Genomic DNA, 72,089 nt, shown 5'->3' on the forward strand with positions numbered 1-72,089 from the left:
TGAACTGATTCAACCCTTATGTAGAGCAGTTTGGAACTATGCCCAAATATTTATAGTAGATCTTTTCTGGTAGCAAAGAAATGGAAATTGAGGGGATGCCCATCAAGTGGGGAATAGCTGAACAAGTTGAGGTATATGATTGTGACGGACAATATATATTATGCTGTAAGAAACAATGAGCCAGGTGCTCTCAGAAAAAGCTGGAAAGACTTATGTGAACTGATGTAGAGTGAAATGAGTAGAACTAGGAGAACATTGTACATAGTAACAGCAATATTGTAAGATGATCAACTGTGACTTAGCTGTTCTCAGCACTACAATGATCGGAAGGATTTATGATGAAAAAAGCTATCCATCCCCAGAGGAAGAACTGATGGAGTCTGAATGCAGAAGGAAGCATACTTTTTTTTTTTTTACTTTATTTACTTTATTTTTTTTTTTGCTTTATTTTTCTTGGGTTTTTATCTTGGTCTATATTTTCTTTTACAACGTGACTGATATGGAAATATGTTTGGTATGACTACACATGTATAACTTAAATTCCTTGCCTTCTCAATGAGGGGGTGGGGAGAGAAGGAGAGAATTTGGAACTCAATTTTAAAAACAAATGTTGAAATTTGTTTTTACATGTAATTGGGGGAAAATAAAATGCTAAATTTTAAATAATAAAAAATAAATAAAATTTCCTCAATTGCAAAATTGGGATAATAATAGCATCTGCTCTCAGGATTGTTGTAAGGATGAAATGAGACATTTGTAAAGTGCTTTGCTCTGCTCCTAGAACATGGTAGTTGCATAATAAATGCCTGTTTCCTTCCTTTCCTTGTCAAGTATTTTAGATGGATTAAATGGTCCCTAAGGTCTCTTCTAACTCACAGTATGTGATACTGAAGAGAGCATAGTGTGATTACCTAGGGAATTCTGTGTGAAAGTGGATTTGAAGGTTCTATGTGGGATTGGGGAGACAGTGAGTCAGGGCATGTTGGGGAAAGTGCTGAAATGAACTGGATTTGATCTAAACAAATATATGGGGACATTTGCCATGGGGGAGAGGAAAGGGAAACCGGCACTGAAAAGAAGAGACCATCCCTACCCTCTATACTTCTCTGCAATATCTATTAGCATGGTGTGAGGTAGGATGAAAAAACAAAATCGCTTAGATATAGCTTTGTACCAAAAATCCAAATCGTAAGCTTAAGCTTCTTCCAACTTCTGTTCAGGAAAAGATTGCCAGAAGACATATGGGGAGGACATAGCATGATGTAGGGATTCAAGAACCACAACAACATCCATTTTCTGATAGTTTTATGTCAAAATACTCTTTAGCAAAATATCTAACAGCACTACTTCTTAGGAGATAAAGAATATAAAAATGTTACTTGGAACAATAGTTGAAATAAAAATGGGAATGTAGGCTCACTAACTCAGTTTTCAATGCAGACAGTATCTAAAGAAATCACTTATTACCTCAGAATCTTAAGATATAAGATGTCCCAAAAATTTTAATGCAATTTTAAGCTTTAATAACTCCAGAATATAAATCCTGTCATCTTTACCCAAAAAAATCACTTAAACATGTAATTCTTTTAATACTTTTATACTTTAGCTTTGTGAATTTTGAAAAATAATTTTTAATTTTCACTTCCTCTTAAGGCTAGGATTACAAATGCATTTCTTTCAGGCACTATGCAAGAGCTGATGAAAGTTTTTACAGAGTTTGAAAGTCTGCTATAGCCATGTACAGCACAAGGTGGTCATGTTAAATTTTAACAAAAATATCAATATTTTAAATTTTTAAATAATTAACCTTTCAATTTTTTTTGTAAACTTGTAGCATTTGTACTTCTGAAGTTATTAAAACTCAAAGCTGCACTAAGCCTTTTGGGACATCCTAGATGCCCTAGTTTAGAACTCTACCCAAGTGAGAAATGTTTTGCACATTAGCTTGGGTTCGAGTGTTGTTTCAACCATGTTCTTGACTCTTACTGGGGTTTGTATTTAAAGCCTGCCAGGTTAAGAGAACTTGGGCAGGTTATTTAACTTCCATGGTTTTATCTGTCAAATGAGGGAATTGGAGTAGACGATCACCAAGGTCTCTTCCAAATCTAAATCTAGAATGTAAAGCTGTTTCCCCAAGATGGCCCTTGTTCTATGACAGCATTACTCCCTATTTGAGAGAAAATGACCTGAGGCTGAAAGTGTTTTATGGCCTTATGGTACATGTTTAGCTTGTTACTAGGGTCGTCCATATACTAGTGTTTGATAGGTTAGGCTGACATTTTACCCCAAAATTGAGTTATATCTTTCCTATGTGTGGTTTTATAGCTGGTTAATTTTCCAATTTGGAAAACCTACTTCTGAGATCCTTGCAACTACTTTACAATTTGCTCTTCTTCCTCCATTTGGGCTTCTGTACTGCTTTAAAGATTCTTTTGTCTATAATGTAATTTGTTTACCAACCCTTTTATAAGTCACCTTGAAGGTCAATTTTAACTGGTTGTTGCTGATGGCAACTGTTTTAAGCCTGTCTGTTTTAAACATAGTGCTTTAATACTCTCTGTATGTTGAAAAAATATTTGGCACTTTCCATCGAAAATAGTAGAGCAAGGTGAAAAAGGCCAAACTTCTTATGTATTCCTGAAAAATGCATTAAATAGAAATACCAAAGAAAAGGGGAAAGCCTGCTAAAATTTACATGAGAGTTCTTAAAAGGCTGCCAAAATAGATTGAAAATATTAATCAGTTAAAACAGAATAGTTTTATTTATTAACTTAGCTTTGTCCACCACTTCCTACGGTAGCAAGGAGTTTTCCATATACACAAATCCCCCAAATATAATACCTCTAAATTTGATACTACAAGTAAGGTCTAATCAAAACCCACACCATGGAAGCCACATCTAGGTGTGCAAGTCAGACCTGCTTATGTGAGAGCAAGTTGGAGGAGTGAACCAAATCTAATGAGAACTAGGGATGTTTTAAGTTCCCAGAGATAGATCAACATCACAATTATATTCAAACTCCCTCAGAAGCCTAGGGTAACTCTATCGATGGGAAATACACTCCCTTATTCACCACCCTATCCAATGAGTTTTAATGTCTGTATAACCATTCATAAAGGATACTTTTAGATCTTAAATCTAACCATTTTCATGATAATATGGCAAAAGCAATATTATAGACATCAATGTAGCAAAACAAATACGTAAGAAAACAATACATCACAACACTCAGAAAAACCCAGATCACATTCTTCTACTAATGTATTTAGACATGGTGAAAATTGAACACACATGACTGCTTCTCTGCTCGCTGCTTGACCATTTAATCCTCTCCATTTTTCATCTAGGGAAATCTTCTTCTCTACTTGAATACAGTTTTTGCAAGCTCTTCCAATTAACTATCACCCTTAAAAAAAACATATAGGAAGTGTGGGCTCTTAATGTGAATATTTCCCTTTAAGCCAGAGTTGTGAAATTCAAACTGACCTCCAGGCTATACAGACCAGTCCAGGCAGTTATTCAGTCACTTGCATGCTGCTCTGTTTTTATCAGAAGGAATTTACATCATCACAGCTCAAGATGACTTTTTAAGACTGCTCCCCAGGGTTTCCTCACAGTTGCAAAGCACCCTCTGCTTTTCCTTCTCAAGAAAGAGGTGTCAGCAGAGAGCATTAAGCCCTTATAAAAAAAACTTCACTTTTCTCTAACTCTAGGTGGTGCTAGAGGGCAATAGCTGTCAGTGAAACTCTTGACCAATGAAGTCATTTATCTTTTGGAATAATAATGAATTTCAGCTGAAGCCTTCTCTCAGATGACTGCTTCTTACTGCCATGCTGCAGGGTGAGCAGTTTATGAGCACTGCCCCACCTTCCATTTTTCCTTCTCAAGCTTTTCTTCCTTTCTTGCTGTCCTACCACTGATCTTGCTGTGTTTGCTTTTCCATCCCACCCTGCTGATTCTCAACCAGTGCTCAAGTTTCTGTTGGAGGCTGTTCACAGACAAAAGAACGGAGAGGAAACTGATTAATAATAATTGCAATAATTTATATAGCACCTACCACATGGCAGGCATATGCTAACCACTTTGCAGATCTTTATGACAAATATAAGTTGTTATTATGGTTAATATGCCCTCTTTCAATTGAACCATTCTCACTTCTAACTGGTTTGGGTGAACTGGGCAGAAGCAGCTTACTAGGATGTACTCTGAACAGCCCTGACTCCAAATATATTATATTTGTAATCTTTCCTCTTCTGTCACTATTATCACCATCACTATCTCCTCTCCCATCCCCAAACATAGGTAGGAGCTGAAATCAACTTCATTTAGCACTATTTACTTCAAAGAGAAGCTATGAGAGCCATCCTTCAATTATCCACCCCATTCTTTTGTCTTCTTTCCTATACCCCCAGGCTTATTGGATATGACTTTCCTTCTGTGATTCAGTCAAATTGGCCTTCTCCTGGTTCCTCACACAGGACACAACACCATCTCTCCCCATGCCTTTGCACTGTTTTACCTACAAGTCCAGACTGCATTCCTCCCTTACCTCTGCCTCACAGAATCACTCTTCAAGATACTACTCATGGGAGCCAAGGAGGGCACAGTACAGGCTGCAAGCCAGTCAAATTCTTCCAACATGTCTGTCTTTAAAATAATGTCTTAAGTCAAATTTTGGAGCAGCAGAGCCAACCAAAGGTCAAGGTGATTGATATTATCAATAGCTTGGAGAGCTGGTTTGAAAATCCACCCTTCTCTGATTTTTCCCTACAACATGGTTTCTTAAGAGTGCCATGGTCTTCCTCTTCTTCTTTTTTTTAAACATTATGCCTCTGTCAAGGCCTACTTAGAGCCCTGTCCTTAGCTTAGAGCACCCTAGGGTGTTTCTTTAGCAGTTATGACAAGGAGATTTGGAATCTTAATCCCTTTGTAGTCACCATAAGTGTTATAGTGGAATAAAATACTGAGTAGTTGCATCCAGATAACAGTTTATTTAGGAATGCATGTGGTTGCAGAAACAAATCATGTCCAAGGCTTTTGGTGGCCTAGGACCCTGACCATTGGTTTCTTCATAGCTAATATACAATTTGGAGAGAGTGAAAAATAGTAAAAACAGTATTATAGGAATTGAGACTCCTGGTTTCTTATTGGTGGAGAGGATTGGGAGACACTGAGGTTAGAGGAAGGTGGATGGTATTGTGATATTCCTTAAATTGAATAACAGTTGGAAGGTGAAGTAATCTTGTGATTTCTCCAAAATTAGATGACTTCCAAGAAGTTGAAACTTAACTTCACAAAATGGTGGATAAGGGCAAAATGTAATATATCCTCTTCATCTCAAAATTCCTTCACATACTTCATACTCTCCTTTTCTTCAGTCTTTGATGTGGGGGTGACCCTGCTCTTCTCCAAGGTCAACTCTTCTATGTATTTCCTTGGTCCCATACCTTTCCTTCTCCAGCAGAATGCTGCTCTTAATCATTCTCTTCTCTAGTATTCAATCTCTCCCTTTCTATTGACTCCTTCCCTATTGCTTTCAACATGTCCAAATCTCCCTGTACTCACAAATTATCATGCTATAACTTTCTTCCCTTTCTCAGCCAAATTTGCAGGGGGGAAAACAAAACAAAACAAAACTATTTGCTTGTTGCCCCCATTTCTTTCAATATTCAACCCTTTGGAGAAGATACTTTTAATTGGATTATAAAGTTGGAAGCCATATTTCAAAGTTACCAAGGATTCCTTAATTGCCAAATCCAGTGCTGTTGTTCAGTCATTCAGTCGTGTCCAACTCCCACCCCTTGGACCATCATGCACCAGGGCCTTCTATCCTCTATTATCTCTCTAAGTCTGTTCAAGTTTGTGTTCATTGTTCCTATGACACTACCTACCCATCTTGTCCTCTGCCTTCCCCTTTTCCCTTTGCATTAAATCCTTCCCAGCATCAGGGTCTTTTCCAATGAGTCCTATCTTCTTATCGTGTGGCCAAAGTATTTAAGTTTCAGCTTCAGTATTTGACCTTCCAGTGAATAATCTGAATAAATTTCTTTAAGTACTGACTGATTTGATCTTGCTGTCCAAGGGATTCTCAAAAGTCTTCTCCACCACCACAATTTGAAAGCATTGATTCTGCAGCACTCACCTTTCCTTATATAGTCCAACTCTCACAGCCATACATTGCTACTGGAAAAACTATGACTTTGACTATACAGACCTTTGTTGGCAAGGTGATGTCTCTGCTTTCTAGTATGCTGTCCAGATTTGCCATAGCTTTCCTTTCAAAGAACAAGCATCTTTTACTTTCATGGCTGCAGTTGCCATCTGCAGTTATCTTTGAGCCCAAGAATATACAATCCTAACGCTGCTTCCATTTCTTCACCCTCTATTTGTACCAGGAAGTGATAGGGGCAGTTGCCAAGATGTTAGTTTGCTTTTTCTTTTTATGTTGAGCCTTAAACCAGTATATTTCAAGCCCTTTACTCCTTTAAGGAAAAGCTGTTAAATCTTGTGTTAATCCTGATCATGGTTCTACAATATTTGAATTATTTCTTTCTGGCTGCTTGCGATATTTCTCCTTGACCTGAGAGCTCTGGAATTTGGCTATAATATTCCTGGAAATTTTCATTTTGGGGTGTTTTTCAGGATATGATCAGTGAATTCTTTTAATTTCTACTTTATCCTGTTCTAGGATGTCAGAGCAGTTTTCCTTGATCATTTCTTGAAATAAGATGTCTAGGCTCTTTCTAGTATTGCTATTATTATTATTATCATTATGGCTTTCAGGCAGCCCAATAATTTAAAAAAAAAAAAAAACAAAACCTCTCCTGGATCTATTTTTCAGGTCAGTTGTTTTTCCAATGAGATATTTCACATTTTCTTCTATTTTTGGGGGGGAGGGGGCTAGGCAATGGGGTTAAGTGACTCACCCAGGGTCACACAGCTAGTAAGTATTATGTGTCTGAGGCCGGTTTTGAACTCAGGTCCTCCTGAATCCAGGACCAGTGCTCTATCCACTGCCACCTAGCTGCCTCCATTTTCTTCTGTTTTTACAATTCTTTTAATTTTGTTTTATTATTTCTTAATGTCTTATGAAGTCATTAGCTTCCACTTACCCAATTTTAAGTTTAAAGGAATTATTTTCTTCAGTGAACTTTTCTACCTCCTTTTCCATTTGGCCAGTTTTACTTTTCAAGGAGTTCTTTTCTTCAGTGAATTTTTGTTCATCTTTTTCCACTTGGCCAATTCTTCTTTTTAAGACATACTTCTCCTCAGTGGATTTTTGTGCCTTATTTACCATTTGGCTTGTTTTGTTTTTTAAGGTATTATTTTCTTCAATTTTTGTGCCTTTTAAAAAAATATTTATTTAGTATTTTATTTTCCCTAGTTACATATAAAAAACAATTTTTACATTTTTTTTAAAACCTTGAGGTCCAAATTCTCTCCCTTCCTCCCTCCCCAGTCCCCCTCATTGAGAAGTCAAGCAATTTGATATAAGTTACATATGTGTAGTCATACAAAACACTTCCATGATAGTCATGTTGTGAAAGAAAATATAGACAAAAAAAATCCTCAAGAAATATAAAGAAAGCAAATGAAGTATGCTTCAATCTGTATTCAGACACCATCAGTTCTTTCTCTAGGAATGGATAGCATTTTTCATAAGTCCTTCAGAGTTGTCTTAGATCATTGTATTGCTGAGAATAGCTAAGTCATTCACAGCTGACCATCTTACAATATTGCTGTTACTTTGTACACAATACATTTCACTCTGCATCAGTTTATGTAAGTCTTTCCAGGATTTTCTGAGAGCATCTGTTCATAATTTTTTATACCACAACAGTATTCCATCATAATCACATACCACAACCTGTTCAGCCATTCCCAATTGATAGGTATCCCCTCCCTCAATTTCCAATTCTTTGCCATGAGAAAAAAGCTGCTATAAATATTTTTTGTACATATAGATACTTTTCCTTTTTTGCTTTTTATCTCTTTTGGGATACAGACCTAGTAGTGGTATTGCTAGGTCAAAGAGTATGCATGTGTTATAACCCTTTGGGCATAGTTCCAAATTGCTCTACAGAATGGTTGAATCAGTTCATAACTCCATCAACAGGGCATTAATGTCCCACTTTCCCCACATCCCTTCCAACATTTGTCATTTTTCTTTTCTGTCCCATTAACCCATCTAATAGGTTTGAGGCAGTACCTCAGAACTGCTTCAATTTGCATTTCTCCAATCAATGGTGAGTTAGAGCATTTTTGGTTTTTTTTTATATGGCCATAGATAGCTTTGAGTACTTCATCTGCAAACTTCATATCTTTTGATCATTTATCAGTTGGGGAATGGCTCTCATTTTTATAAATTTGACTCTTTTCTATATGTTTAAGAAATGAGGTCTTTATCAGAGAAAATTGCTTTAAAAATTTTTAGAGTTACTTTTGCTAAATGTATTTCCCTCCATCCTATTCCTTCCCCTGTTTATTCTATTCTCTCTCTCCTTTCACCCCATCCCTCTCAAAAGTGTTTTGTTTCTGACTACCCCCACCCCCAGTCTGCCATCCCTTCTATCACATACCCCCCTTCTCTTATCCCCATCCCCTTCTATTTTCCTGTATGGGTAAGATAGATTTCTATACCTGAGTGTGTATGGTACCCCTTCTTTGAGTCAATTCTGATGAGAGTAAGGTTCACTCACTCAGCACCCCCTCTCCCTCCTCTTCTCCTCCAAAGTAAAAGTTTTTTCTTGCCTCTTTTATGTGAGATAATTTACCGCATTCTACCTGTCCCTTTCCCTTTTTCCCACTACATTCCTCTCTCATCCCTTAATTTTATTTTTTTTTAGATATCATCCCTTCACATTCAACTCACACCTGTGCCCTCTGTCTATACATACTCATTCTAACTGCCCTAATAATGAGAAAGTTCTTATAAGTTACAAGTATCATTTTCCCATGTAGGAATATAAACAATTTAACCTTATGAAGTCTCTTATGATTTCCCTTTCCTATTTACCTTTTTATGCTTCTCTTGAGTCTTATATTTGAAAATTAAATTTTCTATTCAGCTCTGGTCTTTTCAACAAGAATGTTTGAAAGGCTTCTATCTCATTGAATGTCTATTTCCCCCCCGAAGGATTATATTCAGTATTGCTGGGTACCAGGTGATTTGTGGTTGTAATCCTAGCTCTTTTGCCCTCTGGAACATCATATTCCAAGCCCTCTGATCCTCTAATGTAGAAGCTGCTAAATTTTGTATTGGAGCTGCTGGTGGTGGTGCTTGCTTTCACAGTAAAGTGGTAGGGTATTGTTGGCATGTAATTAGTGTGTTATTGCTGGCTTTCACATTAAAGTGTTAGCATGTTATTGATGTGTATTAGCGTGTTGTGGATTTCGACAAAGTCATATTTGTGAGTAATTGGCATTTTGTTGGCAAGTAATTGGTGTTTTGCTAATTTTGAAGGTGGTACCGCTGGTGCTAGAGCTGCTGGTGCTGGAACTGCTTCTGGTGGCTTGCAATATTTTCTCCTTGACCTGGGAACTCTGGAATTTGGATATGATATTCCTAAGAGTTTTCATTTTGGGATCTCTTCAGGTGATCGACAGATTCTTTCAATTTCTATTTTACTTTCTGTTTCTAGAATAACAGGACAGTTTTACTTGATAATTTCTTGAAAGATGATGTCTAGGCTCTTTTTTTGATCGTGGCTTTCAGGTAGTCCAATAATGTAAAACTATTTCTCCTGGATCTATTTTCCAGGTCAGTTACTTTTCCAATGAGATATTCCTCATTGTCTTCTATTTTTTTTTCATTATTTTGGTTTTATTTTATTGTTTCTTCATTTTTCATGTAGTCATTAGCTTCCATTTGCTCAATTCTAATTTTTAAGGAATTATTTTCTTCAGTGAGCTTTTGCACCTCCTTTTTTATTTGGCCAATTCTACTTTTTGGGGAGTTTTTTCCTTCAGTGAATTTTTGTGCCTCTTTTTCCATTTGGACAATTTTGTTTTTTAAGACATTCTTCTCATTAGCTTTTTATACCTCTCTTACTATTTGGCCTAGTCTGTTTTTTAAGGTGTTATTTTCCTCAGTATTTTTTTGTGTGTCTCCTTTATCAAGGTATTGACACATTTTCATGATCTTCTTGCATCACTCTCATTTCTCTTCCCAATTTTTCCTTTACCTCTCCCACTTTATTTTCAAAATCCCTTTTGAGTTCTTCTGTGGCCTGAGACTAATTCATATATTTTTGGAGGCTTTGGATGTAGGAGCTTTGACTTTGTTATCTTCTTCTGAGTGTGTGTTTTGATCTTCCTTGTCACCACTGTAACTTTTGATGGTCAGAATTTTTTTCTGCTCTTAACTCTTTTTCCCAGTTTCCTCATTTTACTTAACTCTTAACTCTTTGTTAAATTAGGGCTCTGCTTCCAGGGTGGAGGGTGCACTGTCCCAAGTGTCAGGGGTTTTGTGCAGCTGTTTTCATAGATATTTCTAGGGATCTATAAGTTTTGAGTTCTTCCAAGGTGGGATGATCTAAGGAAAGGTGCTTACTTCTCTCCTGGCCTATGCTCTCATCTGTGAGTAACCACAAACACTCTTTTTTGCCCTGGAACTGTGACAAGGGTCCCTGATCCAGTGTGGTGGCAAACTGGGGTGTGCTAGTGTTTCTCCTCAATCTGGGACTGCCACCCAAGACTGTGACCTTGATCTGAGTATGGGCAAAGCAACAGAGTCATGCCTCAGTGTTAGCAAGAAGGCCCCCGTAATTTTCTGACCAGCCTATGGACTGAGAGCTCCAGAAGCAGCTGCTGCTGATTCAGTGGCTCCCAAGGCCTGCTTCTGGTTTGTTGGGGCTAGGTCTACGCTGGTGCAGCCTGTGCTAGACTGTGTTCTAGACCTTTCCTGCTGACTTTCTAAGTTGTCTTTGGCATCTGTGGGCTGAGAGGTCTGGAAACTACCACTGCTTCCACTGATTCAGTCAAGCCCAAAGCCTGCTCTGGGTTTGCTGGGGCCTGGTCTGTGAGGGCACAGCCTGGGCTGGATCGTGCACCTCTCACACTGGTGCAACAGACCTTTCCTGCCAACCTTCTAAGTTTTCTTGGGCTGGAACATTTTTTCACTCTGCTTTTTTATGGGTTCTGACACTCTAGAATTTGTTTAGAGTCATTATTTAAAAGCATTTGGAGGGTTTTGGGTGAAAGCTCAGACAAGGCCCTGCCTTTACTCCACCATCTTGGCTCCATCTCCCCCACAAAGTCTTTTTGTGCCTTCTTTACCAAGCTGTTGACTCTTTTCATGATTGTCTTGCATCACTCTCTTTTCTTTTCCCAATTTTGCCTCTGCCTCTCTTATTTGATTTTCCAAATCCTTATTGAGCTCTTCCAGGAATTCTTTTTTGAGGGTCTGAGACTATTCACATTTTTCTTTGAGGCTTTGCATGTAGCTCCTTTGACTTTTTTATCTTATTCTGAATTTGTCTTACCATAGTAACTTTCTATGGTCAGGTTCTTTTTCATTGTTTGCTCATTTTTTCTAGCTTATTTCTTGACTTTTAGCCTTATGTTTAAGTTGACCTCTGCTCTTGGGGCGGAAACGAAACTATCCCAAGCTTTAGGCCTTTTTTGGCCTTCCCCAAGTTAGTATAAGATAAAAAGGGTTCCAGAATTTGGCCCCAAAACAGAGACTTTCATTTGTGTGCACTGATTTTTTTTTAAAGGAATTTTGTTAGCAATGCTTTTCTTTTTGTCTTGTCACATTATCTACATTTGAAAGTCAACTAGCACTTTCCTTTGGCCATATCAGCCCAAAGAGAGAGAGTAAAGAAGGAAAAAAAAAAACTTTCTGGCCAAGTTAGGGAGCCAGACAATAGAAATACAGATAAGAGAGATGAGGATCTTTCTCCCAATCTGCAGAAATTTATGACATCCTAAACTAATCAGAGACTAAAATGTAAGTTCTCTACTGTGGATTTCCAAATTATAGTTTGAATAATTTTATAAATGCTGAAATGTTTTAGTGAGTTTTAACTCTCTGTGGAATTTGTTTTAAGGAAAAGCTGGGAAAGTTGCAAAGAAACAACACTTAGATCTCTTATCACTCTTTGCCTGGAAAGTGACATATCCATTGTTTTTGTTCAGGGGGAAAGTAATTTCATTGATTGGAGAAAAGGGAGCTGAAGCTAGTTTGAAAGTAGTATCAGTGAAATTCCAAAGGGAAGGAAAAAAAAATAGTTTGCAGTTTGAATAGCTGTGGCTGCCTCTTATTAACCCTTTCATGGTTCACAAAAAAAGTTTGTATAAATTAGGAAACAACTAAAAAGTAAATAAATCTTATTAGAATATCCAGATACTTGAGAGTTTTGCAAATTTAAGTTAAGTACACATCAATTTAGAAAGTAATATTTAAATTGGCATGTATGTTTGGAAATTAGAGATTTTGCTATAAGTTATATTAAAGTACTGATGTTAATTGGAGTAGATTTCAAACAAATTTTTAAGAAGAAAATGAGACCCCTACCCATTTTTATGATAGACTATGTAGAAGTGCTAAGCAAATCACATGATGCAGAAATCATCAACTCTGCTTTAGTTAATCAATCCCTGCCAAGAATTAAATGGTATATCTATGGATATATTTATGTGTTTTGCCTAGGTGGCATGAGAAGTGTATAGGCAACTCAAAAGCATCACCACAGATGTATATGACAGAAAGAACAAAGGAAGGAAAAATCTGAACTACCCTGCACCCAAAGGGGATTAAACCTCTAAAAAGTCTTTGTCCTCTACTCTACATCACAAAATCACAGGTTAGAGAAGGGAAAGTCATTTTTGGCTGAATTCCAAAGTTGGTTTGTTTTGAATTTTAAGAACTGTCTTGCTTCTTGCCCATGGAAAGAGAAGTTTATTTAAGGGAACAACCTGAATGTGAGTCAAATTTAATTTCGAAAAATGTTTTGTGTAGCTCCTGTGAATAATATAACAGAACCTAATTGTTTGGGAAAATTAGAAATGTCACCAAAAAGTATTGGATAAGAAGGACATGAGAAATGTTATGTGGTTATTCTTTATGATATGAAAGCTACAGTAATTTATTTGCAACATGGCATTATTTCAAGATGGTATACTCAAATTCTGTCCTTGATGGGTCAATAGAAGAGTATGTTTTAGTTGTTATGTGAGGAATATAAAATCCTCATGGAACATAAGACTTCTACTTTAAATATTTGGCAGTAGACTACCTGAAAATAGCAGGCCCTATAATTTGAAGTCCTGGGAGTACATGACCCTTGGTAAATTTGAGATTTTGATTTTGTAACTACAAATCCAGATTTGATATGGTAGAGGTTTGAACTGAAATAAATTACAATGTAGTTTGGTAGTAAGGCAAAATGCTGAAAGAGCATGGATTGAGGAAAATATGAGTTAAAAATATGGTTTCGGTAAATTTGTTAACTAGTGACCTTAGACAAATTACCTTACTTCTGTTTACCTCAGTTTCCTAATCTGTAAAGGACATAAAACATAGCACCCACCTCACAGGATTGCTGTATGGATTTTGTGGGGTTCTTTTAGTACTTAATTTTAAAAAGTTTCAGAGTTCTGCCTTCTGTGGTATTTCAAAATGTTTAGTTTTTTATTTCTCAGTTGTTAGTTGAATTTCTTAAATATATCAACATAACAATTTGCTAACTTACATCACAGGGCAGTTATAAGCAAAGAAACTGAAGTTTATGAGGCTTAAATCTAAAAGAAAGAATTAAAAAAAAAAGAATGCCAGTCTTAAAAAGTTAAATGATAATGGAGTCAATGCTAATTTAGAAAAGCACTCTTAACCTTTGCTTACATGTCTCCTTTGGTAAATGTTAAATCTTTAACCTGAAGGACTCATTTTACAACTCAGATCTTCATGAATCATAGCAGGTCAGATGGAAAAATTTAAATTCTCTTATGTTTCAAGTAAACTATGGATTTCTCATTTAATGTTCTTCTTATAGCTGTTGTTAATAGAATTATTAACTCCCATCTCCTACAGACTAATCCCATGCGCTGCAGATTAATCCCATTACCTGAAGACTAATGCCAGCACCTGAGAACCTTTGTCTTGTATCACATGTATTGGCTGTGGTTAAGGAGTTTCAAAATCGAGGCAAATGATGTGATCTCAATTCTATGTCATCAATAGCCAATCAGAAGAAGACACACCTATGTGGTTCAAGATTTTGCTTTGTCTTCTCTTTAATTGTTTATAAAGGACCCTCTCAGGCTTCAACTAAGGTCTTTGATACTCAAGAAAGTACACTGACCCAATTTCTTGGTTACTACTAGCCTATTTAATAAATTGATCATGCTTGAAAATGTGTACCTCAGTTTGCCTTAATTTTTACTGTAATAATACCTTTGAGACCACTGACTTTTCTATAAAACTTAGGCTCCTAAGGGAAAAAAAATCATAACAGCTTACATTTACATGGTGACTTAATGTTTGCAAAGGACTTTATAAAAATTGTTTCCTTTGCCTCGTGATGGAAAATGCTATCCACATCCAAAGAAAGAACGATGGAATTTGAATGCAGATCGAAGCATTCTATTTGTTATTTTTTTTCCTCTTCTGTTGAGTTTTGTTTCCTCTTTCTGGTGGTTCCTCCTTTGGTTCTAATTTTTACTTACAACATCACTAACCTGAAAATGTTTAATAAGAATGTATATATATATAGCCTATATCAGATTATGTGTCATCTTAGGGAGGGTGGCGGGGAGGAAGGGGGAGAAAAATTTTAAACTCAAAAGCATATGGAAGTGATTGGTGATCAATCAAAATAAATTAATTAAAAAATTGTCTCCTTTGATTTTCTCATGGACCTTTGGAGGTAGGTACTATTACTAGGTAGGTACATATGGGGAAACTCAAGCAGGAACAGGTTAAGTGATTTGTCAAGGGTCCACAGCATGAAGTAAAAGAGACAGAATTTGAACTCAGGTCTTGGGGATTCAGGGATAGCCCTCTATCCATTGTGCTGCCCAGCAACCTAAAGAAATCATTACAAAAATGAATGACCAACAGACACCAAAATATTTATACCAGGACTCTTTGTGCCAAATAACATTGTGAAAAGAAAAGTGAGTATCAATCAAGTAGGGAATGGCTACAAAAAATTATATTTAGGAATGCCATGAAATATTATGGAGTAAGGAGAAACCTTAAGATTTCAGAAAAAATTCTATCAGTTTTTAGAAGTTTATGCACAGTATAAAATATGCAATGTTTAGTGAGATCTGTGCTGTAGGAAGTGGTCTTCCCACCTTAATTAGATCGATAAGTTTTATCTCCAGCAAGATTTTTCCAATACACACAAAAGTATAAGCTCCTGGTAAAGCCTTCCCACAATCCTTGCTATTATAGCTTCTTTCCAGTGTGAATATTGTGATGTCTAGTGACCTACATCTTCCAGCAAAAGGCAGATCCTCATTGAACACATTCATATGTCTTCTATGCACTATTAATCCTCTGATATAAAGTAAGAGATGATCTCTGGCTGAAGGCCTTCCCACACTGAGTTCATGTAGGGCTTATTCACAAGATAAAATTTCTGATGTCAAAGCTCTGTAGACCATTTGAATGCCTTTGCACATTTGTAACAAGAATATGATTTCTATCTCATGTGAATTCACTGATGGGAAATAAGAGACGACTTTAGCCTGGATGCTTTTCCACATATATTAATGAGGTTTTCCCTCTCATATTGATTCCCTGATGTTCAGTTAGGGAAGAATTTATATTAAAAGCTTTATCACGTTCTAGACAGTCATAAGGTTTCTCTCAAGTGTGGATTCTCTGATGTACATAATGGGAAGAGTGATGAGTAAAAGCTTTACCACACTTGTGACATTCATAAGGCTTCTCTCCCGTGTGGATTCTCTCATGTACAGCAAGACGAACCTTCTGTGAGAAAGTCTTTCCACACTGATTACATTCATAAGGTTTCTCTCCAGTATGGATTCTCTGATGTGTAGCAAGATGAAAGCTCATTCTAAAAGTCTTTCCACACTGATTACATTGATAAGGTTTCTCTCCACTGTGGATTATCTGATGTTTACAAAGAGTGGAGAGGCATCTGAAAGCCTTTCCACATTGATTGCATTCATAAGGTTTCTCTCCAGTGTGGATTCTCTCATGTACAACAAGATTGGGCCTGTGTGCAAAAGCCTTTCCACACTGATTACATTCATAAGGTTTCTCTCCAGTGTGGCTTCTCCTGTGTGCAGTAAGATTGGATTTATTTGTGAAAGTCTTTCTACAGAGATCACATTCATAAAGTTTCTCTCCAGTATGGATTTTCCAATGTAGAATAAGATTAGACCCAAGTCTTAAACCTTTTCCATATTGATTGCATTCATGTTTCTCTGCAGTATGGATTCTCTGATGTTTAGCAAGATCAGCTCTGGATTTATTATATTTAGAATAGTCATTACATGAGGTCATTTTCACCTTTACAGTTGTCTCCTTCATATCAAACCTGGTCTCTGCATCTAATGGAAACAAAAAACAGACACAAATTGATAAACATATGCTCTTCCTTCTATTTGTCATTGTCATTTTTGGTCATGTCTGACTCTTCATGACCCCTTTTTGGGGTTTACTTGGCAAAAAAACTGGAAGGGTTTGCCATTTCATTCTGCAGCTCATTTTACAAATGACGAAACTGAGGCAAACAGGGTTAAGTGACTTGCCCAGTGTCACCTAGGTAGTAAATGTCTGAGGCTTAATTGAACTCAGATCTTTCTGACTCCTATTTGTAATTTCCAACCATTGCTTCCGGTTATGTTCTCTGCAGCCAAACAGCAAGTCCAACCCCCACCCTCCTCCACTACTCCACCCTCCTCCTACCATATTACAGCCTTTCCAATACTTTGAGACAGTTATCTTGTCCCCATCTGGCTTGTCTTTTCTCCAGTTCCAATTATTTGTCATATGGCATGGCCTCAAGGCCCTTTCCCATCTTGGCTGCCCTCTTCTGTCCACTCTCCAACTTATCAATGTGTTTCTTAAAGTGTGGTTCCCAGAGCTGAACCCAGCCCTTTAGATGAGGTCTGATGAGGGCAGAATACATCCAATGGACTCTCACTTCCTTTTTCCCTGAAGCTGTATCTTTTGATGCAGCCCAAGAGCACATTCTCTTTGTTGGCTGCCATACTATGCTGCTCGCTCATGTTTAACTTAAAGTCTGTCCACTGAAAGCCTCAGATCCTTTTCAGAACTATCCATGCCTCCCTCATCTCATACTTGTGAAACTGATTTATTTTTGTACCCAAGTGCAAGACTTCAAATTAATCCCTAGTGAATTTCATCTTTTAGGTCCAAATCTATGTGCTAGCCTAACCAGAGTCCTATGGCTTCTAACATCATCCCTGCCTTTATCCAAGTCATCGATAAAAATGTTAAATAGCAATCCTTGCGGTACTCCAATGGAAGTGTCCTACAAGTTCAGGCTAGCCTTACTCCTAGAAAAGAGGTGAAGGTACTCAAGGTATGACTCTCCACCTTCCAGGGTAGCAGAGATAAGAATAGTTTCGCACACATCCCAACTCCCTAAAAATGAAGCATAGTTTCAACATGAAAAGACAGAAATATAAGGATACAGGGAGGTGGAAAGGAATTCCGTCCTACATCAGAAGCTTGGAGAATGGCCACATCTCACATAGGAGGAAAGGAAGATGGACTATTGTATAGATAGAGGTAAAAAAAATGAAACTAAGGATTTTTCCAAAGAGAATGGAGCAGGATGCTCTGAAAGGAAGCAGCTGTTTATTCTCAATGGAATTATAAAGTAGATGCACAGGCACTGTCAGGTGAGGGATCATTCAGCAAATGCCAGAGGAAGAAGAGAACTGTACCAAAGGATGATGATTCAATGGGAGAACCACTGACTAACCCAATAACAATAGAGCGGTCTCGTCTTCCTGAAGCATGTCTCCATAAACACACAACCTCCCAAAAATTATCCCAGCAGTTGACTAGCTACCTCGGAGAGTTCACATGGGCACAAAGGATACTGACAGAAGGTATTTAGAGAGCCCTACCAAACATTATGAAGCATAATGTTGATTGTCCAGAACGTGAATGTGCTGATATTCTTGAACTGCTTCTAGGTGACAAAGTGGGAGCTTTAGGGGCTTTCTTGGGGCCATACATAACTCAGGGAGTTTGGAAACAACATGGCATCATCAAGGACAAGTTGTGCCAAATTAACTTAAATTCCATTTTTGAAAAGGTTACTGGACTTGTTCACTATGAGAATGCTGTATGCATAGTTTAACCAAATTTTAGCATGATGCTTAATAAAATATTTTGTACTGTCCTTTGGAAGAAAATGGAGAGATGTAGACTAAGTGATAATACAAGCAGATAGATTCAGAATTGATAGAATAGCCAGGCTCAAAGAAGAGACATTAATTAATAGATAACTTTGAAGGAAGTTTCTAGTGGAGTGCTCCTGGGATCTGGGCCTGTACTATAAAATTGATTTGGATAATGATAACAACAATTCCTAGCATTTATATGCCTACTGAGAAGATTAATTCTAGATCATTTTCTTATTGATCCAATTTACAAATAATTGATTTTTTTTCCTGTAACTGCTTAAGTCATGGCTCTTTGTCTCTCAGCTTGGTTCAGAGATTCAGCTGGACTGTAATAGGTTAATTTTAAATATCCAGCTTTCCTGCTAATCATCTGTCTATTCTTGCCTCAAGGAATATAGCTGACCCTAGGGGATGCATATAAATATCAGGGTGTCAGGCCTAATATTTATACACCTCCAAGCTATCCTTCGAGGATGTCTGGTTTGTTATCCAAAAAGGACTGGTCCGTTATCTTTTTGCCTTGCACCTGGATTCCAACAACAAGCACATCTTGGGCACAGCAGGGAAGCTAGCCACCATTACCAAATTTCCATTCAAATACGTTGTTAACTGTGCCTCAGCTCTGTAACCAATTCTGTAGCCCTCAATCCTACATCACCAACCTATTCTGTTCTTTGTTCTGTACTTCCCAAAACCTATAAAAGGGGAACTATCCTTTTGTTTGGTGTCTTTGGTATAAATGGAGACAAGTCATTGACTCATTTATTGACAGGCAGCACACCTATTGATGTTAGCTTGCTCAGAGAATTGCCTCATTTTGTATTTTTGTTAAATTACACTTGCGCCAGGCACTGTGATAAGCACTTTGCAAATATTAGCTCATTCGATCCTCGCAATAATCCTGGGAGGTAGGACTGTTATTATCCTCATTTTACAATTGAAGAAGCTGAGGCAAATAGAATGGAGAACAAGGCCCAGCCTGAATCATGAGTGGGAAATTCAATAAATCACAGTGAGGTATTGTTCCAGACCAGATCAGTGTAGAGAGACAGAGAGGTCTGTGGACACTGGGGAAGGGGTCCAGCCAGGAAGGGCACTGCCAAGAAAGGGTCCCAGATCCAGTGTAAAGGAACTTCAACTTGCGTAGGGTACATGAACAGATGGCATCTGGCAGTCCCATCACTTAACTGCCCAATTTATAGTTGGGAAAATAGGGGACCTGCCCCTAGAGGTGGTAGTTCTAGATCAAATGCTGGCTCCTTGGGTGGGTATTAAGCATAGAACAAATTAAGAAGCAAGCAGCAGCCATACAGTTCTAATTTGAAGTATAGAATACAGTCTCAGGTCCAGCATCCAGTCCAGTCTGAAGCCTGCAGAGGAATAACCAGGGAAGGAATGTAACAAAAGAAGACCCTGCAATTCTGTCACTTTTGACCAGTATAGTTGTCCAACTAGCTTACAGTGACAGAGTACTCTACTGGAAGTTATAATTTCTACCACAAATCACTCTGTTTTCAATGAAATTGCCTATTTTAGATGGCATTCTCAATTCCATTCAAAAATCAAGTAGAACATCACACCTTAGTTTTCACACACACACATACACACACACACACACACACACACACACACACGCTAGTGATGTCACTGAGTCAAAGAGTACTAGTCACATTTTGGGTTTTACACCTTCACCAACAATGAATTAATTAAAAACCTATAATCATTAGTGAAAAACAATAATAATAGCTCACATTAACATGGTGATTTAATGCTTGCAAAGGACTTCATAAATATTGTCTCATTTGATTGTCTCATGGACCCTTGGATGTAGGTACTATTACTATCCCCATTGTACATATGGGGAAACTCAGGCAGGAATAGGTTAAGTGACTTGCCAAGGGTCACACAGCGAGCAAGTATAAGAGACTCAATCTGAACTCAGGTCTTGGGAATTCAGGGACAACCCTCTATCCACTGTGCCACCCAGCAGCCTAAAGAAATCATTACAAGGGGGCAGCTAGATGGTGCAGTGGATAAAGCTCTGGCCTTGGAGTCAGGAGGACCTGAGTTCAAATCTGGCCTCAGAAACTTGACACTTACTACTGTGTGACTTTGGGCAAGTCACTTAACCCTGATTGCCTCACCAAAAAAAAAAAAAAAAAGGAATCATAACAAAAGTAAGTGTCCAAATATACCAGAGGCAGAGCCAGGATAGCAGAGTAGAGACAAGAACTTGCCTAAGCTCTCCCAAATTCTCCTCCTAAAAACTTTGAAATAATACCTCAAAATGAATTCTAGAGCAGCAGAACCAACAAAAGGATTAGGTGAAGCAATTTTCCAGCCCAAGACAACCTAGAGGGTCAACAGGAAAGATCTTTCTCACTGGTGTGAAAGTAAAACACAATCCAGCATAGGCAGGGCCCAGGTAAACCAGCAGCAAGCCTTGCTCTAGCAAGCTAGCTCAGGCCTTGGAGATAACTGATTCAGTAACAGCCACTTCCAGAGCTCTCAGTGCTTGAGAAAAATTTATATCTCTAAACACTTACATCAACAAAATAGAGGAAGAATGCATCAATGAATTGGGTATGCAACTAAAAAAAATAGAAAATGAACAAATTAAAAATCTCCAATTAAACACCAAATTGGAAATCCTGAAAATCAAAGGAGATTAATAAAACTGAAAGAAAACCATTTAACTAATAAATAAAACAAGAAGCTGGTTTTATTAAAAGAAAAACAACAGATAAACCAGTGGTTAATTTGATTTTAAAAAAAGAAAGAGGAAAATCAAATTACAAGTATCAAAACTGAAAAGGGTGAATACACAACCCACAAAAATGAAATTAAAGTAATCATTCAGAGCTATTTTGCCCAATTATATGCCAATAAATCAAACAACCTAAGTGAAATAGATGAATATTTACAAAAATATAAATTGCCTGGATTAACAAAAGAAATAGAATATTTAAATAACCCTATTTTATAAAAATGAAATTGGACAACCCATCAATGAGCTCCCTAAGAAAAATCCCCAGCACCTGATGGATTCACAAGTAAATTCTACCAAACCTTTAAAAAACAGTTAATTCCAATATTATATAAACTATTTGGAAAAATAGGCAAAGTAGAAGAAGTCCTACCAAATTCCATTTACAACATAAAAATTATACTGATACCTAAACCAGAAAGAGGCAAAACAAAAAAAAAGAAAACTATGGACCAATTTCCCTAATGAATATTGATGCAAGAATTCAAAATAAAGTATTAGCAAAGAGGTTATAATATATCACAAAGATCATACACCGTAACCAGGTGGGATTTGTACAGGGAATGTAGGGCTACTTCAGTATCAGGAAAACTATCAGCATAGTACCACCTCAACAATAAAACCAACAGAAATCATATGCTTATCTCAGTAGAGGGAGAAAAATCTTTTGACAAAATACAACACTCATTCCTATTAAGAACACTAGAAAGCATAGGAATAAATGGAGGTATCCTTAAAATGATAAGTAGTATCTATCTAAGACCATCAGCAAACATTACCTGTAAAGGGGATAAGCTATAAGCCTTTCCAATAAGATTAGGGGTAAAGCAAGGATGCCCATTATCACCATTATTATTCAACATTGTACCAGAAAGGCTGGCCCTAGCAAGAGGAGAAGAAAAAGAAATTAAAAGCTAGAAGAGGTAATAAGGAAACAAAACTATCATTCTTTGCAGATGATATGATGGTATACTTGGAGAATCCTGGAGAATCCTAGAGAGTCAACTAAAAAACTAGTTGAAATAATTAACAATTTTAGCAAAGTTGCAAGATATAAAACAAACCCACGTAAATTATCAACATTTCTATATATTACCAACAAGCAAAGCAGCAAGAGAAAAAGAGAAATTCCTTTTAAGATAACTGCAGACAATATAAAATACTTTGGAATCTACCTGCCAAGAGAAACCCAAGAGCTACACAAACACAATTACAAAACACTTTTCACACAAATAAAGTCAGATCTAAACAATTGGAAAAATATTCATTGCTCATGGGTAGGCTGAGCCAACATAATAAAAATGACAATTCTACCTAATTTAATCTACTTAACCAGTGCCATACCAACCTACCAAAAATTATCTTATAGAGTTAGAAAAAATCATAAAAAAGTTCATCTGAAAGAGCAAAAGTTCATGAAAATCAAGCGAATCAATAAGACAAAATGTGAAAGAAGGTGGCCTAGCAGTACCAGATCTCAACTGTATTACGAAGTGGTAATTATCAAAACAATCTGGTACTGGCTAAGAAATAGAGTGGTGAATCAGTGGAATAGATTAGGTACACTATACACAATAGTAAGTGATCACAGTAACCTAGTGTTTGATAAACCCAAAGATCCTAGATTTTGGGACAAGAAATAACTATCTGACAAAAACTACTGGGAAAACTGGAAAGCAGTTTGGCAGAAGCAAAGTATAGACTAATATCTAATACTGTACCACAAAATAAGGTCAAAATGGGCACTTGATTTAGACATAGTGATACCATAAGCAAATTAGGGAAGAATGAAATAGTTTCCCTGTCAAATGTACTGATAAGGGAAGAATTTATGACCAAACAAGAAATAGGGAGCATTATGAGTTGTAAAACAGATAATTTTGATTACATTAAATTAAAAAGGTTTTACACAAACAAAACCAATGCAGCCACGATCAGAAGGAAAGAAAGCTGGAAAAATTATTTTATAGCAAATGTCTATAATGAAGGCCTCATTTCTCAAAAATATATAGAGAATTGAATTAAATTTATAATATAAGTCATTCCTCAATTGATCAGTGGGTCAATTGAATAGGGAGCTGTCAGATGAAGAAATTAAAGCTATCTATAGTCATGAGAAAAAAATGCTCTAAATCACCACTGGATAGAAAAATTGGAAATCTAATGGATGCCCATCAATTGGGGAATGACTGAATAAGCTGTGGTATATGATTGTAATGGAATACTATCATACTATAAAAATGATAAGCAGGATACTTTCAGAAAAAGCTAGAAAGACTTTTGTGAACTAACACAAAGTGAAATGAGCAGAACCAGGAGAACATTGTACACAGTGACAGCAATATTGTACAATTATCATCTGTGAATGACTAATTTTCAGCAATATAATGATCCAAGACAATTCCAAAGGACTCATGACGTAAAATGCTACCCACCTATGAAAAAAGAACTGGTGGAGTCTGAATGCATATCTGAGTGTATGATTCTCAAATTCTCTCCCTCTCCCTCCCATCTCTCCTCCTTGAGACAGCAAGCAATTTGATATAGGTTAAACATGCGCAATCATGCAAAACAATTTCCATATTAGTTATGTTGTGAGAGAAAACACAGCCCCCCTCCCCTCAAAATCATGAAAAAATATTTATACCAGGAATTTTTCCCAGGTAACATCATGAAAAACATTGAGTACCAATTAACTTGGGAATGGCTGAAGAATTTTATGCCATAGTGGGGCAGCTAGGTGGCACAACAGAAAGAACACCAGCCCTGGAGTCCAGGAGGATCTGAGTTTAAATCTGGCCTCAGATGAACTAGTTGTGTGACTCTGGGCAAGTCACTTAACCCTGACTGCCTAAAAAAAAAAAAGTTATGCCAATGGAATGCTATGGAATATTACAGAAGAGTAGTGAGAAACCTTAGGATTTCAGAGGACTTAATCCACTTTTAGGCCTTTATATAAGAAATTTGTGATGTCTAATGAGGTCTGTGCTGCAGGAAGAAATGAAGAAATGTTCCCACATTAATTAAATCCATAAGTTTTGTCCTCACCAAGATTTTTCCAATGTACACACATATGTGGGTTCTAGGTAAAGGCCTTCCCATAATTATTGCTTGTGATATCTAGTGACATCCATCTTCCAGCAAAAGGCAAGTCTTCATTGAGCACATTCATAAGTTTTCTCTCTATTATAAATCCTCTGATGTAAAGTAAGAGATGATCTCTGGCTGAAGGCCCTCCCACAATGTGTCCATATTGGGCTTCCAATTCCAAGATGAAATTTCTGATGTCTAACAAGCTCTGTGCTCCATTTGAATGCCTTTACATGTGCATTACAGGGATATGATCTCTATGTTATGTGGATTCTCTGATGGGAAAAAAGGGAAAACTCTAGTCTGAGTGATTTTCCACATTGATTTTATTAATGAAGTATTTCCTCTATTATGGATTCTCTATTGTTTAGTAAGATGAGATTGTACATTAAAAGCGTTACCACATTCTAGACACTCATAAGTTTTCTCTCTAGTGTGGATTCTCTGATGATAAGTAAGACTGGAGCTCCTTGTGAAAGCCTTTCCACATTGATTACATTCATAAGGTTTCTCTCCAGTGTGGATTCTCTGATGTACAACAAGATGGGAACGTCTTCTGAAAGTCTTTCCACATTGATTGCATTTATAAGGTTTCTCTCCAGTGTGGATTCTCTGATGTACAACAAGATTGAAGCTACCTGCAAAAGTCTTTCCACATTGATTACATTCATAAGGTTTCTCTCGAGTGTGGATTATCTGATGTCTAAAAAGATGTGATGTGCAGCTGAAAGTCCTTCCACATTGATTACATTCATAAGGTTTCATTCCACTATGGATTAGCTGGTGTGTATAAAGAGTTGATAGGCATCTGAAAGCCTTCCCACACTGATTACATTCATAAGGTTTCTCTCCAGTATGGATTCTCTGATGTACAACAAGATGGGAGCGCCTTCTGAAAGTCTTTCCACATTGATTACATTCATAAGGTTTCTCTCCAGTGTGGATTCTCTGATGTTCAGCAAGACTGGAGGCCTGTGTAAAAGTCTTTCCACATTGATTACATGTATAAGTTTTCACTACATTGTGGCTTCTCTGATGTCTAAAAAGATGTACTGTGCAGCTGACAGCCTTTCCACATTGATTACATTCATAAGTTTTCTCTCCAATGTGAATTTTCTGATGTCTACGAAGAGTGGAGCGGCATCTGAAAACCTTTCCACATTGATTACATTCATAAGGTTTTTCTCCAGTGTGGATCCTCTGATGTAAACAAAGACTAGAACGTTGTGAGAAAGCCTTTCCACACTGATTACATTCATAAGGTTTCTCACCAGTGTGGATTCTCTGATGTTCAATAAGATTAAAGCTCTTTGTGAAAGTCTTTCCACATTGATTACATTCATAAGGTTTCTCGCCAGTGTGAATTCTCTGATGTCCAACAAGATTGGAGCTCCTTGTGAAAGTCTTTCCACATTGATCACATTCATAAAGTTTCTCTCCAGTATGGATTCTCTGATGTTGAGCAAGGCTGGAGCTCCTTGTGAAAGTCTTTCCACATTGATTACATTCATAAGGTTTCTCTCCAGTATGGATTCTCTGATGTCTAAAAAGATGTGATGGGCAGCTAAAAACCTTTCCACATTGATTACATTTGTAACATTCTCCAGTATGCATTTTCTGATGTGCAGCAAAACTGAAGTGCTGTGTAAAAGTCTTTCCACATTGATTACACTCATAAGGTTTCTCTCTAGTGTGGATTCTTTGATGTGAACAAAGACCAGAGATCTGTGAGAAAGTCTTTCCACATTGAATACACTCATAAGGTTTCTCGCCAGTGTGGATTCTCTGATGTACAACAAGATTGTAGCTAGTTCTGAAAATCTTTCCACATTGATTGCATTCATAAGGTTTCTCTCCAGTATGGATTCTCTGATGAGAAGTAAAACTGGATCTACTTGTGAAAGCCTTTCCACATTGATCACATTCATAAGGTTTCCCTCCACTGTGGATTACCTGATGTTTACAAAGAGTGGAGAGGCATCTGAAAACCTTTCCACATTGATTACATTCATAACGTTTCACTACACTGTGGATTCTCTGATGCCTAAAAAGATGTGATGTGTAGGTGAAAGCTTTTCCACACTGACTACATTCATAAGGTTTCTCTCCAGTGTGGATTCTTTGATGTATGATAAGACTAGAGCGTTGTGTGAAAGTCTTTCCACACTGATTACATTCATAAGATTTCTCTCCAGTGTGGATTCTCTGATGGTTAGCATGAACAGCCCTGTACTGACTATATTGAGAATAGTCATTCCATGAGGTCATTTTCAGCTTTGCAGTTGACTCCTTCACATCAAACCTGGTCTCTGAATCTGAAGAAAGCAAGCAAACATACATACATACTTACACATATGTTATAAATATATTGTCTTCCTTCTGTTCAGAAAAAAATAAACTGAATGATGAGCAACTATGTGGCAGAGTGGATAGAGTGCTGACTCTGGAGTCAGGAGAACCTGAATTCAAATCTGGCCTTAGACATTTACTAGCTGTGTGACTCTGGACAAGTCACTTAGCCCTATATGCCTCAGTTCCTCATCTGGAAAATGAGCTGGAGGAGGAAATGGCAAACTATTCCAGCATCTTTGCCAAAAACAAAACAAAACAAAACAAAAAACAAATGGGGCATGGAGAGTTTGAAATGACAACAACAAAAACTGAATGACATTCAATTTTCCCAGTCAAAAAGAAGAGCTTTAAAACTTATATGGACAGATTCAATCATGTGAAATTGCCCTGATGATCCCTTTCAAATTTTTGTTACTGTTGTTGTTGTAGATGAGATCCCATCATAAGTGCTAAGCCTGGTTTGTTTGTTTGTTTTTTTTTAACTCACCTGAAGCATATTAGATTCTGTTCTGGCCCATCACTTTTTTAGGATAGCCATTATCTTTTTATTTAAAAATTTTTATCTTTGAATGCTACTGTTCACTTAATAAAAAAAAAAACTAAAAACTAAAATCCTTATAATAAACACAATAAAAAACTATGCATTTCCCATGTCCAAAAATATTATTTATCATACTGGACCTTGAAACCACCATTGTTCTGCCAGGAAGTAGACAGCATGCTTCCCTATTAGTCCTCCAGCAACACTTCCTATTTAGGGGACCACGAATACCTTGGGAGTTGGTGATGATGGTCCAAAGAGTTTGAGCTAAAAATTCTTTCATGGTATCTTAAATAATAAATAATTGCCCAATTTTGTTATTAATGCATTTTTTCTCTGGGAAAACAAGTATGTGAATATTTGAAGCATAATCAGTCCCTTTCTGCTGTGATTTCCAAACATTATGATCAGGCATACAAGCTTTTTGGTGTTCATGCAGTGAATGCAGCAAACTGTGACTGATTGCTTCTGACTGTGCAACATATTTTTTCATTTTCTCAACCTGCTATCAAATTGTTTCCAAACCCTCAGACAATCTGGACATTCATGTGAAAATTAATTCCCAATGGATGGTCACAGGCATGCAAAGACCCTCATCTGCTTTTTATCATTGTACCAGAGTACTTCCTTCCTTTACCACTTACCTTGTAATCACATTTCATCAGTGATATAATCATGAGATCAAGATGTTACAAATATTTTTGTTCCTGCAGATCAGATGGCAAACTCCTTGATCATGATCCATGATCATCAGGCATGCACATTACAAGTCATCTTTAAAAAATCATGGATCATCACAAACATTCTATGTAGACAATAAACATTATATTGCCTCTTGTTGAAGTGTCAAGGTTATTTTTTTTTATTTGACCTTATCTTCCTCTTGCATCACTATTCTACTGTGAGGTTGATTTTCAAAGGAACTGTTTGGCTATCTGGGTCAGTCCCTCAGCAGTTTTTGTGACAGAGTAGCCAATGTTCCATGGTAGAAAAAGCCAGTTAAAGAGATCTTCTCTTAAAAAGAATGTTTTATATATAAACATAATTTTTAAAAAATGCAAAAACCAAAGCAATATACACAATTGACTTTTAAGTGCATTATCAATTAATATACTACTTGTCATTAGTCAATTAACAAAATACATTAAGTCACTACAGATCTTGTACATTGTAACTCATGATTCATTTATTGACAGGTTAGGAAACTATTAACAAAAAAATGAATTTCCATATCTCACCAAGAAAGCTTATAAAATTCTCCTCCCATTTCCTACCTCATACATGTGCAAGGGACCATTTCACTGTATTCTGGTTATAAATCAAAATATAATCGGTGGCACAGCAGGTAGAGAGATGGGCCTGAAGTCAGAAAGACTTGAGTTCAAGTCTTGACTTCAGACACTTATTAGCTGTGTGACCCTGGGCAAGTCACTTAACCTCTGTTTGCCTCAGTTTCCTTAAAGGAAAATAGGGATCATAATAGCACCCTACTTCTCAGGGTTGTTAAGAGAATCAAAAGACCTAATTATTTTAAAAAGTTTACCACAGTGCCTGGTAAGGATCCAGAACTCCTCCATTTTGAGAATCACTCCATTTTGTTCACACATAGATGTCTTTACTCTCCCATCAGTGCTTGCAATGCAAGTAACCCAAAATAGGATGTGCCAGGATATCTTGTTTTGCAACCTGTTCTCAGAAACAGCAGAGAGCCCCCACATTCTATTATGCAGAAACCCCAAACCCTGGAACTAGGTACAAGAGTTATTGCACCAGATCATCCTCTAGCCCCAGCAACAAAGACTTTGGCCAATCAACTTTTGCCCCATCCTCCTATCCTGCTCTTCACTCCCTAAAACTTACATAAACCTTGTATACTGTTGATTCACAGAGTCTCTGCCTCTTTGGATCAGACACCCTGCTGGCAATCTCAAGAAATCCTAGTTGGTCCACATTCTGTTTCTCACCCAATCTGTTGTTTGCATTCCTGACATCAATGCTGGCATGTATTTAGTCATATATAAGTGTTAGCTTTAACTGTTATTGTTATTATATTATAAAAATAATTCTTAAAGAAAGCCTAACATGAAATGTTTATAATTATGTTATACTTATTTCATTTTATAAATTTATAATTTTATGTTTAATTTTAAAAATTAGAAGGATAATAAATTTTTATAGTTTATAATATTAGAGTCTAACATAGGTACTAATTTGGAACTTTGGGATGTAAAATGATCAGTATCACTATTGCAAGTACTTAATGCATACATATAAAAGAATATTCTGAGTATTAGATTAAATAATGAGTGGGGATCACAACACTTTTTGTAGTGGTTGTTGAAAATGATTCTAAGAACAAAAAATTTCAGAAAATATTACTCCGTTCTGGTGTCATGGTTGTTCTTTGCATTGATCAGTTTTGTTAAAGTATAAACTATTCTCCTGGTTCTTCTGCTCACTGCTCTCTAAATCAGTTCAGAGAACTCTTCCCAGGTTTCTCTGAAATGGTGCCAGAGTTCTTATGGAACAATAAGGTCCTATTTTATTCTATATTCTATTCTTATTCTATTCTACTTCCTCAGTCATTTGTCAATACATGGTAATTACCTTTGTTTCAATGTTTTTGTAACAAAAATAAACTGCATCTATAATTTTTTGTAGAGCCAATGTGCCTTTTCCCTTTTTCTTTGATCTCTTTAGTTTATAGATCTACTTGTAGTTATCACTGAATCAAAGGATATACAGCTGAATGACTTTGGGGTCATAATTCGAAACTGTATTACAAAATAACATCCCTTCATTTTAAAGCTGTGTGAATCTTTGTGTCAAGGGTTTTTCTTATATACAACATGTTGGGTTCTCCTTTCTAATGCAGTCTGCTATCATCCTCAGTTTTTATCATTTGCATTCATTTATGAAAATTAATTATCTTTTCTCCATCATATCTTCTTATCATCTTTATTCTTTGCCCTTGTCTCCAGCTTTTGAAGGAAAAAAGTAGGTGGGGGAAGGGAATAGGATCAACACTAGTCATCTATAATTGAAATTGCATAATCCCCACCAGTCACCAGACCTTGTCTTCCTTTGATCCCAGTCCCAGGTGACTGGTTGTAACTCCATCTTAAGAAGCTCTTATCTTTTAATCTCTCTTGTTGGAAGCATCCTTTAGGGTAGAAATTTATTTTCTACCACATAAGGCAGCTGAGTGGCCTAATTGATAGGGCAATGGGGCAAGAGTCAGGCAGACTTCAGTTCAAATTCAGTCTCAGAAACTTACTAGCTGCATGACACTTGGAAAATCACAGTATTTCTTTGCCTCAGTTTATCTGTATTCTCTCTTTCATAAAACTTCATTCTCCTCTCTCCTTATATTCATAGTTGCGTCTGTTGAACTTTATGTATTTCCATACCAAAACACTCTCCTTTTCCTGCATCAGCTAGGAGTGAGTTTCATGGTCTGTTATTCTCAAATCATTTGTATAGTAGATTTTGAACTCTTTGACAGAAGGAACTGTCTTCTGCCTTTCATTGTATCCCCAGGGCTTATTAGCCCAATGCCTAGAACATAGTAGGCACATAATCAATGGTTATTGACTAACTGACTGGACCTAGAGCTCATATTAGGCCCTAACCTCTACCTCAATCTCTGGATTCTGGTCTCTCTCCTAGTTGTCAAATGTATGGCTTGTTTCTCTTTCCTATACCTTTTCACTTATAAATAGTTATCTTAGTATAATTCTAACCCTGATGAAACCTGACCAGACCCAGTACAGAAGATAACAATGGCTTCCAGCCTCCTGAACAGTCTCCTGCTACAGAATACCTGGGAGCCTCTCCCTAACCTTAGGGTAGTGGTCACCTCATGAATCTAGCCAATGATTCTCCAAGAATGGGTCAAAGATTGGGCCACAGAAACCAGGAAAATAATGAGATTGATGACTTACGCCTGATTGATTTCCAACTAAGACAGTGGCCTTCACTTCTATTCCCATACTGATGATTGGAGATGGAGAAATCACAGAACCAGGCAGACTAGGTCCAGAACAAATGTAGGTTACATACTCTCAGCTGGGCCCTCACTATGGCAAGGAAATCATCTGCCAACTCACCACAGAGTACTTGCTCCCTCCCATACTCTCTAATCAGAACATAGCCTCATTATTTCACTGAAAAAATGGGACATTTACCTAGAGCTATCTTATCTCCTCCTCATTTCATATATATCTCATACATTCTTTTCCTTCTTCACCCCAGTCTCCCGTGAGGAGGGGGCCCTCCTGCTTGCCAAAGCAAACTCATCTACATACATAAATATTCCTACTCCATCCAATCTTTCCCCCCAGAATATTCCCAATATGATCTTTTCCCACTACTTCTGAATATTTCTCTGTCTACTGGCTCCTGACCAAGTTACACAAATAAAAAAACCCATCTCTCCCAGATCCATTAAAAAAAAATCAATTCACTTGATCCCTGTCTTCCCAAGATATGTCATCCTATATATTACAGCCCTTTTCATGACTAAATAGCTGGAGATGGCCATCTACAATTGGTGTTGCCACTTGCTTTCCTCTTAACTTCTTCAAAACTCTCTGCAGTCTAGCTCCCAATTTCAGTGTTCAATTGAAACACCTCTTTCCAAACTTACCAGTGATCTCCCAGTTCCTAAGACTAAAAGTCTTTTCTTAATCCTCATTCTTCTTGACGTTTTTGCAGTCTCTGATAACTGTTAATCAACCACTTTTCCTTGATACTCTCTTCTCTTCCCTCTAAGGTTCTGGGATGATACACTCTCCTGGTACTCTTCATAACATATCCAAAGCTAAACTTGTTATCTTTTCCCCAATGCTCCCATTTTCTTGCTTTCCTATTACTATCTAGGGCACAACCCTCCCAATCATCCAGGCTCATAACCTACATGTCATTCACTCCTCATTTCCTCTCACTCACACATTCCTGCCCCCTACATTTAATCTACTGCAAAGTCCTGTTGATTGTACTTTTGGAACCTCTCTCAAATACATCCCCTTCTCTCCCAACATTGCCCCTTTCTCAGTTCAGGGTCAATAACCTCACACCTAAGACACTGCAAGAACTGACTAGCTGGGATCAGTACCTCACATCTCTCCCCAGTCCACTCAATTCTCCAACCAGCTGTCAAATTCATCTTTCTAAAGCTCCTGCCTAACCATATCACCCCCTACTCAAAAAACTCTAGTGGCTTCCTATCACCAAGATAAAAGACAGAATCCTCTGTTGGGCTGTTAAAGTACTTCATCATCTGCTCCTCTCTTATCTTCAAGACTTCTTTCACTTTACTTCCACTCCACATTTTGTATTATCCAGTAGAGGCCTCCTTCTGTTCCATGAACAGGACTCTCCATCTCCCAACTCTGTGAGTTTTCCATGGCTGGCCCTCATGCCTAGAATGCTCTCCCTGGCTTCTCTGAAATACAATGTAAAACCTCCTACCTGTAGGATAAGGGAGGCAGGGACTAAGGTAAGGAGGACTGAAAAAGGCTTACTGTAGAAGGTGAGGTTTTACATAGTTGTGTCCATGTTGTCTTTCCCACTAGTCTGTGGGCTCATTGAGAGCAGGGGCTATCCCTTGTATGTCTTTATATTCCCAGTGCTTAGCATATGGCCTGACACATAGTAGGCACTTAATAAATACTTGTTGACCTAAGGCAGGGCTAAGAAAGAATCATATTAGACAGCCTCAGTCCTTTTGAGATAGTTGCAGAAGAGTTCCAGGACCCAAAGTTCCCAGCAAAGACTTTTTCTAGGATCACTGATTTATTACTAGAAGAGAACTAAAAGTCCATGGAATTTAACCCCCTCCTTTTACATATGAGGAAACTGAGACAGAGGGGTACAGTGACCTGACCAGGATCTCACTGCTAAAAAGTGTCTGAAAAACAATTCCAAGTCAGGTATTCCTACCCCAAAGTCTAGCACACCCTTTACTCCAACATGAAGAAGCCTCTTGTGATAACAGCCCAGATACACCAGTTTTCACCTCACTCACCTGAACAGGAGTTCCTCAGTCCTTCTTGCTCAAAATGGGAGATCAAATATTCTCTGGGAACTGGAAGCCCTGGGCATGGGGAACAAGTTAGGGATAAGGATGGAGAGAAACTTGTAATTTAATCATTATTAGGGAAAGGGGGAATGCAAGCAAGGATCTCTAAGTGGTTCCAAGGACTACTCAAAGATAGTTTCCAGGGTGGGTATTGCTAGGAGCTTTGGGGACGAGGCAGGGAGGGGAAGTTCAGGGAGATTCATGTAACCAATCTGGAATCAGAAAATTCCAATTTTGTCTACCTCCCTCATAGAAAGATTGCCTCATTCCATAGCTTCCATTTTCTAGAAATCAGAGTCAGCTGATAGTGCAGAGGAGAGAGCCCTGGAGTCAGGAAGACCTGAGTTCAAATCTGGCCTCAGACACTTAGTAGCTCTGTGCCCATGGGCAAGTCACTTCATCTCTGTTTGCCTCAGTTATCTCAACTATAAAATGGGTATAATAATAGCACCAAAATGAAAAGGTTGTCATAAGAATCAAATGAGATAATATGATAAAGAAAGACCTTAGCACAGTGTCTGGCTCATAGTATTGTATATAAATACTTATTCCCTTCCCTTTCTTTCTTTACATCTATACTAGAATTTGGGGAATGTATAAAAGAATTACAGGGACACAGTTGCTATACTAGTGCTCTAAGAGTAACACCATGAGCAGTGGGCTACAAATTTTTCCTTATTATCCTCATTAACAAAAAGAACATTCCAAAGACAAAACCATTCCCAAAGAAGAAGGATGGCCTTGGGAGGAAAGGGGTTCCTTTCATTGTCCATCTTCAAGAGAAAGCTGCATGATCAGTTTTTAGGGATTTGTAGACAAAATGCACTTCCAGGTAGAAGTTAAACTGCATGATGTCTGAGATTCATTCCAAGTCTGAGATTTAGTACCATGGGCTTGATCCTTGACTTGAAGCTGCCTAGAACCAGAAGGAGAAGCAAAGGAAACTCCCAGATCCCTATAACACAATGCAAAGATCTTTCATAGGAAAACCAGTCAGCAGGAGGATCTTGTCTCTTGGACACAGGAGACTAGCACTTTGGCCTTTCTAAGAATTGATAAATGCCTGAAACTTTGCATACTAGGGAGGCAATGAAGACATTCCTTTTGATGACAGATTCAGAGTTGCCAGAGGAAGTGGTCCTTACCCAGGGAGAGTAAGTTCTGAGCATTTTCCACCATGACATCCTTGTACAGCTCTTTCTGAGAATGGTCCAAGAGACCCCACTCCTCTGGGGAGAAGTCCACAGCCACATCTTTGAATGTCACCACCTCCTAAAACGTCAAAACCCATAGGACTTAGAGTTGAAACTCACTTCAGAATTTATCTAGTCCAATGCTCATCAATTTACAAAAGAAAACTGAAGTACAGAGAAGGGAATGACCCAAAGGTCATATTCTTCATTAGCGTCAGAGCCAACACTTGAAACCATAATCATGAAAAGCCCAATGGAATATTTAGAAAAGTATTTTATATTTTCAGTTGGAATAAAGCTTTAAAAATGCATAACCATGAAATACTATTCTCCATGGAATCAGTCAAATATGAAGATCTCTGGGAAGAAAAACTCAACAGAACTGTCATAAGTGATATAATTCCATAAGAGTTTGTAAGAAGCAATAAGTACTGTGTTTTGTTGTGCTAAAACACTTCCTATGATCACTGAAGAGAGAGAAAAAAAGGAATAATCTAGTTAATTTCCTAAAAGTCAGAAACAAAATCTTATCTAGAGAACACACTTAAGAGATATTAATCACAATCTGGACTGAACTGAGTGGTATATGAGATTGTTTCCATACAAGTGAAGGAGAAATATCTGTCGTTCAATAGAGAGCTTAAAGAGTCTTTGGGTATGTGTCAGAGACAAAACATTTTATGTAATATTTTATTAAGTGGGGTTGGGAATGGAGCTAATTCATGAGAAAGACACTGTCAGGTTCTTTGTGAGAAAAAGATAATCTAAAGATACCCCTAGAATCTAGAACACTGGAGAACAAGAGTCAAGAGAATGAGTTAAGATGTAGGCTGATGAAAGATATCATATAGTAGAGCTTGGCTAGATCTGAAAATACCTTGATACTTCAGAGCAGTCATCTACTTTCCCAACCTGCCATACACAGAACGTGTATTTGGCCAATGCACTGGATATTTAATGCTCTACTATTTCATTTTCTTCTCCTTCTGTTGTAACTGCTTAAGTCATGGTTCTTTGTTTCTGAACTTAGTTCAGAGATTCAGCTGGTCTGTAATGGGTTAAATTTAAAAATCCAGCTCTCCTGCTAATCATTAATCTATTCTTGCCTCAAGGAAAAACTGATGCTAGGGGATACAGAATATTAGGCCTAATATCTTTACACCACTAAGCTATCCTTCAAGGATGTCTGACTGCTGTCCAAAAAGCTCTAATCTATTCTCTCTAAACCTTGCAGCTGCACTCAAATAATGAGCACGTTTTAGTCTTATAAGAAATGGGGAGGAGGGGAACCATTTCTAGAGCCCATTGCCAAACTTCCAACCAATCACGTTGTTCCCTATGCCTCAGCTTTGTAACCAATCATGTTGTCCCCAATCCCATGATGTCATCTACCCTATTCTATTCTTTGTTCTGCACTCCCTAAAACCTATACAAAGGGAGCTATCCATCTGCTTGGGTTTTTTGGCATAAACGGAAGGAACCATTGACCCATTTATTGACAGACAGCTTGACCCTGCTAATAAACCTTATCTTGCTTGGAAAATTTCCTCTGTTTACCCTTTTGTTAAATTTCATTTCCAACAGAAAGAATACAGCACATGGTACCTATGCTCACTAATATGGAGGGCTTATATTTGAACTTGTTTGGTTAGTCCACAGAAAGGATAACCAGGAACAACACATGGACATTACAGAGAGGCCAATTTAAGCTTAATTAAGAGGGAAAAAACTAAACTAAACCAAACCAAAACCAAATGCCTCCTAACAATGAGAGCTGTGTCAAGGTGAAATAAGCTGTTTCAACAGGAGAAGGGAAGCTCTCCCATCCTTGGAGAACTTCAAGTAAAGGCTGGATGACCACTTCTTAGTGGAGATTCATTGTGGATATGGGTAGGACTCCACGTTCTAACTTTGTGCCACAAAAAGCTTCAAGGGACAGATAATCCAATATGTGTCAGAACTAGAGAAAGATGATTCCAACCAGGAAGCCAGGAGCATGGATTGGGCACATGGATTAAACACTGCCAAGGGGAAAGACAATAGGTAAAGAAATAATTACCTGTAGCATTTCTATTTCATTTCACTTTGATAGATGACACAGCCATTACTCTGGGACAGGCCCCCATTACCTCACACTTGGATGATCACAACACCTTCCTGGTGGGACTGCTGGCCTCAACTCTCTTCCCACTCCAGTCCATCTTCCATTCATCCACTACAGTGATTTTCCTAAGGTACAGATCCGATCATTTCACCCCCCTACTCAGTAAACTCCAGTGGTTCCCTATTGCCTCCAGGATCAAATACAAAATGCAGTTTGATATTCAAAGCCCTTTATAACCTATTTCTCTCCTACCTTACATCTTACTCCCTGACACATATTCTGCATTCTACTGATACTAACCTCCTGGATGTTCCATGAACAAGACACTCCATCTCTTGTGGCGTTTTTTTCTGGCTGTCTCCCATAACTGGAATGTTCTCGCTCCCCAGCTCAGACCACTGACCTCCCTGGCTTCCTTGAAGTCCAAACAAAAACCTCACCTCCTACAGGATGCCTTTCCCAACTGCTCTTAATTCTAGTGCTTTCTCTCTGTTCATTATTTCCTTTTATCCTATATCTAGCTTGCTTTTTTATGCTTTTACATGTTGACTCCCCCATTAGATTGTAAGCTCCTCAAAAGAGTTGGAGTATCTTTTGCCTCTTTTTGTATCCCTAGGGTTTAGTACAGTGCTTGGCACAAAGTAGGCCTTTAATAAGTATTTATTGTTTGACTGATTGATTGATTTATTTTCACAACAACCTAGAGAGATGATGTTATTATCTTCCTCGTTCTTTTTTTTTTTTTTTTTTTTTTTTTGTGAGACAATTGGGGTTAAGTGACTTGCCCAGGTTCACACAGCTAGTAAGTGTTATAAGTGTTATGTGTCTGAGGCCGGATTTGAACTCAGGTCCTCCTGACTTCAGGGCCAGTGCTCTACCACTGCACCACCTAGCTGCCCCTCCTCATTCTTTAAGATAAGGAAACTGAGCCAGACAGAAGTTAAGTGACTTGGCCAGTGTTACACAAGGTATAAGCCTTTGTGAACTCAGTCTTCCTGACTCCAGACCCAGCTCTGTATCCACTGGGTCACCTAGATGCTTACAGGATACATAAAGAATAGACAGAGGGCGATCAGTCTCACAGAGGAAAGAACTAGCTGCTTATCAGAAAAGCTTCTTATAAAAGGTCTTGACTGGAATCTTGAAGGAAGCCAAGAATTTTTTAGTTTTTTAATTTATCCTGAACTTAATGAACATCTACAAAAGGGATAACATTTCTATAAGCAAAATATGAGAGAAATAGGATTGATCATAGATGAAATCATGAATTGTTATTATATTTAGGTAACTTTTTAAAAATTATATGATAATTTCAATACATATCCTTCACAAAGTCCTTCTGTTACCTTTAGCATTTCTAAAAAATTCTTTGACTGATGACAAAAGAAAACCTGTAGGACTAGAGTAGTTCACTGAATTCATTCTCTCCTCCTAATCCTATCTAATAAGGCAAGGGGTAGTAGCTTAACAAATGCTAATTAAATAACTGACTCATAAAGAAGATATACTTTTCTTTCTTCTGGTGCAAATACTCTGCTGAAGGCCTTTTTAACACTTTAAGCATCTTCTTTATTTTTTTTTTATTCATCTTTTTTGTATCTTTTTTTTTTTTTTTTTGGCAATTGGGGTTAAGTGACTTGCCCAGAGTCACACAGCTAGTATTATGTGTCTGAGGCCGAATTTGAACTCAGGTCCTCCTGATTCCAGGGCTGGTGCTCTATCCACTGCACCACCTAGCTGCCCTTGTATCTTTTTCTGAAGAAGGGATGTACCTGATCTCACCCAAAACCCTCTGCATAGCCAGTAGCCAGTAGCTCAGAAACAGAGAGACAGAAAGACAGATAGATAGACAGACAGAAAGACAGATAGATAGATAGATGGACAGACAGATATAGACATACAGATATACAGATATACATGTGTGTGTGACAACTGTGGAACTGAAGGGCATTTACGTCCATCTCTTACTGGTGGTGTGGGTCACACTCTTGAGTGGATAAAAAAACTACAGCGTACCTGTCTGGCTGCATCCTGTGCTGCCTTATTCTGGCCGTCACTAGCAAGAATCCTAACAATTCTTGCAACAGGATCAAATGAGATACTATTTATAATGTACCTGGTACACAGTCAGTGCATATAACTAGCCTGACCCTCTTTCCAGTCTTCTTACACCTTACTCTCCCTCCCCCTCCTCTCTCACCCAGAGACATTGGCTTGCTGGCTGATCTTTGACCAATACCCTCCATATTCTGACTCTGTTCCTTTCTAGTAGCTGTCTCTCATGCTTGAAATGTTCTCTATCTTCACATCTGGACCTCCTGGCTTCCTTTAAGTCTTAGCTAAAATTTCACCTTCTGAAAAAAATCTTTTCCCGTCTCTGGAACTGTTAAAGCCTTCCCTCTGAGAATACCTCCCTTCTGTGTTGTATAGAGCTTGTTTGCACATGTTGTCTTCCCCATTAGACTGTGAGCTCCTTGAGGGCAGGGACTGGCTTTTTCCTTCCTTTGTATTCCCAGTAGGTTAGCACAGTGCCCTTGCCCTTTCTACATGCTTACAGACTAGACCTAAGAAATGTTAAAGGGGGGAGATTCAGAGAGACCTGGGAAGACTTGTGTGACCTGAGGCTGAAGGAAATGAACAGCACCAAGAGGACAAAGTCTGCTTTGCTGACGACATAGCAAAGGAAGAGCTGGGGAAGCCTCCAGGGCTCTGCTCCAGGCTTGTTCAGATAAGACTCAAGTGTGAAGGGGTATCCTTGACCTTCGATAGCTAAAAGGGAGAGTTTGGTCAAAAGAAATAAAGAGAAGGGGGGAGGAGTTCTCTGTAGGAGGCGGGAGTGCTAGGCATGCATAAAGAGAGCAAAGACAAGATCCATATGGAATAGAGACTAAAGAGTGAAGTGATTTTCCTTGTCAGTTAATTATAATAAGGGGGAACTTAAAAAACAAACACAGGAGGGCAGCAATTGGGGGGGTGGGGAAAGCAGTTAAAGCTCAAAATGCCAAAGTGCCATGAATCAGTTCAAAACACTGACAAAGAGAGAAGGACAGTGTTGCTACTACCGTATTCAATTTCACAGGTAAGAGAGATTGACAGCTTCAAAGACAATTCTCTTTGTCTATAGAAATGGCCTTATGGGCTGATGTTGGCCAAGTCAGTGGATGGCCTGCACTTACCTGGGATGGGGGTCTGTGGCTCCCAGGTGCCATTCCCTCTGGCTCTGGGCTCCCTGCTTGCTCCAGGTCTTGGTCCTCTGCAGACTGAGAGCTGGGGAGGGAGAAGGATCCCAGAGGGGGAAACTTTATTCCTTTCTCTTCTTAGGGAGAAGGCTGGCCAACTGGAATTTATAGAGAGTGAGGTTGCACAGGAGTTACAAAGTCCCTGGCCCTGCCCTCAGGGGAAAGACTCCAACCTACAGAAGGAAGGAGGCAGCAGGTAGGGTCAGGCTTGGAAAGGAAGATGGTCCCACCCTCTCTTACTCCTTCACTTCTACCCAGCTCCACACCCCTATCCTCCTACAGCGGATACCAAGAGGCAGAAGGGGCTTGAGATCCCAAATGACATGAGACCAGTCAGAGCCTCAGTGACCCAAGTCTGTCTGTCTGTCTCTCTTTCTCTTTCTCCCTCCCTCCCTTCCCTGCCAACCCCCCCCCCCCGAATCTGAACCACAGACTGACTGCTTGATTTAGGAAGGAGGGTAGCTAGTGAAGGCTGGGGATGGGGAGGGCTCTGGGATGGAGCCACCAGGGAACGAGCAGGACATGCATGACCCAGGAAGATAAAATCCAGTCTAGGGTTCAGCATCCTGGCAAGGGACCCCAGGACTCTGAAAGAAGTGGATTAGGAATGCAGGAGCTTTGGTGCCTGGGTCCAGTGTGGATCCTAGGAGCAAGGAGGCAGAACTTTTGGATCCTTACAGAGTGTATTAAAATCGTATCTTGTTCTAGTCCCCCTGACCACTTCCTCGTCTTCGTCAGAAAGTTTTTAGCAGGAAATAAGATTGAAAAGGGGAACCAGGCAGTCAGCCCAAACTGCCCCAAAGATCAAAGAAGCATGATTTACATACTGTATCACATATTAACCAAAATTCACATTCTAGCAACATGTGTCGAATTAGCAGAAGCCCTCTAGATGCTGCTTCTCCGGGTTCTAGTACTTTGATGTATCCTGCTCCAAAGCAGCAGGATATCAAGAGAGGCTCATAACTTTGGGATGATTTGAATATATCTATGTCCACTAGCCCCAAGGTGGTGTCTCTCCAAAACACTCTATAAAAAGGAGACTTCAAGCTCCCCCCTACCCCACCATGGGGTCCACGGCGCCTAGTGAACCAGCTCTAATCCGTTGTGATGGGAGTGATACTTTCTGCCTCTCCCCCTCCCCATCCTCTCCTCTCACCATCCCATCCTCCACCCCCTGCTCGAGCCAAGCCCTCGGCCTCCGTACCCCTCCCCACTTTTTAATGCTCGTCTCCCGCTGCTAAACTTTACTGCCAGCTGTTTCCCGCTGCCAATCATAGTCTTTCCCCAGGAGTCCCAAAGAACCAGGTGCGCCTGCCCCGCTTCCTTCATCTCATCAATTACTTACCCATTCACTTGGTGCGGTGAGCAGGATGCTCCACGGGAAACAGGCTGGTCCAGCTAACGAACCAAGCGGGTCAGACTCTTAGGAACTGGAGTAGAGAGGTGCAGACAGCCCAGACTCGCCACCATTGCCCTCTCGACTTCCTACTTCCCAGAGGCCTCTGGGCCGCCTGCTGTCCCCGGGCTGGGGCGCTCCAGCCCTTCCCCCTGCTGTGCGGGCGGCCCCGAACCTCGCCTGCCTGAGCCCTGGCCCAATCCCTCCCGCCTCCCCCCAATCCAACACCCAGACTTGCCCCGCCCCCTCCTCGAGGCCCGGGCTGCACCCTCCCCCCTCCCCACCTCCTGGAGACCCAGGAAGGCAATGTTGGCCCCAGAGGGGGCCGCGTCTATGCGCGCCCGGTTTAGGGAGAAGGGGGAGGGGGCTTGTCTCGAGGGTTTTGCTTTGAAAAGCAAAGGGGTTGGGGGCACTCCTGTGTCCGCAATTCCGGCTTTTTATTCACTATAAAACAAGTTTTGGGGACCGAAAAATATTCTCTTCTTCCCTTCACTCCCAAAGGGTGTGAGAAAAGAAACAAGCTGGGCGTGGCCAGGTGCCCGGGGTCTCAAAAGCCGGCCTGGGTGGTGTCCCATTGTTTTTTTTTTTAATTTTTAATTTTTTTTATTCTGAATTTAAAAATAAAACAAGCATTTCCATAGCATAGTAGAATAGAAAAAAAAATGATTGCACATGAAACTGCAAATCTATTATGGTCAACTTGCTATTCCTTTTAAATATTTAATAAAGTTATTATGTAACTTTTTCCATACCGGCCCTAGACATGACTACTATTGGACACAAATACGTGTATGTATACATATATAAATGTATGTGCATATATATATATTTATGTATGTATATGTAAAACCATTCTATTCATACTTCTAGTTACCAGTTCTTTTTCTGGAGATAGCATCTTCCTTCATATGTCCTTTGTAGTTAATTTGGGTATTTATTATAGTCAAAATGACTTAGCTGCTCAAAGTCGTTCTTAAAACAATATTGCTGCTACTGTATACAATGTTCTCTTGGTTCTGCTCATTTCACTCTTCATTATTTCGCCTAAGTCTATCCATTTTTTTCTAAGATCTTGGAGCTCATCACTTCTTAGAGGCCAGATAGTGTATCAATGCAAGTCCGAACTTGGGGTAGGGAAAAGAACCCCCAGGAAGGAAAAAAAAAAAAAAGCCCACTAATGCTCTTGGTAGGGAATCTGTAGTCTCTGGCTATGTCTCTAGCCCCACCCCTCCTGTTCCTGGTATGTCTAGTCACATCCTCCTGCTAAGTGTCTAGCCAGCCTCACTGCTGGGGCCCCAATCCCAACATAGCCTCACCCCTCCTACTGAGTATATCTCTAGCCCAGGCCAGGAACACTATATTGTAGGTTTACTAAGGTACCTTCCTTGGAGGAGCCCAGGAAGAGACTAAAGGAAGCCCAAGTGGATGAGGAAGCCAAGCCTGTGTTCCTGAGAGGAGACCCAGATAACCTCCATGCCATCGCCTTCCCGTGATGGCAGGCCCTGAGATTCTGTAGTCCCTGTTGGACAACCTGGGAATTGTGGAAAGACACCAAAATTGCTACCCAAAGAATTGGGGATAGAAGACAAGGAAGAGTTTAAGTGGACTAATAATAGAGGAAATGTTGACCTGGGGCTCATTCAGTCTCAAGTGAGCCTGGCAATAGGTACACAGGAGATGCTCAGGACAGAGAGATCAGTGTCAGTGAGCACAAGGCACCATGTGTTAGAGAGCAAGGAATGGGGGCATCCCTAATTGCGTAGTCTCAGGCCATAGTCCCCAAGAAGTTTAGGCCTTTATAGATGTCATGCAGGATTAAAAGTATGGCGCTGCCAACACTGAAAGTATCAGAGGCCCCATTTTTGACAGCGCCCCTGAAAGACCCCATAGGAACCCCATAGGCCTAAGGACTCTGGACCTGCTTGGGACAATCACCCTCTCATGGCATTCAATGTCCTGTGAGAACCCAGAAACCAGCAGCATTGGAGAGTTGTGCTGCTGTAGACCAGAGCTGGGTCATCCTGGTCTTTGGAAAAAGAGGATTACAGGAGCAGCTAGGTGGCGCAGTGGATAGAGCACCGGCCCTAAAGTCAGGAGGACCTGAGTTCAAATCTGGACTAAGACCAAACACTTGACACTTACTAGCTGTGTGACCCTGGGCAAGTCACTTAACCCCAATTGCCTTAAAAAAAAATTACACGTGAAATAATTTCTATTATTTATTGCTTGATATTCATTTTGAGATTTTAAAAAATTCAATTTGGCACTTTCAAATCTGCCCTGATTCCTTTTGTCCTTCCTCCTGTTCTATTGGATGAGTATTAAAAATATCCATCTATTTCCTTCTTTTAATTATTTTTGGTGGGGGTGGGGGAGGGGGGAAGGCAATCCTATTCTTCGTTTCTGTCAATATGCCATATTTTTCCACAAAAATTTGACAAAAAATTTGAAACAAAAGCACACGGTCAAGCTAAATCAATTTCCATCCTAAAATGTCCTCTTTATTCAAAGTCTTAAATCCATCGCCTTTGGTCAGGAGGCAAGTAGCATAGATCTTCGTAAGTCCTCTGGACTAGTGGTGGGTCATTATAATTATCAGAGTTGTGATATCTTTCAAAGTTCTTGTCTTTAACAAAGTTGTTATTGTTAACAATTACTCCTTTAATACTATGCAGTTCACTTTGCCTCAGTTCATATTACTCTTTTGAGTTTTTGATGAAATTGCCTATTTTGGATGGTATATTTGTGTTCAATTCTATTCATATACCAATATGTGTTTAGCTGTTGCTTTACAGTAGAACACCACACCTTAGTTTCTAGTTCTTTGCCATAACAGAAGGAGCTTATAAATATTTTTATACACTGGGGTCCTTTTCCTGTGTCTTTGACTTAAGGGAATACACACACACACACATATACACACACAGACACACACACACATGTGATGTCTCTGAGTCAAAGAGTACTAGTCACTTTTTGGGCTTCACACCTTCACCAACAGTAAATTAATTAAGGGGCATATAATTATTAGTGAATTCGAGCATACATGCTTCAGCTTGTTTTTTATTGAATTTTTTAAATTAACATTCATTTTCTCTCCCTCATTTGATCTCCCTCAGAGTCTGGAAATTAATATGTAGTCAAGAAAATAAATTTCCCCAAATAGCTGTCATTTCCATGAATGTGATGAAATGTTGTGCTGTTAGAAATGATGACACTGAGGGTTGCAGAGAAACCTGGGAAAGATGCATGAACTAATGTAAAGTGAAGTGAACAGAACTATAACACCTTACAAATAAAAACAATATTGTAATGAAAAATAAGTCTGGAAGACAAGAACTCTGATCAATGCAATGAGCAAACATGTCTCCAGAAGACCAAAGATGAAATGCGCTACCCATGACCTGATACAGATGAAGGACTCCGAGTGCGAGACAAGGCAGATAATTTTTTCTCTGATATGGACAATGCAGGAACATTATCCCTCAATATACATGTTTGTAAATTTCTTTCAATATTTGTGATTGCCATTTTCTTATCACCTTTGTTGTTGTTCGTTTATTTCAGTCATGCCCTATTCTTCATGAGCCCATTAGGGGTTTTCTTGGCAAAGATTTTGGAGTGGTTTACCATTTCCTTCTCTAGCTCACTTTACAGATGAGGAAACTGAGGCAAACTGGATTAAGTGACTTGCTCAGGGTCATATAGGTAGTAAATGTCTGAGGCTGGATTTGAACTTAGGTCTTCCTGACTTCACGCCATCACCCCACCTCGCTGCCCCTCTCATCACCTTTACCAATCTGAAAATCTTTCTAATTATTAGGATTTGGATTAGTGATTACAGATTTGGAGCATTTTTATATGGTTGTTGATATCTTTCATTTTTTTTTTTCTTGAAAACTGTCTATTCATAGCTTTTGACCATTGGTCTATTGTGGAATGGCTCATTTTTATATATCTGTACCCATTCTTTAAAACCCTTGGAAAGAGACCTTTATTAGAGAAACTTGCTGCAAATCATTTCCCCATTTACATTTGAGATGCGTTAGTTTCTTCATGTGATAAACACTCACCATTTTATTTTGCATGGTCTTCTCCATCCCTTATTTGGTGACACACTTTGGTGACCTGGCTGAACACGGGGTTACTATCCTCATTCTCTTTTGTATCACACAGGTAATCTGTAGGAGATCTCTACTTTTAAGCGGTACAGGAGAGTTTGGATAATCACCGTTTTCTGCTTCAGACTTGGTCCCGCTAGGCCTCCGTCCTGGAACCCTGAAGAGGCTTTGAAAAGAGATGTATGAACATACCTTTGATGAGAACAAAGATTTAGAGTTGGAAGGGACCATAGAGGCTATCAAGTCCAACCTCTTCATTTCAGAGATGAGTAAACTGAGGCATAGAGAGGCTGTTCCTAAGTAGAAAGATGCAGCTAATGAGCATCTGAGGCAGGGTTTGAATTCAAGTCTTCCCAACCCGATTCCCTAACCTTTACAACATACTGCTTTCATCTACACCATTTTGAATATCAATTTGAATAAAAAAGGAAAGTGATTAGGCTATTCATACCCTTTAGCCCACTGACTTTGCTATGAAACTTGAGATCCTAGAAAAAACAATAGCAATAGTTCGCATTTATATAGTGATTTAATACTTGCAAAGGACTTTATGAATATTGTCTCATTTGATCTTCTGGTGGACCCTTGAAGGTAGGTATTATTACTATTGCTACTGTCTGGCAACCTCCGTCTTCCAGCAAAAGGCATGTTCTCACTGAGCACATTCATAAATCTTATCTCTACTATGCATCTTTTGATAAAAAGTAAGGAATGATCACTGGGTGAAGGCCTTCGCACATTGAGTCCATATAGGGCTTGTTCACAAGATGTATTTTCTGATGTTTAACATGCTTTATACTCGATTTGAATGTGGGATATGATTTCTATCTCATGTGAATTCATCCATGGGAAATTAGGGATAACTTTAGTCTAAATGCTTTTCCACATAGATTATATTAATGAGGTATTTCCTCTAGTATGGATTCTCTGATATTTAGTAAGGGGAGATAGTACATTAAAAGCTTTACCACATTCTAGACACTCATAAGGTTTCTCTCTAGTGTGGATTCTCTGATGATAATAAGACTGGAGCTATTTGTGAAAGCCTTTCCACACATTACATTTGTGAGGTTTCTCTCCACTGTGGATTCTCTAATGTTGAGCAATATTGGACCTGCGTCTGAAAGCCACACATTCATAAAGTTTTTCTCTACTGTGGATTATCTGAAATTTACAAAGAGTGGATGAGCATCTGAAAGCCTTTCCACATTGATTCCATTCATAAGGTTTCTTTACAGTGTAGATTCTCTGATGTTTAGCCACTGTAGCCCTGTATTCACTATACTGGGAATAGCCATTCCATGACATCATTTTTAGCTTTAAAATAGACTTCTTCACTTCAAAACTGGTCTCTGCAATGGGTTTTTAAAAGTCTTGTTTTTTTTCTGATTTTTCAAGAAATCATAAATGAAAACTGAACAGGACAAAAAGCTTTTTGAAAAAAAATAAAAGCAAATTAATAAAAAAAATTTTAAACCAAATCCCCCAAATATCTTCTTCTTCTTCTCTCTTATATGTGGTACATGTTAGTAGTTAATAAAACAATGTCAATAATAGGATATGGCGGTGTGTGGTGCAACATGCAAGAACAAGGTCTCACATATTTAGAGGAAGAAGGAAACTTGGAGGTCTTCTAGTACAATACATTAATAGGCGGACACTGAGGATGAGAGAGGGTGACTTATTAAAGGTCGCTCAAGTGGAAGTGGCAGAGCAAGGACTCACTGTGTGAGTCCCTGACTCCAGAGTGTGCTCTTTTAACCGTACCATCCTTACTGGATCAGTCTTACCAAGCTAGGAGAGACTACTAGGAAGGACTCACTGTGACATACCGTGTGCTTGTCTTCTGCGGCCTAGCTTGAAGAAGTGCTGAATCACAGTTGGCTGTCAGATGACGAATTGAGGAGTCCCTGTAGCTCATGCAAAACAATTTAAAGCAAAGTAATCATCATAGCCTCATTCCCTCAAGGAAGGGACCTTACAGGTCACTGAGCTCAACCCTTTTGTGTGACAGAAAAAAAAAGAAAGAAAGAAACAGGGTCAGAAAGGAATTAGTGATATTAATTGACCCTCACTCAAATCTTTTGGACTCCCAACCCAAGACTTTTTCTATACCACTATGCTGTTTCTCATTCAGACAAAACATTAAGTGTAAGGGACTGGGCCTCAGTACTAAAGGGGATAGGTGGGGAAAGATATTATCTTCTTCTTCATAAAAATACTTCAGGCTGTGTAACTCTACTCTGTGCCTCTCTGAGGAAAATTAATGTTGGATTGTATTATTTATTACCAATATTCTATGTGATTCCATCTGTTTCCTCAGACTCACAACCTCTGAAGGGTGGGCAATTTTTGAAGGGTATAACCGAATATGGTAAAATCTACTCCAAGCCCCCAGAACATCAACAGCGATAATTTATATCTACTATTCCCTTGGGCTAGTTTTATCTCAAGGGCTAGGTTGATTCCTCAAATCCTTCTTCTTTGGGCGATACTTATTCTACACAAATACCCAGCTTTTCTTTTACAATTCTTAAAACATGACTTTCTTTCAGATGGTAGAAATATCTAGCCTGGGCCCTAGGCTTCGATTTTCCTTTTTCCTTATCTATTCCCTCATAGATATGGTGGGCTATCTCTTTTAACTCGTCAATTCCTTTTTCATGCCACCCTAGGCAGTTCTTTAAAAATTAGTTTCAGAACCCAATTAAATATGGATTTATAATTTCTAATATTTAAAATCCATTTTACTAAGGTTTTTTAAAAATAAGCATTAAGTTTTACTCACCCTCAAGTCACTCCTTGATTTAAACAAACTTTTCCTTTCCAGGTCAAGAAGAATATTCATATTGTAAACTGTCTTTGAAATCTTACTGAAACTGACTTCCAGGGGTCTGCCACCTGTGAAACTAGAGTGGGGAAAAAAAAAACCCTCCCTCCCTAAAACAATAAAAAGCAGTCTGCATGTGATCTTTTCTTCTCCTAAAACACACTCTACAGTTTTGAGGTACCACAAAGAGCCAGCATTTACAAGCATGCTTGATTCACGGCAGTTTAAGGCTAATTATGTTCTATGCTTATGCTTACTTTTCAGGGCCTCAAAAGTTAGTGTGCTCTATCCCAACATAGAAACACAAAAAAGATATAACACAAATAAATATAAACACAAAAACACAGGCACAAGACCGATTGAGTTTCCTTAGGTGTTCCCCACAAGTCCTACTGAAGACAAAGAATGCAAGGATTCCTCACTGAATTTGGATAAGCTATCTTTCTATCACAATTTTGGATCTCTAAAAAGATCATGATCCCTGGTTCTGCCCTGCTATATGCTCTGCCAAAGTTTTAATTGTTTTTAAAATAGGATAGTATGAGAGCAGAACCTGGAGACCGTCTTTCTTTTTATGGTAATCAAATATAAATAAAATGAGGAATTAGTGCTACAAGACAGACAGAAAGACATTAAGCACCTCCCTCCACCGCCAAGATAATGCATCCATAGTCACCCTCTCTAGTATGGATGCAGCTTCCTTCATGGGCGTTTGTGCCTTCATTTATTTGTTTGTTTATTTATTTATTTTGCTATATCTGTGTGTAGTCTTGCTTGTTAACTGCCAGTCTGAAGCTCTGTTGAGTTGCTTTATATACTACTAATTATTTAAGCTAAAAGTAAGCAGAACCAATATTAAATCTTTGGAGTGTTGAATTACAAAAGCTTCTTGACACAGAGTTCAAAATTTGTGGCCTTGTGAATGACTTGGATGTGAAATAAACATTACAAAGAGGCCAGAGAAATATTTGTAGTCAACAAATTAGCTAAATCCAATTAGCTGATTCCAATATCCCTGAAGAGACTGAAGTTGAGGAGAATACCTGGAAACTATTTACCGTGCTCCCTGTCACAGACAGGGCAAAGCTCAAGATTCCTGCAAAGGGAGTGAGAGTAGGTAAGAAAAACTAATGGTCTATCTCAAGGCACTCTCAAAGTTCATGAATGTGGCCTGATGTCAGAGAATGCTGAGTATAACCAATCCAACATATAAAAATAAAATAAAACTGTGTAATAAAAGAAAAGTAGCAATGAGGAGTCTGCACAGAGTTGGTGTTCTATTTCTTAACTCATTCCAGCATGAAGGGGAAAGTGTCCCTGAAGGGAGAAGTTATACTTCCTACTTACTCCCCAGGTAGATTCCACCAAATCACAAGACCAAAAAGGCTAGAAAAGTATGGAGTCTCCCTTAAAGTTTTAGCTACATCCAAGTTCCAGTGACTTCAGAAGACTCTTAGGGAAACCTAATTGGCTACATTGAGATAGAAGACAGAAAAAGAAGCCATGTTACTCTGGAGTCCATTTTTGCTGACCAAGTCAGGGCAGAATGAAGGCTAATTGCTATTACATTCCTGATGGCCATGAGCAAAAGATGGAATTGAAAACACTGGGAGTAAAGACAAAACAGGGACCAGATAAGACAAAACAGGAGAACTGAATCTGTAGAGATTTTTGAGGACAAATCAGGTGGAAACAACAGGTGTGTTGTCAGTGAGATATCGAAAACCTAGTCCAATGTTTCCTTTGTTATACATTCTTTCTTGTGAGTATATTCAGAAGGGAAAGAAAGAAACAAGGGAAAGAAAGAAACAAGGGAAAGAAAGAAAGAAAAAAAGAAAGAAAGAAAAAAAGCAAGATCACAACATACTTGATTGCAGCCTTTTGTAACTTGTGCCTTTAAAGATTTATTTGCATTTCTGTGTTACCTGAAGATGTTATTGAATTAAGTGGTGAAGAAATTAATAGATTAATAGGATTTTATTAGTAATTATTACTTACTAGTGGATAATTGAGAACATACATATCTTTGTAGGAATAGTCACTGCATTGAGCTCAATACTATAATGCTTTTTTTTGAAGGTTAATTCACCTTTCCAGTAGCTAGAGGATATGTTCCTCTTTCCAACAGCAGTACCCCCCACCCCAAACCACAAGTTTGTTTCCAATAAGCTTCATAGGCCAGTAGTAGCAACCTCTTAAAAGACCACTAAGAAGTACTTCTCAAAAAAAATTCACAGATTGATAGACATGAGCTCTAACTCAATAAAATATGAAATCCAGTAGTTATCCCATCCTAGAAATGCCCTATTATGTCCCCAACATGCCCAGCAGGCCAGTATTGGAAATCAACCTACTTCCCTGTTCTTGTTATGCTTCCCAATTCCTGTAAATACTATGAATAATCATTAATATCATGAATATGTATTAATCTTATGAATATAACTTCTCTTTTTTACTATAAAAGTGAACACTCAGAGCAGCTAGGTGGTACAGTGGATAGAGCACTGGCCCTGGAGTCAGGAGGACCTGAGTTCAAATCTGGCCTCAGACACATAATACTTCCTAGCTGTGTGACTCTGGGCAAGTTATTCAACCCCAATTGCCTCACTAAAAAAAAAAAAAATTGAACTCTATAAATCATCCATTTGTCACTAATTACAGAGGGACTTGTTAAATCATTTCAGTCATGTCTGACTCTTTGTTACCCCATCTAGAGTTTTCTTAGCAAAGATATTAAAGTGGTTTGCCATTTCCTTCTTCAGGTCATTTTACAGATGAAAAACTGAGGCAAACAGGGTTAAGTGACTTGTCCAGAGTCACATAGCTAGTTGAGTATCTGAGGTCAGATCTTCTTGTTCCATGTCCATTGCTCTAGCCATTGTGTCACCTAGATGATATCCTAAATCTTAAATTCTGTAATTCTAGGATTCAGTGAATTCTCAGGATTTTCAGATCTACTTTTTTTTTTTTTTAAAGCTTGGGTCTCCTTATCTTGCCCAGGTTGGAAGTGAGGCAGCCACTCGTGGGCTTGATCCCACTACTAATCATCACAAAAGCTTTGACCTGCTCCATTTTGGACCCAGACCACTTCTCCCCTCCATAGGCAGCCTGGTGGACCCCACCTAGGGTTCACCATATTGATTCTACACTTAGTGTGGTCACTCAATAGGCTTAGCCCTAGCTCACAACTCCTGATTTCAAGCAATCCACTAGCCTCAGCCCAGCCGCAGAAAAAGAATTACAGGCATGCTTCACCAAGTCTGGCTAGATCTCTCCTCTGTGTGTGTGTGTGTGTGTGTGTGTGTGTGTGAAACTCCGTGGACTTTTTCCTGCATGAGATTGTTTAAAGTCATAATTCTTCATAGGTAGAAGAGGAGAAACAATGTCAAGATCAAAAACACCCTGGATAACTCCAAAAGTTGAGAGTAAACACAGCTCATACTTACGAAAGGTCTAAATGCAGGTAACCCTTGTGAACCTGGGCTATTAAGCTACATCCTCCAAAAACCCTCTGAGGATGACCTGATGGGTGATAAGTATATCATTATTTTATAATGTTGGTTCATTTTGACTGCAACAGGAAATCTAAATTGAGGCAGATGCTATTATTTCCCTTCCAAAAGAACAGCAACAGTTCTAAAATCAAAGCTTCTAATAAGACAAAAAAGAACTAATGGGTCTCTGTACAGTGTGTTCAGAAACATAAGAGCTAATTAAATGATACTTCAATCCTTCTATACTTCAAACCTGTAGCCATCTCATTGTAAAAGTCACTCCTGTAACATGATGAAGTTTCTTAAGCTCCACCAACAAAGATTTTTATTTCAGATTTTTATTTTCAGTTTGGAAATAATGTTTTGTGGGGAGGGGGAAAAAGAATTTTTGTTTTTAAAAAGTTTCATTTTTAAAAATTTCTAAGTGGCTTTGGCTTTACTTCTCCACACTTTGTAGGTAAGCCAGAACTTTGTCTCCATGACAATAATATTGGTGATGACAAAGCCTTTGCCAAGTGCTTATGTGCCAGGCACTGAGCTAAGTATTGGGGTTACAAATAGAAGCAAGCAACACAATCCTTACCCTCAAGTAACTTACATTCTGATGGGGGAATTCAATGTAAAGAAGAGGCATAAGGAGAAAGCAAACCAGATTTGGAAATGGCCAGGAAGTGACTCGGAAGCCTGGTTCCAGACAAGATAACACAAAAGCTAAAGGTGCATGGGGAGGGGAGGCAGGAGGTACAGGTGTGCTGGGAGCCTAGGGTCCCAAGCTCTAAGGGGAGGACGAGTAAGAGCAAGGCTAGAGTTGGGGCACCTAGGTGGTGCAGTGAACAGAGCACTGGGCTGGGAATCAGGAAGAGATGAGTTCAAATTCAGCCTCAGACACTGACTAGCTGACCCGGGGCAAGTCACTTAACAGTTTGTCTCTGTTTCCTCATCTGTAAAATGAGCTGAGAAGGAAACGGCAAACCACTCTAGTGTCTTTGCCAAGAAAACCCCAAATGGGGTCATGAGGAGTCAGACGTGACTGAACAACAAAAACAAGAGTTCAGGCAACATGGTTTGGAAGTGGCTGGAAAATGACCCAGAGGCCTAATTCCTGGCAAAGTCAAGTGAGAACTCACCTATCAAATCTGAAGACAAGGTACACCAGCATATGTCCCAGTACTATGACAGATGTTGTGAGGAATATTAAAAAGACAGTCCCTGCCATTGAGGAGCTTAAAATTTACATTTTTCCTTAGAGTTGTGGAGAATCCTACTAAAAAAAAAAGGGAGGGAGGAGAAATATCACAAAAACAAAATAAGGTAACAGATTAGAAGTTGTATAAGGTACCACTCGGATAAAACTCTGAGCCTTCATAAATTGAGTGTTCAGGTGAATAATACTGACGACCTACAATTCATTGTTGCTCTGAAGATGGGGGTAGGAGTGGGGTGTGGGAGGGGGTAGACCTGTGATTTAATCATTGTAGAGCTTCCTCTACCAGTTCCAGTTGGGCAACTCAGCTCCTCTTCTCTCCTCTCCTCTCATAATCTCTGTTAGTCTTAGAGAGTTGTCTGAGGCAACTGAGGGATCAAGTGAATTGCCCAGGGTGACAACAGGTATTAGATGTGGGATTTCAAACCTAGATCCTCCTGACTTCAGGGTCAGTCCTTTATCTGCTATACCACATTGCCTTCATTTGAAACATTGTGGATGTATCTTCTGTTGAGATTCTACTTTCCTTACAATCACTGAATCACAGAACTTTAGAGCTGGAAAAGGTGTCAGAGATCATTCTTGTCTAACTCTCTTATTTTACAAATGAGGAAACTGGGGGCCAGAGAAGGAAAGTGTCTTAATTAGTGGCTTTCTTACGATGCTGAATATTAATTCATCCTCGGACTCAATTTTAAATATAAGCAATTTTTGTTTCAGGGTTCCATCACCACACACTTCCTAAAGTTTAAAAAAGATGATTTTTGGTATGATAATGAGTATGTTTAGCAACTATGTAACCATCCTCACGGTCTATATGGCCTCCAAGGAGTAAAATAGAAAACTATGGATCTTCATTCCCACCCAAAAGCTTTCCACTGGTAGGACTCTTGTAATCTAATTTATTTCCCAAAACTGGGACTAACTTGGAACCATGATCAGGGTCCCTACTCCCTTGTGACTGACCATAAATGCTCCGCTCCACTCCTGGATCTGTGATACAGAACTGCTATGAACAATAGAGTTGCCAATCAGCACCAGCTATACCTAGTGCCAGCAAAGGGTCCTGTAATCTCTGACCAGTTGTCCAACCCCCTTACCATCTCTGGGCTGAGAGCTCTCGAAGCTGCTGCTGCTGCCACAGTTGCTGTCACTGGTGCTGGTACTCTAGACAAGCCACCAGCTGTGTCACAGACCTCTCCTGTTGACCTCCTAAGTTGTCTTAGGCTGGGAAAATATCTTACCCTGATGTTTTGTGGGCTTTACTACTCCAAAAGTTGATTTGAGGCATTATTTTAAAATTGTTTGGAGGGGAATGTTGAGCTAGTTCAACTAGGTTGCTGCCTCTAATCTGCCACCTTGCCTCACCTCATCCCTAGGTTTCTTTTAATAGGAGGAGTTGTAGATGCTCATAACAGTTGAGAAAAGCACCCAATAGAAGAATCCTGCTAATGACAGCAGCGAGCAGACAGAACACGTGTGTAGGAAAGAGATCATCCTGCTGCTGAAAAAGTAATAAGTGACAATAAGAAATGCTAATCAAGGTCAGTCCCCTTATTCATTGTAGGACCGTGTCTCTGCAGTTGGATAAGCCGTCTCCCATTCATAAATATTTCTTCCTTGTCCCTAATTCATCTGAATCCTTACCTTGTTCAAGGCTCAGCCCACATATGACTTCCTCTGATTCCCAACTATTCATGCTGTATCTCCTCAAATATTCTTCGAACTCTTTGATCTGTTCTTTACCTATTACTCTATATTGTACTCATTTGTATTCGTGTTGTCTCTTCCCCTCCCCACACCCAACCCATGTAAATTCCTTGTCAAGGAATGTTTGGTTTTGTATTCTCAGCACCAAGGATAGTGCCTGACACATACTAAGTGCTTGTTTATTTTCTTAGTGTATGTATATTTGGAGGAAGAGCTGATTCTTTTTACTAAAACTTACCTCCAATACTTTTTTTTTTTGGCCAATGGGAGTTGGTGAGAATTTATTTGGCAACCCCATTGGAAAGAGTTTTTTCAAGGTTTCTGGTTTGTGGCTCAAACCAAGAGAAGTGTATTTGGCTTTATGCATTTGACACAAGGACTACATATCAATTTTATTGTCTTTTGTAGTTTGTGGTTTTGCTCTAATACTTAATCTTCATAGGGACAGGGACTGGACCTATGATTTCATTGGTTGAGGGAATCTCCATCATGAGGAAATGCTCTCTAATATTGAAGATTGCTATTAAGTTCCCCTTTCTATCAGAAATAGGGGTTGATCAAAGGCTAAGTGCCTCTTTCCAATAGGCATAAGTTAAGTAATCTAATCTTCTAAAGTTAAGTTTCCCCTTCTGACAGCTGGAAGGATGGGGGTTGACCACTAGTTTATCAACCACCAACTATAAGTTTCTCTTTCCCAGTCCCAGTTCCCTTTTTCTCCTGACCCTCTGAATCAAGTTCCCCTTTCTAGAAGCTGAGAGATCATGTCGGTTGATTGGGGGACCCCTTAGAGTATATTTCTAGTTTCAAAATATAACAGAAAAGCAAAATATAACAAAAAGACTTCTAGGTAGAATTAAGAAACTCTAACTAGTCAGGTGACTTGCCTTGTCCAATTAAATTATGTTCAAAACAAATCTCCATATGTATTCTTATTTTTTGTTATAAAAATTAGTTCTGTAAATCATTTGGAGTCTCTGACCTCAAGGCAGTCAGGTGACCTGATGTGATATGCAAATGCTGGCTTTGCAAATCAAATCATAGATGATTCAGTAACTTTGTCCTCAGTTTCCTTGTTATTTCAGTTAATTTTAAAAATTTATTTATTTTTAGTTTTCAACATTCATTTCCATAAGATTTTGAGTTCTAAATTTTCTTCCCCTCTCTCCCTTCCCCCATCCTTGAGACAGCATGCAATCTGATATAGGCTATACATATACATTCATAGCATACATATTTTCACATTAGTTATGTTGTAAAGAAGAATTAGAACCAATGGGAGAAACCACAAGAATGAACAAAAAAAGAAATACATTCAGACTCCATAGTTCTTTTTCTGGATGTGGATAGTTGTGAGGGATTGTCTGGTGTTAACTACTGCCTAGTGGAGGTTGTGGCAACATGGGACGGGAACTGGGTATTAGGAAGTAACCGGAGCTCATGCTATCGAGGCAGGGGCAGTGCTATGTGGAGCTGTGACAAGCTGGAGAAGAAACAAGGTACAAGGAAGTAGCCGGAGCACGTACTCCTGAGGCAGGGGCTGTGCCACTTGGGAGTGGGACGGCAGAGAACAAGCTCTCCCCAGTCGCCTCCTTCCTGTGACCAAACCTGACTTCCTGAGTCATGTACTTTCCCTAGGTGTAGCACTGACCCCAGACGCCTCCCCCCGGTATCTGGGCCCGACTTCCTGCATCACGTACTTTCTCCTTTGTCTATGCACTGATCCCTCACGCCTCCTTCCAAATATCTAGGCCCCACTTCCCGTGCCACGTATGCTCCCTTTGTCTGGGCACTATGCTAGACATCCCCTTCCGATATTTGATCCTCGACGAGTCACTATGGGCGGGCTGAGGAGGAGGGACGTGGAAGACTTAAAAGTACTGTAGGGATGGGGGAGGAGTCAGCTTTTGCTCCTGCTCGTGCACGTGTGCTTTCCTGCCTGGCCTTGCTGTGATGATTATTGAATAAAGTTCAGGTTTTGCACCTCCTGATCGGCTCGTCTCTGGTAAATCCGGGTGACCCCGAGGACCGGTGAGTATGACCCTGGTTGCCTGATCTGGCTGTAAGAGAGTGCGCGGTTTGGACCGGCACAGATAGTATTTTCCATCATGAGTCTTTTGGAGTTGTCTTAGATCCTTGCATTGTTGAGAAGAGCTAAGTCTATCAAAGTTAGTCATTGCACAATGTTGCTGTGACTGTGTACAATGTTCTCCTGGTTCACTTCACTCACTTCACTCAATATCAGTTTCATGTAAGTCTTTCCAGGTTTTTCTGAAGTCCACCTGCTCATCATTTCTTATGGAACAATAGTATTCCATTATACTCATATGCCACAACTTGTTCAGCCATTCCCCAATTGATGGGCATCCCCTCAATTTCCAATTCTTGGCCACCACAAAAAGAGCTGCTATAAGTATTTTTTTTGTACCTGTGGTTCCTTTTCCATACATATGATCTCTTTGGGATACAGACCTAGAAGTGGTATTGCTGGGTCAAAGGGTATGCAGTTTTATAGCCCTTTGGGCATAGTTCCAAATTGCTCTCCAGAATGGTTGGATCAGCTCACAACTCCACATTAGTGGACAATGCAACAATGCATTAGTGTTCCAATTTTCCCATATCTTCTCCAACACTTGTCATTTTCCTATTTTGTCATGTTAGCCAATCTGATAGATGTGATGTGGTACCTCCAAGTTGTTTTGATTTGCATTTCTCTAAGCAATAGTGATTTAAAGCATTTTTTCATATGACTATAGATAGCTTTAATTTCTTCATCTGAGAACTGCCTGTTCATATTCTTTGACTATTTATCAATTGGGGAATAACTTGTATTCTTATAAATTTGACTTATTTCTCTATATATTTTAGAAATGAGGCCCTTATCAGAGAGACTGGTTGTAAAAATTCCTTCCCAAGTTTCTACTTTCCTCCTAATCTTGGTTGCATTGGCTTTGTGCAAAAACTTTTCAATTTAATGTAATCGAAATTATCCATTTTGTATTTCATAATGTTCTCTCGTTTGGTTATAAATTCTTCTGTTCTCCATAAATCTGACAGGTAAACTATTCCTTGTTCTCCTAGTTTGCTTATAGTATCAGTCTTTCTATCTAAATCATATACCCATTTTGACTTTATCTTGGTATATGGTGTAAGATGCTAGTCTATACCTAGTTTCTGCCATACTGCTTTCCAGTTTTCCCAGTAGTTTTTGTCAGTGAGTTCTTATCCCAGAAGCTGGGGTCTTTAGGTTTAACAAACAGTAAATTACTGAAGTCATTGACTACTGCCTCGTGTACCTAACCTATTCCACTGATCTACCACTCTATTTTTTAACCAGTACCAAGTAGTTTTGATGATTGCTGCCTTATAATACAATTTAAGATCTGGTATGGCTAGGCCACCTTCCCTTGCATGTTTTTTTCATTAATTCCCTTGATATTCTAGACCTTCTGTTCTTCCAGATGAATTTTGTTATTATTTTTCTAGCTGTATAAAATAATTTTGGTAGTTTGCATAAATAAATTAATTTAGAATCTTTATTATTTTAATATTTTTATTATTTTATTATATTAACTTGGCCTACTCATGAGCAACTGATATTTTTCCAGTTATTTAGATTTGACTTTATTTGTGTGAAAAGCGTTTTGTAATTGTGTTCATATAGTTCCTGGGTTTGTCTTGGCAGGTCTACAGCTACAGTATCAGTTAATTAATTTTAACAGATGTTTTACACTATAATTGGGACAAATTACACAGGATAAAGGCATGGATAGGTTGTGATCTGCATTAGGGGAAAATTAATCTGCACAAGTGAGATCACAGATTAATTGAAATGCCAAAGTAAAGATAATATTAACAGCAACATTGTACATAAGCACAGGAAAGGGGCTCCTCTCTGAGTTGGTGGCTGGAGAAGGGGAGGAAGGAATTCTACATCCGGTTGCTTCCATTGTGGCAGAGGTAGGATTGTACTATTTATTAAGCAGCAACAATAATAGCTGACCCCATTTTAAAACAAAGTAGAAAACCTAAAGCGGGGGAGAGAGATGAGGGAAGGACAGTTTGCATAAATCATTTCTGCAGCTTAGAAACTTGTGTAGATATGTTCACTCTGCACTCACCAGGAAAAAGCAGACACATAACAGGAACTGGTTTTAAACATATGTTCCCTTCACTTTCAAATAAGGTCAGTTTTTAATTCTTAGATGTCTACTGAGTCTTATATTACTGTCACTTTCAGGCATGTTATTTAGCAATGCCCTTTAATCAAATAAAAGATGACGCAATAAAAAGTACATTACCCAGCAAATAATGATGTTATCTTTATTGAAATTCCAAAAACTTAAGTTACAGAACACACATAAATTCTATTCCTTCACATCCAACCACTAAGAAGAAATGTAAGGGGGAAAAAAACACTGGCTTCAGAAAAATGATTTGCTCTAGAACCATGAAAAAATTCTCAATTGAGATTAATTTCCTTAATATTTGATACTGCTGCATTTTCCATTTTTTTATTAACGAAATTGTCAACACAATTTTTGGACATTAGTTTACAATGAAGCCTTATAATCCTCAACTAAAATAATAAATTAAAATCCACATAGTATACAGTACGTGTCCAGAAACTGGCTAATTGCGGCAGGGTCTCTTAAAAATCAGAATGAGTTGTCATTTTATTTTTCAGAGGAGTTTGGAATAGTATACCCTATCATTTCTTTGGCATGGTTTTCTTTTATGTTGTCTTATCTAGAGGCCAAACATATTCATACATTTATTTTCATAGTGATTTGGGAGAAGCTCAGTGGCACATGTCAAGGAGATCACATATTCCAGGACAAGATAACCTTTGCGTACTCATCACTATAACATTAGAAGCCTTTAACAAGTGTTCCTCAAACTGAGATGCAAAGAAGTTCCAAAGGGATCCTGGACACAGGAGCCGCACAGCTCGGCAGCTTTTACTTTATGTTCTCATCTCTGCTCTTTACTTTTCCATCTTAGTTTTTCAATAGTCATCATTTACTGATCCAATACATGCATATCACTATGCTAATTTATCATTTACGATAATATATTTTATTTATGATGTTATTTATTTATTGTATCAGCTTTCCCTATTAGTGTTTCCTTTTCTGAGTGGTCAAAAGAAAGTTAGAGGGGCAGCTAGGTGGCGCAGTGGATAGAGCAACAGATCTGTAGTCAGGAGGACCCGAGTTCAAATCCAGCCTCAGACCAAACACTTGACACTTACTAGCTGTGTGACCCTGGGCAAGTCACTTAAACCCATTGCCAAAAAAAAAAAAAAGTTAGAACTGTTATACGTGACCTAACAGGCTGATGGCAAATGGAATAATTTTGCAAATTCATAAATTAAAATTCTGTTTGCAGTTTTATTGTGAGGGACAATAATTTATTAGTTTAGAAAAGAACCTACGCTTGAGAATATTGAGTAAGACTAGGTCCCGGTTACAATTTGTATGAGTCTCACAGATATAGGAAATTTAAGCACAATGGCTATAGAAGAAGTAATGACTCTAACAAAGATGGAGACTTCCATGAGGAAAGAATTGTAAAGATGACCCTGAGAACTGAATTTACTAATGTTTGTGTAGGATATGATCATCAACTTGGTCTGATGGTCAAGCCATAATATTCCCACTTCCTAATTTCCATAATTTCAATAATGTTGAATTCTGCTAAACTTTTTTCTTCCTCTTTCAGAGGACAGGAATGATAAAGAATATAGTAAGAAAAGGTAAAATTTCTGAGTAAAACCATTTGAGAACTAGTTTTAAAGTAAATGCAATGTTCTGGAAGGTTAATTTGGAAATCAGTGATACCTATATGAATGTGTAGTTAGTCTGATTAGCTCTTTCACCCAGAAAGGGTGAAGGATATGTAGGTACACCCAGAGTGATTGATGAATAACTGAGTGTAGGTCCTGACTCCAAAGGAATCATGACAATCTCTGGGTTTTAGTTTGTTTGACCTACTCATGTTTGGAGTATTCAAAGGCAGCTAGAGTTTGCTAGCCCTAGTGCAGCTAGCCCCCTTTGTTCTAGATTGCCCACAGCTGTTAGAGTGCTATTGGGTTTTATGCTGGGACAGAAAGACAGCTTCCTGGACACTGCCTACCACCTGTGGCTTAGCCATCTACATATCTGGCTTCATTTCCCCAAACTAGGACAAAGTGAGAAACCAGGAATTAAAACAGAAGGCATACAGGTCTTGTACCCTTTCTGTATGAGTACATCTACTAAGCTGGTTTGTAATACCATCAGTAAAGAGCATAGTTAAATCAAGTTAGTGTGAGGCTTTTTCTGTTTCTTTAATTCCCCAAATCTGAATACCTATGTGAATCACCACTTATGTGCAATGAGGCAATACCTTCTCAGGTATTCTCAGGTCCAACCCCATCAATTTCCTTGGGAGGAAGCTAGAACCTAGAGAGGTAAAGTGACTTGCCCCAAATCACATACCCAGGAAGCATGTGCCAGGACGAGGACCTGGGCTCTCCTCACCATTATTCTCGTGTTTTTTGTCCCCATTACTCTATGCTGCCCAAAGGTTAAGTGATTTAATCTCTGTGGCAGTCCAAGCTTCTCACACGACTGAACATGGCACTTAAGCAGAACACGAATCTCTTTGTTTTTCCAGAACATGAATCTTCAACATGATACATAAAAGGCCAAAACAATTTTAACCCAGCAGGTGATACACAGGAGACAATGGATACAAATGGATTTGGCACATGCATTGGTTCATACTCTCACAGCCAGTGTAAAAGCAGCAGGGAGTACCAACAAGCAAGCAAAATCTTCACAGAAAAAATTTATCTAGAAAGTCTTTGTCAGTCCCCAAAACTGAAATTTTCACAGAAAAGACTAACATTACTGCCCAGTAAACTCCACTGTAAAGAATACATCTTTGTTACAAACATCTCCGCCCACTCCCACCTTTTCTTTTTGCCAGACCTGTTGAGTTCATTGGTGTAGTGTAGGGAATCCTAAGGGAGGAAACTGCATTTATTAGTGCTCATCAGCAACTTAAAGAGTCTGAAAAAGTAGCCAAGGACATTGAGAGGTTAAATGAGTTGCCTAGGGTCACATACTGAATGTCAAAAGGAGGACTTGAATCCAGGTCTTTCTGACTGAGACTGGCTCTCTACTGCCAATAACATTCTATCTTTCTTATCACCTACTTTTAATAAATAATGCACTGGTGTATCTTTATTGGACAAAGACATTTCTTGCTAAAAAGTCAAGTTACGTTCTTACTCTTGACTCCCTATTTATTTGCTTTTTATCTGTTGTCATTTAAAACACTGGGTAATTTAGAGGACTTCATAATGGAATATTTAATCAGCAAAAACTCTTGAAACTGTATAATTTTTGTATGTGCTAAATTAGAAAATAATTTATTGCTGGAAGTTCTGTTTCTTGATCAGAAAAATACCCAAGGAATGGGATAAATGCTAAATAATGAAAAGAGGGCAGAACTGTGTTAGAATTATCTGTTTTCAGAAGGCAAAGAATAAATACCCAACATTAACTTATATTTAAAACGGATGAAAAGTAGTGGCTTTCTGGTTATCTACAGTAATAAATATTTATAAAAGTCAGCATTTCCATAACAATAACAGAATCTACTTTTCATTAAAGTTTCTTGTTTTATTTTTTATAGCCTTTAAGTTCTCATTTTGTAATGATTTAAGATTCAATTGAATCTAACTATAGACTACATTAAATCTTAAATGTAGTGACCTCAATATAAAATATAAGCACAGCAAACTATTATTTGATGATCTTAGTACAACTGCGAATACAAAATCTCTCATGAATAGCTATCAAAATAAGAATATGATGTGTGTAGTGTTGTACTTGCTGAGAATGTTATGAGCAAACAGTGCTAAAGCCATGTCAAACTTACAAAAAAATAAATCAAGATGGAGTAAGTGCACCATGATTGTGATCCTGATAGTTCCTTAAACAATGCTATTCCATCAGAGATTTGCTACTGTGACAAAAAGTATAAAACCTTTTAAAGCATGAACCACACAAACCAGGAGGATAATCATATTTTTCATGCTCTGTAATCACATTCCATCCTTCAATTTTCATCTTCTATGTAAATTGAAAGATTTTTTAAAAAATGTCTTTCATAAACAAGGCTTACAAGTTACCAAGCAGGGAAAAGCATTTCTTTTTCTTTATCTCATAAGTTTCAGAAAATACTTGTGATTTGATTCTTTTTTCTCCTACAAATGACTACTTAGCAAGAATAAATCCTTTTGTGATTAATTTGTCCTACATATTCCAGTTAATGAAAGTTTGGGATCCAGCCAGGTATAGGGTTTGGAAAAAGTCTGGGGACCCTGGAAGTCCTATCAGCTTCTACAAGAGGAGGCAGATGATCCGAGTAAGGAAGGGCTAGCTTCAGACTTTGCAAACTGTCTTAAGACTCCCCGATAGGAGCAAAGGAAACACAGAGAAGTCCCCAGGTACAGAAGAAGCGGCGACAGACTCCAGAGAGGGAAGAATGACCAGAGAAGCTGGCAGAGTGTAACTGCAATCACTGTGCTAACCAGCAATCACACTGCCAAAGGTGTCCAACAAATGAAGAGTCAATGATGGCCTGGACTTTTCCACTCAATCATTCTTCAAGTTGCCAAAGTTTAGGCCTTTTAGACTGCCTTGAAATTCTCTCCAGCAAAGGCCAACCTGTACTTAGAAGAAAATAGTTCAAGGAAAAGTGGATAGAGCTATACTTCCTCATCTCTGTTTCAGAGAAGAGAGAAAACATACATTATTGACTTCCTGCACACACAGAGAAGACGACAGCTTTCATCAAAAGTACAATAACCTCTTATTTGGCATAGTTGGATATGGGAATATTGTTATTAACTGAATATTCAGGTTAACTAAGAGTCTTAAAAATAGACTAAAATAAATATAATTCAGAAGGCATTTCAGGATTTTATTGGGAAGTTGTAATTATTATCATTATCAATAATAATTGTAAAGAACTATAAAAGAAATTATATATTATATATATGCTTTTTGATTGCTTGAATTTTGGACAAATAGGAGTTCACTGCATTTTTTTTAGCTGATTAATAGTAAATAATTAATAAAAATAAAATCATAATCCTTTACATTCTTTACAATGTATGTGCTAATATCCACTCTGATAGTTTGGGGAAGATATTTCTTTCTTCTTGATTAACTTTTAAGGTATTTATTATTAAAAGTCTTCCTGTTCCCACAGACAGGATAACAGCCAAGCATGGAATAGCCTATCTCCTAAACAGAAAAAAAAAAAAGTCTGGCTTGAAAGGTTTCTGGATGAGGTAGGGTATAACAAAAGAAGGTTAAAAAGGTACATTAATTTCTAGATCTTTTGATTTTCTTTGAAATTGTTGAGGCTGAATGGTACAGTTTCACCAAAGTAAATAATTTTAATATACTGTTACTAATAAAGAATGGACACTTGTTATAATATAAGATTGAAAAAAATGTAAAAAAAAGTGTTTTTAAAATATGTTCTCCTAGTTTTCATCTTATAATGCATTTTCACAGTTAAACAAAGAGTAGAAGTTTTGCGATCCTATCACCACTACTTGAAACCAGATGCCACATAAGTTGAATTTAGACTTATAGTTGGACCTTGTGTAGCATTAGGCAATAATGTAGTAGCAGGATAAATAATTTCTTCAATAGATACATATGTGCCTATTAAGAAACCAGCAATTCCAATGACTAATATCAAGATATCTTTGAGAATCATCCACAGGCTGAAACTTTCCTTGTAAAATATAAGAATTTCAACTAAAGGTGGCAGAATGAGTGCCAATGTACTACTGCTCACAGCTCCAACGAGGGAAATCACTATATCCAAACGAGGAATCAGGATTGCTACGAGACCTGTGAAGAAGAGAACAGAAAATATAGGCATGAATGAATTAACATCAAAACAGATATTTTCAGTTCAGTAAGAAAAAAACCAATATTAAGTAGGGCTTCTTGAAAAAAGATATTAAATTAAACCAGAATGTGGATTTCACCAAAATGGCTACGCTGTTAACCTTAGGGGGAGAAAAGGGCTTTAATATTTTATTTTGAAGCTCTAAGTGAAAGACAATAAAAATGTGATCTACATCTCTTCAATTAGAGCAGCAATGACTTTTTTTTTACAACCATAAGGAATCACAGGTAGCTAGCTCTTCTTATTTTATAGATGGGGAAAGATAAGGCTTAGACCAATAAAACACTTTGTCCAAAGTCACTATGGAGGAACCAGAACGAGGCCCCAAAGTTACAGACTCTGAATCCAGTACCTTTCTATTATGCTACATTGCTCTTTATATTTAAACAAAAATCAATTTTCTTGGGGAAGAGGATGGTAGACATTGCTGTTTCCTAGGAATCCTTACTCTTAGCCTAGAACTGGGGTTATTAGCCTTTTTGTATGCTATAAATCCCTTTGGCAGTCTGGTAAAGCCTATGGAGTCCTCAGAATAATGTTCTTAAATGCATAAAATAAAATACAGAGGAGTACATAGGAAGCCAATTATACTGAAATACACATCAAAATATATATTTTTTAAAAGTTCACAAAATTAGGGTTAAGAACTCTTGGAGGGGCAGCTAGCTGGCACAGTGGCTATAGCATCAGCCCTGGATTCAGGAGAACCTGAGTTCAAATCTGGCCTCAGACCCATAATACTTCATAGCTGTGTGACCCTGGGCAAGTCACTTAATCCCACTGCCTGGCCAAAAAAAAGAAAAAAATCTTGGAATAGAGGCTTATACAATGTAGCAGAAAGAACAGAGCAATCTGGGTTGGGACACTGGCTCTGACACTGTGTAAGCACAGTCAATCAATCAACAAACATTTATTCAGTGCCGACAATTATGTCAGGTACTATGCCAGTCCTCTGGAGATTCAAAGACAAAAATAAACAATCACTACTCTCAAATTCCTTAGCCCAAGTTCCAATTTCTTCATTTTTAATATGGAGATAATAGTAGTGTCACTTAAGTCTCTGGGTCATTATGACAAAAATGCTTTAAAAATCATAACATATCATATAAATATAAGGCACTGTTTGTTACATCATTCCTTCTTACTCTATTCTACACATCTGGTTCAGGTGAGTGAACATAGAAGTCTGCAAGAAACCTCCAGCCTCAAGAACTGGTATTTATTTTGCTTTCTTTGAGATCATGATGCATCCCTGCCTTTTTTTTTTTTTTTAAACTTCAGCTGAAGCATAAGAGATTCTGCTCCAACCCCTTACCTTTACTCTGTGTGCCTCTCTGCTTCAAGTGTGTTTCTTGTAAACAAGATATTGTAGGATTCTGTTTTTTAATCCACTCTGCTATATACTTCTATTTTATGGGTGAATTTCATCCTATTCACATTCATAGTTATAATTACTGTGTTATTTCCCTCCTTTCACTCTATCCCTCTTCATAAGTGTTTTGCTTCTGACGACTGCCTCTCCCAGTCAACCCTCCTTTCTTTCAGCACCCCCTACTTTTCTTATCCCCTTCCTCCTACTTCTCTGTAGGTTAAGATAGATTTTTATGCCCAATTGAGTGTGTACATTATTTCCTCTTTGAGCCAATTCTGATCAGAGTAGGGATCAAGTGTTGCCTGCCTTCCTCTTCCCCAATTCCCCCTCCACTACGAAAGCTCTTTAATGCCTCTTTTATGTGAGATAATTCTACCTCTCCCCTTCTCCAAGTGCATCCCTCTTTCTCATTCCTTAATTTAATTTTTTGAGGATATCATCCCAACATGGTCAACTCACACCCTTGCCTTCTATGTATATTCTTTCTAACTGCCTTAATAAAGATAAAGTTCTTAGGAGTTACAAATATCATCTTCCAATGTTGGAACGTAAGCAGTTTAACCCTGTTAATCCCTTATGATTTCTCTTTCTTGTTTACCTTTTTATGCTTCTCTTGAGTCTTGTATTTGAAATTCAAATTTTGTATTCAGCTCTGGTCTTTTCATCAGGAATGCTCAAAAGTCCTCTATTTCATTAAATATCCATTTCTTCCCCTGAACGACGATACTCAGTTTTGCTAGATAGGTGATTCTTGGTTATAATCCTACCTCCTTTGTTCTCCAGAATATCATATTCCAAGACCTCCAATCCGTTAATATAGAAGTTGCAAAATCTTAAGCCATCGTGACTGTGGCTTCATGATATTTGAATGGTTTCTTTCTGCTGCTTGCAATATTTTCTCCTTGACCTGTGAGTGCTTGAATTTGCCTATAATAGTTCTGGGAGTTTTCATTTTTGCATCTCTTTCAGGAGGTGATTGGTGGATTCTTTCAATTTCTGTTACACCCCCTTGTTCTAGGACACCGGGTCAGTTTTCCTTGATAATTTTTTGAAATATGATGTCTAGGCTCTTCTTTTTATCATAGTTTTTGAAAGTCCAAGAATTCTTAAATTCTCTCTTCTAAATCTGTTTTTCTAGGTTATGTTCTTTTCCATTTGACCAATTCTACTTTTTAAGGAGTTCTCTTTGTGAATTTTTGTACATCTTTTTCCATTTGGCCCATTCTGCTGTTGAAGGCATAAATTCTTTTCTTCAGTGAATTTTTGTGCATTTTTTTTTCCCAATTTGGTCAATTCTACTTTTTAAGGAGTTCTTGTCAGAGGATTTTGTACCTGTTTTTACCATTCAGACTATTCTTTATTTAATGTATTATTTTCTTGTGTAATTTTTTGTACCTCCTTTACCATGCTGTTGACTTTTTTCATGATTTTGTTATCACTCTCATTCCTTTTGCCATTTTTTCCTCTACCTTTCTTATTTGGTTTTAAATCCCCTTTTTAGCTCTTCTAGGAATTCTTTTTTGGTCTCGAGACCTATTCATGATTTTCTTTGGGGTTCTGCATATAGCTGCCTTGATTTCATTGTCTTCTGGGTTTGTGTCTTGATCTTTGATGTTACCCTAGTAATTTTTTTTTAACATGGACCAATTTTAAATTTATTTATTTTTGGTTTTCAACATTCACTTCCCCAAGATTTTGAGTTACAAATTTTCTCCCCATCTTGTCCCTCCCCCCACCCCAAGATGGCATGCATTCTGTATACAGCTTCCCCTAATCTGCCCTCCCTTCTATCTCTCCCCCCTTCTCTTATCCCTTACCCCTTCTATTTTCCTGTAGGGCAGGATATATGTCAGTACCCCATTTTCTGTATTTCTTATTTCCCAGTTGCATGTGAAAACAATTTTTTTTAAACATGTGTTTTTAAAACTTTGGGTTACAAATTTTCTCCCTTCCTCCCTCCCTACCCACCCTCATTGAAAAGGCAAGCAACTCGATACAGATTATACATGTACAGTCATGCAAAAACTTCCATTGTAGTCATGTTGTGAAAAACTAAGTATATTTCCCTTCATCCTATCTGCCCCCCCATTTATTCTATTCTCTCTTTTGACCCTGTCCCTCCTCAGAAGTGTTTGCTTCTGATTATTCCCCTCAATCTGCCCTCCCCTCTGTCATCCCCCTGCTCTCTTGTCCCCTTCTCCCCTTATTTTCCTGTAAAGTAAGGTAGATTCTATACCCAATTGTGTATGTTATTCCCTCCTTAAGCCAAATCCTCTGAGAATAAGATTCACTCATTCCTTCTCACCTTTCCCCATTTCCCCTCTACTATATAAGGCTTTTCTTGTCTGTTTCATGTGAGATAATTTACCCCATTCTACCTTTCCCTTTCTCCTTCTTCCAGTATAATCCTCTCTCATGCCTTAATTTTATTTTCCAGATATCACCCCTTCATCTTCAACTCAACCTGGACCCTCTATCTATCTATCTATCTATCTATACACACATACATATAATTTTTCCCTCCCACTACCCTAATACTGACAAAGGACTCATGAGTTACAAATATCTTCTCTCCATGCAGGAATGTAAACAGTTCAACCTTAATAAGTCTGTTATGATTTCTCTTTCCTGCTTACCTCTTCATGTTTCACTTGAGTCTTACATTTGAAAGTCAAATTTTCTAATCAGCTCTGGTTTTTTCATCAAGAATGCTTGAAAGTCTCCTATTTCACTGAATGACCATTTTTTCTCCTGAAGGATTATACTCATTTTTGCTGGGTAGGTGATTCTTCGTTGTAATCCTATCTCCTTTGCCCTCTGGAATATTATATTCCATGCCCTCTGGTCCCTTAATGTAAAAGCGGCTAAATCTTGTGTTATCCTAATTGTGTTTCCACAATACTTGAATTGTTTCTTTCTGGCTGCTTGTAATATTTTCTCCTTGACCTGGGAACTCTGGAATTTGGCTACAGTATTCCTAGGAGTTTTCCTTTGGGAATCTCTTTCAGGAGGTTATCAGTGGATTCTTTCAATTTCTATTTTGCTCCCTGGTGCTAAAATATCAGGGCCATTTTCCTTGATCATTTCTTGAAAGATGATGTCTAGGCTCTTTTTTTGATCATGGCTTTCAGAGAGTTCAATAATTTTTAAATTCTCTCTCCTGGATCTATTTTCCAGGTCAGTTGTTTTTCCAATGAGATATTTCACATTGTCTTCTATTTTTTCATTCTTTTGGATTTGTTTTACAGTGACTTGATTTCTCATAAAGTCACTAGCTTCCAATTGCTCCATTCTAATTTTTAAGGAAGCATTTTCTTCAGTAAGCTTTGGGACTTCCTTTTCCATTTGGCAAATTTTGCTTTTGAGGACATTCTTCTCCTCATTGGCTTTTTAGACCTCAACCTCATAGGTTGAGAAGTCTGGAATCCACCACAGCTGCCTGCGATTCAGTCCTCTGAGACCTGCTCCAGGTTCACTGAGGCCTGCCCTGCCAACGCACCCACGCCGAACTGCGCTCATCTCCCAGCCCGGCACGATATACTTTTCCAATCAACCATCCAGGCTGTCTTAGGCTGGAAATTTGTTTCACTATGTCTTTCTGTGGGTTCTGCTGTCTAGAATTTGTTTAGAGCCATTTTTTATAGGTATTTGGAGGGGTTTGGGGGAGAGTTCAAGCAAGTCACTGCTTTTACTCCGCCATCTTGGCTCTGCCCCTAGTAACTTTCTATAATCAGGTTCTTTTGTTATATTAAAGTTGGCCTCTGCTCCTTGGGTGGAGGGGGCAATGTTCCAAACTTCAGGCCTTTCTTGCTGTAGCTCTCAAAGCTAGTTCTGGGGGTCCATAAGTTCCCAGTTCTTCCACAGTGGTATGATCTAAAGAGAGGTGTTGTCACTGCTCTCCTGGTCTGTGCTCTCATCTGTGAGCGACCACAAGAACTCTTTTCCACCATAGAATTGTGATCAGAGTTCCCACTCTTGCTTCTCCTCTCTCTAGGAATGAAAGTTGGAACTGCGTATAAGCAATGCAATGGAGTCCTGTACCCAATGCCAGCAAAATGACCCTTATAATCTCCTTCTGACTAGTTGTCCAACCCCCTTACTGGGCTAAGAGCTCCAGAGGCCACTGCTGATACCAATTCAGTCACTCAACAATGTTAAATACTACAGAGGTCAAGAAAGATGAAGATTGAGAAAAAACCAGAAAATTTCCTTTTTAAAAAAATCTTTGATATGACAATTATAGATAGGTGAAATCAGAATCCTTTGGTGGGGGGGGCAGTGGTGGGGAGAACAACTCTGGGTATGAAAGCCAATTAAGTCAATAGAATGGCTCAGACCTTATGGGAAAAACAGGAACAAAAAGAACCTTGTGTGGATCCTGGCACCTCAAGCTTAGAATGTTGAAAAATGAGCTCATTATCATTCTCTTAAAATAGGCATTCATTCCCAATTTCCCCAATACCATACCACCACTTGGTTCCCAGGCTTGAACACTTAATATATTTTTTACTTTTTTCTTTTTTCTATTCTAGATTACATACGCACAAAGATAATCACTTGGTTTATAGTTGTGGTTTATATTATTTTACCATTTGTTCCTGGAATTATTTATTTGAGCCTCACTCTACAGTATATATTTAGTAATCCTATCAATAGTCAAGAAGGTGAGCATAAAAGGGTATTTCACAATTTAAGCAAGAGCAATATATGAAAATTAATCAAACATTAAACACCTACTTATATAAAATCAACTGTACTAGAACCTATTGCTAAGTAACATTGCTACCTTTCAACATGCTTCAAATACAGATATACAAAGGAATTAAATCAGAAGGTCTAAAGAATTAAATTAGAAATTCACTCAATAGATTCACAAATTGAATCTTTTGAACAAAATGCTTCCCTGAAGCATTATTATTCAATTTATGAACATTCAAATTACAGACTATTCAGGAAGATACTTATTTTGTAAAAATGAATACATGTGAACTTTTATTGTCTTTTAAAATACTCCTGGAGAGAGACAGCAATGCTATCACTAAAAAAAGAGACTTAAATTATATAGTTAATAAGGGTAAGAGCTAGAATGACCATCACTGAAAATTGATTTTGTGCAAGTCATTTAATCTATCAAGGCCTCAATTTCCTCATCTGTAAAATGAAGAAGTTGAGTTAAAGATAACCATAAAGGTCCCTTCCAACTCCAAATCTATGAATTTATGAACTCTGAATTTAAAGGGAAAAAAATACACACAACTCAGCAAAACAACAAATTCCGTAACTAAATAAAGCTCATAGGCAAAGTAGTAGGAAAAGTCAACTTGACATCAATTCTAACTGCACAAACATCACTGATATTTCTTAATAGTCCATCTTGGATTTAGTGTATAGATGCAAATGTCTGAAACACTTAACTATCTTCTTATCTTTACCTAAATAAGCTGTAGCTAATTTAAATAAATGAAATTCTAGTGTGCCTTCTACAGTATTTGGACTTTCATTTCACTGAACAGATTTTTAAAAAATTACGCTTTCTGGTCACATACTTTTGAGATGGAGTTTCCCGATCTCCCTGGAAGTAGTGTCCACTCATGGGCCCAATTCCACTACTGGTCAGCACAGGAGCTCTGATCTAGGCTAGTTCCCTCTTCCTCAGTCAGCCTAGAGGACCTCCCAGTCCTGAGGCTCCCCATATTGGTTCCAGACTTAGTGTTCAAATATCTTTTCCTACTGTAGCTTAAAACTCGAGCTCAAAAGCCACCAGATGCAGTTCCTCAGTAGCAAAGGTGTACCACCATCCCTGACAACGTTAGGAATCAAAGTTTCTCCTTCTTCAAATATGTATTTTTCAAAGCAGTTTCCAAGAGAAAAAACAGAAAGGATGATTGGACAATACTTCCTGAAGGATCCATGATTTCATAGGTACAGGTGCACCTTGTACTGATGCAGATCATTGCTAGTCTTTTCTACAACTTGATAGGCTCTCTTATTGAATTACTGTTGCTAAAAAAAAAAAAATCTTTCAGCATAAGAAGCTTGGCAGAATATAAGTTTACACAAGAATCTTACATGATATACCATGATAATTTCCAAATGGATCACTGACATAGATTTTTAAAAATTATACAGTTAAAAACTGGAGGGGAATGAGTGATCCTATCTTTTATAACTGTAGATGGGGAAACTACTTATATATATTGGGGAAACAAGCCCATACAAAGAAGGAATTGTAAGAGACAAAAGAGA

The 72,089-nt window shown here is 38.4% G+C and overlaps 1 protein-coding gene and 1 pseudogene across 1 annotated transcript in view; both read right to left on the reverse strand.

Annotated features, from left to right (window-relative positions):
- Positions 1-14,842: 14,842 nt before the first annotated feature.
- On the reverse strand, positions 14,843-41,224 carry LOC114033713 (annotated as a pseudogene).
- Positions 41,225-59,739: 18,515 nt separating this feature from the next.
- SLC36A4 (solute carrier family 36 member 4) overlaps positions 59,740-72,089 on the reverse strand; it is an 81,291-nt gene continuing 68,941 nt past the window's right edge. The window contains exon 11 of the mRNA XM_027849404.1: positions 59,740-64,410. Coding sequence (XP_027705205.1) covers positions 64,103-64,410 — 308 coding nt within the window. The 3' untranslated portion in view covers positions 59,740-64,102. The remainder of the gene's footprint in view (positions 64,411-72,089) is intronic.

The sequence above is a fragment of the Vombatus ursinus genome, unplaced genomic scaffold, assembly GCF_900497805.2.
Source record: "Vombatus ursinus unplaced genomic scaffold, bare-nosed wombat genome assembly UNPS02007344.1, whole genome shotgun sequence".
Taxonomy (NCBI): Eukaryota; Metazoa; Chordata; class Mammalia; order Diprotodontia; family Vombatidae; genus Vombatus; species Vombatus ursinus.